This window comes from Beta vulgaris, chromosome 2, assembly GCF_026745355.1.
Source record: "Beta vulgaris subsp. vulgaris cultivar EL10 chromosome 2, EL10.2, whole genome shotgun sequence".
Classification (NCBI taxonomy): domain Eukaryota; kingdom Viridiplantae; phylum Streptophyta; class Magnoliopsida; order Caryophyllales; family Amaranthaceae; genus Beta; species Beta vulgaris.
The window spans coordinates 56,122,127-56,188,363 of record NC_079203.1 but is presented as its reverse complement, the minus strand read 5'-3'; the positions used below and the strand labels follow the sequence as shown (position 1 = coordinate 56,188,363).

The following is a 66,237-nucleotide window of genomic DNA, read 5'->3' as shown; positions in this document are numbered from 1 at the left end:
TAATTCGAAGAGAATCATATTTCTTTTTTTTTTTTTTTTTTTGGGTATACCTTAAATTTTAGCTCCTTTTAGTATATACCTTGAAAATGCCATATCTTTGTGTTCATAAGTAACTAAGTACATGACTGTAAATTTGTATCTACTAGCTATCTAACGGAGTAAAACTTGTTTCCCAACATCGAATTATGTTGTACTCCATCTATCCTTAAATTATCTACCGTAATAACCTTTCTGGAATAATCTAATGTATTTGTCACATATCTTGCGATTTTTTTCTCTCTATTAAAGTTGGGCCCTACATTTGTCTACCAACTTATTTCTCTCTACTTAAAAGCTTGTGCCAACCCTTAAAAGAAAAAAAAGCTTGTGCCAAAAAAGCTAACGACAAATAAATTATTTACATATTACATTCACTATAAAATCCAATAATTCAATATGATCTTGTCCCACCACCAAAGCCTCCACAATGCTTCCAGAAACACCTAAAACTAGGTGCTCTCTCTCACTTTGTTGCTCATGTTATATTAGCGCATTTTAATTACAAACTTCTCATTCGAGCAGAACATGTGATCAATGTGCAAATCACCATGCTTAGGTATACACAATTTAGATGCTTTTGGTAGTACGTGAGAATTTGCATCTTGACGTTGTTATGGTAAAAAAAAAAATTGAAGTTAAAGTGAAGATTAATGAGGTAATTCCCTTGTTCATGTGAAGAAGTTTTCTTAAGTTGTTAAGGGCATAATTAACATCCACGTTGTGGTCAAACAATATCGCTTAATACAAATGGAGTCAATCCATTAATATGGCTGAGTTGACTCTACGAGCAGAGTTTGAAATCCATACATCTTACAAAATACAGTTTAGTTATTACAGAAACAGAGTAAAATAGCACAAATATACATCCAAGCTAAGTATCTTTCACAAAAGTCATTTAGTAGCAGAAGATGATCATGTTCAAGTTCTGGTTCGCTATGAATGTCGAGAGCACATATTCTTAGAGCTTTCTAGTTGCCTATCTTGTCGCTTCCTGCACAATGCGTCTTCCTCCACCAGGACACATTATTATTAAGATGGAAGGCAAAGGACAGATTGCATTAGTCATGGCCTTTGTTGTCCTTTAACGATAAATGATTGGCGTACATGAAAGGAAGAATCCTAATCTTCGAATGTGTCCATACAAAAGACAGAAAAAATTTAACATAATGAAATTAAAGGACATATAATCTGAAGGATTGGTGGTAAATAGATGCATGAATTTGAAGCAGTGTAACACATGTACATGCATTTTAAAAAGCATATTGATATGGTACAATATTACTATTCACCATTCAAAAATTATTAAAAGAGACGGTCTATTTTCAATATAAAAGTAGACATAGTTACTAAATAGATTAAACTAGTCCCGGAAAGAAATTAACTTAGTAACTATTGGGTTAATTCTCTTTTTAATATTGGGATTACCATTCCCTAATTTTAATTTTAAAGTGGGCGGTCTCTTATAAGACAAACTCTTTGTTATGCGGAAGCGTTAAATAAACCAACAAGAATTCACAACAACCAAGCACACACACAAGAAAACAAGAAAGCGAATAAATGAACACACAAGATTTAACGAGGTTCACTATCAATGTGATAGCTACGTCCTCAAGGCAGGGAAAAAGATTGTTTCACTATGAACGAGACGATTACAAATACAATAGGCAAGATTCAATTGAATGGATTTCCAATTGAATCTCAAAGACTCTCTCTAATCTTCTCTATTGTGTTTTCTCTAATCTCTCTCTCTAGTATTTTGTGGTTAAAAGCCCTAAATATGACAAAACATATTTATATGAAGTCTAAGATACAAGCCCTAAGTGGTAAAAAAAACCGAGTGAAGAAATCGCCTCGCGCGTCGCGGAAAAAACAGCCCAGATCGCGACCCGCGACAAGCGTCGCGACTCGCGAACCCTCGCGATGGCCTCGCGATACTCGTCGCGACTCGCGACGAGCCTCCTGCCTTGCTGCTGCTCGCTGCTCCAAAAACAGTCTCGTCGCACCTCGCGACACAGATCGCGACTCGCGACCGAGCTATTCCTTTTTGGTTCAGCTCCTTCGCAAGTCACATCTCACAAATCTCCACCTTGACTTGCATCTACAACACGACTCCACCTCGAAACCATCAACACAGCATGTATCTCTGCAGCAGTACGCGAGATACTCCTTCCCCTCCTGCTCATGCATCTTTCACCCGATGACAGGCTTGCCCTCATATGAGTCTCACCCAATCTCGCCAAGATCGCTGACCACTCATCATGAACGACCCGGACTCACAGCCTATGAGACCCATGTTGCGCATTCACCTGAAACCCAATTTATTACCCGTCGGAAATCAAATTGTCTTCACTGAACCGCAAACACACTAGCTCCACCTTAATCAAGACGAGCCAGTACCCTGCCAGTTGCTCCAACTAGAGCCATTAGCACTTACGTCTAAGTACCCAAAACAAATCACCCTTGGCGCAGGGGAACTTCCGTCGAAGTTCTTCTATGCTCGCGCCGGAGCACTCCACCCCGTTCTCACTGGAACGCAGGCAACTCCTCCTGGAGTTCCAATCTAGCTACCTCTTTGTGACTTTCCTCAGAATCACCTCTCAACCCAACATCCCTGGCAAAGACATGTCGCTCGAGATCCCATAGCTATAAGTTGGCACACAAGTATCGATGAACCGAACCTTATCATACCAATCTGCTGTGAGAGACCCTTGGTTGTTCTTCTTTGATGACCCTTAGTTTCAACCAGTTGTGTAGAAGTTCCCACAAACTCTACCTCACTGTTGACACTCTCATCCTCAGCCCAACTAGTACTCTCAAACCCGTTGTTAACTCATTCCCGTTGACTCTGACCTCTCAACTGTGAAGAAGCCCCATAAGCTCCACCTCACACTCAAGACCATCATTTTTCAACCCAGAATGCAGTTCAACTCAGAATCATCTCTAGCCAGTGCTGTACCCTGCAAATCATACAAGTTACCCACACCTGACTTCACGCCACGAAGTAACTCACAAGAACCCTTCACCACACGCAAAACTCCATCCCCTCCTTGGAATCGAAAACCCTTACGGTCTAACATCCCAAGAGATATAAGATTTCTCTTAAGTTGTGGAACATGCCTCACGCCTCTAAGATCCTTAACTCTCCCATCATGCATTCTAAACCTCACAGAGCCTACTCCAACCACCTCACACACCGTATTGTCACCCAAAGTAACACTACCTTGCATAAGCTATAGGTCGAAAACATCTCCTTGTCAGAACACATATGTGAAGAACATCCACTTCAAGAACCCACTTATCTTCTAAGCGTTTCTCCTCATGGACAATTAGAGCTAAATCCTCCTCAGAAGTCAAGTCAACCTTATTTTTTTTGCAAAAGAAGCCGAACCATCCTTCTTAGGACATTCACTCTTCCAATGACCCGGTTCTTTACAATAATGGCAAAGATCACTACTTTTAGGGCCCTTCGACCTAGGTTTTCTCCTATCCCTACTCGAATCTCCCTTATTTTTCTCATTTGCTACCAAACCTGCAGAATAATCACGATCCTCTACCATATCACCAGTTGCTTTATGACGCAATTCCCTAGTGTAAAGTGCCGACTTTACCTCCTCTAGGGACACAGTGTCTTTTCCAACCACAAAAGACTCTACAAAATGTTCATAGCTACTTGACAATGAAACCAACAATATCAACGCAGCATCCTCATCCTCAATCTTAACATCTAAATTACGCAAGTCCAGTAAAATAGAATTCAAACGATCGAGATGATCTTTTAGGGACATACCTTCTCTCATGCGTAGGCCAAACAACCTTTGCTTCAATAGCAATTTGTTTGTGAGCGACTTTGTCATGTACAAGCTCTCCAGTTTCAACCACAAACCTGCAGCCGTGATTTCATCTGCAACCTCTGTGATGACATCGTCCGCCAAGCATAGCAAGATAGTGGAGTGTGCTCTTTCCTCCATAGATTCCAACTCAGCCTCAGTTAGACCAGTCAGATTTCCCTCTTTTGATGTCGTTGTGAAACCCTTAATCAATGGTTTCCAGATACCTTGTTGTTTCAATAAAGCTCTCATCTTTATCTGCCATAGCCCAAAACTATTCCTTCCCGTAAACTTGTCGATCTTTAAGGTTGTTGTTGCCATGTCCCAAAAGCGATTAACCCCGGTGTTAACCTGTAGCTCTTGATACCACTTGTTATGCGGAAGCGTTAAATAAACCAACAAGAATTCACAACAACCAAGCACACACACAAGAAAACAAGAAAGCGAATAAATGAACACACAAGATTTAACGAGGTTCACTATCAATGTGATAGCTACGTCCTCAAGGCAGGGAAAAAGATTGTTTCACTATGAACGAGACGATTACAAATACAATAGGCAAGATTCAATTGAATGGATTTCCAATTGAATCTCAAAGACTCTCTCTAATCTTCTCTATTGTGTTTTCTCTAATCTCTCTCTCTAGTATTTTGTGGTTAAAAGCCCTAAATATGACAAAACATATTTATATGAAGTCTAAGATACAAGCCCTAAGTGGTAAAATAAAACCGAGTGAAGAAATCGCCCTCGCGCGTCGCGGAAAAAACAGCCCAGATCGCGACCCGCGACAAGCGTCGCGACTCGCGAACCCCTCGCGATGGCCTCGCGATACTCGTCGCGACTCGCGACGAGCCTCCTGCCTTGCTGCTGCTCGCTGCTCCAAAAACAGTCTCGTCGCACCTCGCGACACAGATCGCGACTCGCGACCGAGCTATTCCTTTTTGGTTCAGCTCCTTCGCAAGTCACATCTCACACTCTTCACAATTAGGTCGGTACATACAACAATCCCCAAAAAGAAATTCATACATATTTATTTGTTAGTTTAGATATAAGTTAGAATGTTTATGTCACAAACCGATCTCTATCTTCCTAATTCAAGCCTCAACCTCGCAACTTTGTGAGTAGAAGGTGAAAGGACACCTTATTACCTTGTGTGTCCTATTTTGATTAATTAAGCTGAGACATAATATTGATACCAATATGACGTATGCATTGAAATAAAATTAGGTGTCATATTTGGAGTAAATTTAGAAGAATAATTATTAGTTTTAAACTTTATCTTGTACTAATTATAAACTAGCCGTATATGCACGCGATGCGTACGTCGACAATTTTATGTACAAATAGGCATATACTCCCTCCGTCCCATAATATAAGTCCTGATTCTATTTTTACGCGGGAATTAAGGTAAAGTGGAATCTTGTTTTATTTTGGATAAAAATATTCATTTTTATTGGGAAACACTTACATTATTATATCTTTGTAACAAAAAATAAAAACTGAACATTAATGTTGCATGGTTTAATGTGTAGAGGAGTTTAATAGGGTAGAAGATTCCAATTTGTCATTAATTATAGTACATTGGAAGCTGAAATTATGAGGGCAAATAAAATTATTTTCATGAGGGTATTTTGGGCATAATTATTGATTGAAAATAGAAATAGGACTTATATTTTGGGACACCTTATAAGGAAACAGGACTTATATTATGGGACGGAGGGAGTATTTTTTTTAGTCTAAAATTATTTTGGTAGTGATTTAAAATATTGAGGTTTCTTTGCGCAAATAAGTACATGCACCCAAGTGCATGTAGAGCATGGTGCACCCTTTTTTAAACTACGTCGTTTCATCATTTATAGAGTCTATATTTTTTTAAAAATTATTGTTATTTGTTTCCCTAAAATTTTGCAACTAAAGATTCCTTTTTCAAATTTAAATTTAAAAGATATATGTTCTTTTACCTTAGGTGTAGATGTTCATTTACTATACGTTCTTTTGTTATAACCTTTGTTCTTTTATAAATATAAATTTACACGTTCTTTAATTTTTAAGTCTTGTGTTCTTTTTTAAAGTAGATAAGTTGTTGAAAAAAGTTCGTGTTCTTTTATATAAATGATATGTTCCTTTTGGGTGCATAATGAGCATTGTGCACCCTAGTGCATAATCCACGCTTTGATTTTTTTTATATGTTATTATCTATTCATTTGTTTATATTTGACCCATAAATCGATGGATTTCAACACCAACCTTTATTACGATCACTTAACCTATTAGACAAGACAAATTTTCTTAGTGTTAGAGAGCGACTAAACACAATAATATAGATATCCGCATAAATTTACCAACTAAGTTAGAAGATATTGCCTTGTTTGGTAATTGGCGGTTGGCTGTTGGCTGTTACACCACAAAATGACCATTATGGACATTGATTTTTTTCATCTAACTTATACTATAAGGGTATATTTGTAATCTTATTATTAAAAAGCCAACCGCCAAGGAGGAAAAACTACTCCAAGTAGCTTTTGGTTTTTGGCTGAAAAGCCAACTTAAAAGCCAACAAAAAAGCCAAAAATCAAACACGCTTTTTGGATGCTTCACGAAACTAAAAAGCTAAAAACCAAAAGCCAAAAACAAGCAAAAAACCATTTACCAAACACCCCAATACCTGTTAGCTATGACCAGTGCTCACTCCTAGGATAGGTTACACCAAAATTTCTCTATATTGGTATGACAATTTGATCACATTTTGTGGATCATATTCTTGTTTTCTCTTCTCTTGATATGACGCATGTAGAAAACTTTACAAGTCCAAATTGTCGGCAGAGAGCAGGACCTCAATTGCTCAACCTATATACTACTACTACTACTATATAGTACTTCTATATGGTGCTAAATTAGTCGGCCTCATGGAAATTTGGGGTTAGTGGCTCGTCCTTTATTTATTCTTGGTAAGAAAATTTTCCAACATATGATAATTACATATACTTGTTGCAATATACTCCAACAAACACTCGATGCTCTATTGACCCAGATTTCGTAGAGTTACTCAAATGTTTATTAGTCAAATTGGTAAAAGGAAAAAAACATGCATTGCCATTTTGATGATTAAACTTATTTTGGTAAGTAAATTTTGTAACACATTATTACTTTGGTAATATAAATTGCAAAAACTTATCCAAATTTTTGGCGAGATGTTATAAAATATCACTAAATTATTTCGCGTGACTTAATTTATCATTCGACAAACTAAATTAGGGTTTTGAGGAAATACACAATTTTTAATTTATTGGGGTAAATCTAAGAGTGTTCTATCTTAAGTATGCATATAAAGTTTACAGATTGTGACCAATACACACGTTATATTTTACAACTTTCTATCCGAGAAGCGGATAATAACATACTATTACTTCTTTTAAAAGTATAAAACAAGAGAGTGAAGAGCCTATTTTTTAACGAGTAAAAGGTTATTATACCAATAGGCAATAACATATAGATAAAAAGAGAGTTTTTCTTTTATGAGCATTAGATCTACAAAAGTAGAAGTAGCTTTACCTTTTACCTTTTAAAAAAATTGTATTATGATGAGCCAATTTTGAATAGCTAATTCCAGGTTGCAAAATGGAGTATATTGGAAGAGAGATCCCCAATCCCCCCCCTTCTTACAAGGGATTTCAACTTACCTATCTAAAGAAAAAGATTTCGAAATACCGTATATTGAAAGTAAAATACTTAGAAAATGGATGATTGTGAAATTGTTTGGTTGATAAAGTTTATCTCACCTACCATAAGCTAAAGAAGTGACCTTCTTAATCCCTACTATTTTCTGCAATCAACATAACAACTCTACTTCCTTTGTACAAAAATAAATGAAACATTTATCCAGCATGTTAAGTCGTTTCAAAATAAATGAAATTTTACTTTATTTCGTATTCACTTCTCTCTATTTCTCTCCTCATCACATGAATCCATCTTTTTCTTTCTCTTTTTACTCTCCTAAATATACCAATATCTTACGTTTCATTTAAAACATAGGGAACGAGGTATACGCTTTTCAAGTAAATAAAACTTCCTTCAAATTGATCAACTCTAGTATTACATATCGTTAAAGCTAACTGGCTCCTTCGGCATGATTTCCCCATTAATAGCCAAAATCTTGCTCACAAACATGACCACTGATTTCTCATCATGAAAACAATGGCAAAGGATTTCTTGTAAGAAAGCAAGTAGAGAATAATAATACCTCAAACTGTGGTATTATATTATATATGTGCAAACTATAATACACATTATATGCTGTTTATTCATTACAGAATCATATACATCAAAATCTCAATGTTAAAAAAAAAGGGCACATTTGACTATGATTTTGGCATTCGCAATATACAATCAAACATTCAGGAGCCAATAACACTTCTACTATATTCTCCTTGAAGATCATTTAGCCTATCAAAGCTCATTGAAATGGATAGCGCCAACTTTCCAAACAAAATAAGTTGTTGCAAACATAACTGTGCTAATAAAAACAAAAGAGAAAGCGATCACAAATAAATCAGAACCTCCAGGGAAGTCGAACGTCAGGCCTTTTTTCGGCATTCCTCTTTTACTGTCATCAAACAAGTTAGTAGGAGCTTGTGGAAGACCCTTCTTTCCCTTCTCACTCTCTCTCAAAGCATCTAATACGCTTCGGCCAATGTCTGATTTAGCAGGCTTGGAATCCGAGTAACGGCTTAGAACCCTAGCTGCCCTTAATCTCTCTCTAGCAGTTAGTGGCGCCTTCTTCTGCATTCCTCTTTTACTGTCATCAATAGATGATGAGACAGGTATCTTATTTTCCTGGTTTGAGTCATTGGCAACACTTGTTTCTAGTTGATTAGGTTTAAGAGAAGATTCCTCAGAAGCAGAAACCGATTCTGATATAGAACTTTCACCACGATCCGTAATTACACGATCACTCTCTGCAACTAATAGATGTGAGTGCCTTCTGTTCAATCTTATAGTTTGCCTTGATTTAATCAGGAATAGGGGAGTTGAAACATGGTCAAACGTTGGAACTAGAGATTTAATGGAGAATCCTGAGTTCTGCACCTTTGAATCAAGAAAAGGGTATTAGATAGTTTTTGACTTTACACTATATACAGAAGATTTGCACTATATACAGAAGATTTGCAGGACATCAGATAAGGAGGTCAACGTTTTGAATTTTACTCCCACAATTATATGGGCATGATCATGACTTGCAATTTGACACATCTATCAGATAACAATTCTTTAAAACCATGACTTGCAAACAAGGGTCGCAGACAAATAAGCACACATCCATATTTCTGCAGTTCAGCATTCCATAGTTGCTATCCATTAAAATTGCCATTTAACCCAGGATCCCGATCTGCTATGGTGAAATTCAGCATTACATAATTGCAACAGGGACATAAATTCACAGCTCAACAAAAGAATGAGAATAATTCCCACTTAACAATATACAAGGTATACCTATTGCACATTGACATTTTTTGCTGAGAAGCGGTGTGATAGCATAGAAGTCATAAAGCTTCTCTCATTTCTCAGCGAAACCCAGTTGATAAGTCAAACTGAGGACTACACTCAAGTTTGATCCCACGGTCAATCCAAGGCAAGTTTCAACAGAGTACAACCCCATAATGTCAAAATCAGGGCAATAACGTATTCATTTTTGCGAAATATTACAAAATGAAAGCTTTTTAAGATCTGTACTAGAGAGGCTTATCAATCGGGTGGGGAGAAGGCAAGTATTACCTCAACAAGAACTCTAGCTATTCAGAATCAACAAAAGCTACTCATCATCAGTCCTTCTTGACTGAACTCTCAGATGGATCCCCTTTACAGAGGATTCGAGCTTTTGGAGGAAATTTTCCCTTCTTGTTCGTAGGTCGCGCCTAGAATTTTGAACGAAACAATCTAAGTAAGCACTATGCTATGTTCTGCTCAATTCAACTAAACAGAACTAGCATTAATGAAAGAAGTTACTAAATACTTCATATTTTATACGTTCTTCCTTGCTTCACATGTTCATTAACATTATTCATCAATCCATAAAATTTCAGAAAAATAACTTGGATCTTTCTCCGCAACCTGTTAACTGTAGGAGCTGTTCACTTCATTTATAATAAGGTGATCTAGTCTAAAATTATAAAATATGGTCTGGTATGATTCTTTTCGGTATGATTTGTTTTTGGTCTGCTGAACTTTGACCATGATATGACACTAATTTATAAGAAAAAACATGTTCATGCAGGATTTTATTAGATTCTGATCAACATGTATTTTTCAAAAAAAGTAATTTTTGTAAATTTACTAATACAGAGTTTTAGAAATGGTGAAGAGTAGACGGAAAAGTCTGTCTTAATTTCTGGTCCGGTTTGATTTAATCAAATTCTAAACAGAATTCATAAGTTATTGAAGTAAGATGAAGAGAGCATAGCCTCAAATTCAAAAAAAACCACCATACAGCCGGGTGTAGACTAGCCAAGTTGCCTCTTAATTCGAATTCATAGGGAAAGGCAAATCCTCCACATCAATAGTTCCCTCATAAACAAACCAAAAACAAAAGAGTGATAGGTAAAAAGGAATTATACTTGTAGTATCATTTTCTTCAGCTTAAACTTATGTTAGCAGAAGCAAAGGCGTAATACAATCTCAAGTCTCAATAAAGCACCATGAGGTAATACTTCTCAACTAGAAAAGTAAGAATGCATATATTCGTACAGTGAACCTACGCTCTGTATTAAGAACCTAAGTGCACTAATCTCACATTGCAATAATTGCCCTCCATAACTTAAAGAATTTGGCCAAATTGAAATATAAAATGAAATTTTGGAAAAATAGTTTTCTATGCAATCGAATATATCTCATAAACCAATAGTCCCAATATGAGATGATGATAGGTTTATCTCCATAATGCACTAGAAGTACCCAATATCAAAGCTAAAATTGGAAATTCGATTGGAAATTCATGTTTTTATTAGAATTAGTGTAGAATATAGTCCTGTTTTTGATTTAATACATTCATTTGAAGTTTAATTACTTGATCTTAAAGAGCTCCTTCATCCATGACATGATCAAATTCCCCCATACACCTCTATTTTTTAGTTGCTACACTTCTTGTTTTCACGTCATCCAATGCATTACTTTGATCAACAATATCTTTAATTACAGATAGCAAAAGATCATAAAAATTGATATTACGAAGATATGCATTAAGATGAACTCACTTGACTATGTTATATCTTATACTACATACGAGATAAAAACAAGGAATTAGTTGGTGAATGGTTACTATGCAAGCGTAACATCTAAAAAACGAAGGAAGCAATAAGCATAGACACTGGACAAAGGCTATGTTCTTTTGCACTGAATTAATAAAAATTCAGTTCAATTCAGACAGATTCAGTTCAGTTCATTTCATTTCATTTTAAGTTAGTTTCCTCTCACAGTTTTTCATTCATTTAAGTTCATTTCACTTCAGTTCCGACAAATTCAGTTCAGTCTACAGTTTTTCATTCATTCAAGTTCATTTCACTTTAGTTCCAGACAAATTCAGTTCAGTTCAGTCTAGTCTGAAAGAACAGAGCCAAAATCAACTTCTATAATCACAAAAATGAGATTAAATAAAAACAAAAATAGAGATAACAACAGAAAACTCACATTTCCGAAGGAGTGATTAAAGCGTTTGCCTTCAACGATCTTATTATGACCTCTTCCGCAGTAACCTTAAACACACAAAAACATGCAAAAAACATGTCAAAAATTGAAGAAAAAAGGAAAAAAAATCAAATTGAACTTGAATTTGAAGAAGAAATGAAAGTTAGGGTTTTCAATTGTGAAATTCGGAGGTTAATTTATTACTCAGTGATGGTGCTGAAGATGTGGAGGTGGCGGAAGTAGAGAGAGATGAAACGCCGACGACGGAGTGAGAATGAGAGAAGGAGAGAGAAAGTGCTGAGGAAGCCATGGAAGTGGATTCCCAGATTTAGTGAACCATTGGAGAAGTTGAAGATAAGAGAGGCTAGACTACTAGAGGATAGGATGATGCAACATGCAAGCAAGCGTGTTATTCGCTTTTGTTTTAGGTTTTGGTGCGTGTGACAAATCACAAATGATATTTTTTGAGTATTTGTCAAACGTATTATTATTATTTTGTGCTGCTAAATTAAGGTTAGATGCGAATTGAACTCCATTTATAATTGATAATTGATAAGTGATATACTACATAAACATCAATTGATGAATCATAATGGTAAATGAAATACGGTTTCTTGAAACACTATTAGTTGACAATTTGAGATTTACCTGTGTACATGTGAGTTTACCAAGAAAGGACCTGTTCGGTATCACTGTCAGTTTTAAATTTTTGGATTTATGATTTTAGAATCATATGATATAAGTAGTATTATAAACTTAAACTTGGTCATGATGATAGTAATCATGCTAATTATGAAAACTGACAACTAAAAACTGAAAATTACTTTTTCTAGTTTTCATATTATGGTTTTTGGTTTTCGAAAAAACTGAAAACAGAAAACAGAAAATGATAACGAATGGACCTTAAGTTAATATTTTGACAATTCAAGGGTTCTTTAGTCTCTTTCATATTTGGTGTGAAGTTTAAATTATTAAAAGAGTTAGTTCTGATAAGGGAAATCAAGATCATATAATCTATAATCATTTTTCTTTTTCTTTTGGGCTATTTTTTTTTCATCGAAGTAGAATAATAAGAAACTTTGACAATCTTTTAAAATTGACCGCGATTATTTACAATCAATTGCAAAATTCTTTCAATTTATTGGAATTCAACAAAAAAATTCAAACAATGCCTATTTTATATTCTTTGTCCTTAATTAATCCATATCTAATTTGACATGAGTGAATATACAACTAAAAAAAATGTGATTCATCGATAGTGAAAGTATTGGGTCAGACCGTCTGACGTATTGTTTACTATCAGACGGGCTGAGCCCAATACATCTTCTCTCTGCTTCACTTTTTAGGTCACATTCTCTCTCCTCTTTCTTCTTCTTCTCTGGATTTTCATATAATCCACTCAGTTTCGATTCTTGAGCTGCAATAATTTCATAATCTCCATTCTAGCCTATAATCCACAATCACATAACAGTCAAGATTTACAAGAAGAATTGTTGCAATGTTAAAAGATTGAAATCATCTTATTCTTCCTCAGCATCCTCTGATGAAACCAGTGACAAATTGGTTCCTTAATTTTGTTTAACCAGAAATTGAACCCCAACAGTTTTGCTTTTCCTCTGATGAAACCAGTGACAAATTTAGATCTTCAAACCCTCTCGATGAAATGAAAAAGAAGTGGCTTCAGATTTTGCAAAGAACTCGCTCCATTCTTCTTGTAAATCTTGACTGGTATGTGATTGTGGATTATAGGCTAGAATGGATGTTCAAATGAGTGTCAAGTTTTAGTGGATCAAGCTAAGAGGAATGAAAAAGAAGGAGAAAGTGAGAGAAAGCAAGGTTAGTGTTTTGTTTTTCAGTTGGACTTTGTTTTGTTTCAGTTGGACTTTGTTTTCTTTCAGTTGGACTTTGTGTTTCTTTCAGTTGGACTTTGTGTTTCTTTCAGTTGGACTTTGTTTTGTTTCAGTTGGACTTTGTTTTTTTCAGTTGGACTACCTGAAAAAAAATGAAGACTACCTGAAAAAGAATGAAGACTACCTGAAAAAAAATGAAGACTACCTGAAAAAGAATAAAGACCAACTGAAACCCAAAGTAAGTCTAACTGAATTACAAAAACCAACTGAAAAAAAGAAGACTAACTGAAAACAAAATAAAGACTACCTGGAAAAAAAATGAAGACTACCTGAAAAAAAATGAAGACTACCTGAAAAAGAATAAAGACCAACTGAAATCCAAAATAAGTCTAACTGAAGTACAAAAACCAACTGGAAAAAAAAGAAGACTAACTGAAAACAAAATGAAGACTACCTGAAAAAAAATGAAGACTACCTGAAAAAAAATTAAGATTAACTGAAAAAAAATTGGAACCACCTGAAAGTCGTCCGACCAAAGATTATGGTCGGACGAGTCCGACACAATACGTTCTCTTATCGATATTATCATTAACAACGACATTTGGGAAAATAGATGAAATACATTACACAATATAATGGACCTTCAAGCCTTCAACCGAAACAAGTAAGGATCCATCTCAACTAAAAGTTTCATAATAGTATTATACTTTCAATCTAGACCCTAATCATTTCCTTAGCTTATTTGAGCAAATGACAATTTTTTTTGTTTTAATCTTGCAAGGAGCCCAACAATATAAATAGGGGATTTATGATTAAAGGGTGAAAGTGTAATAGCCTATTTCGTAAATAGGAACTTATAAAAGTTAATTTTCTTGGAGTAGAAATTGACTAATTGAGGCTACTTGCCTCAAACATTGGCTGGTAAGGCATGCATAACATGACCTCAGGGGCTAAGGGGGAGCGCTCTACTGATAAGAGGTTTTTAGTGTGTCGTTAAGGCACTAAGAACCGCTTTCCAAACAATATTTATAGTCCTAACAAGCAATCACTAAGAGAATAATAAGGGCAAGTCAAGGGTCGATCCACAGGGAAAATGGGATTGATTAAGAGTCTATCTAGTCTAGACTACCTAATTGAAAGGTATTTGGGGTTTGAAAGATGTTTGGTAACAATTAAGACTAATCTAACAGCTAGAACAAGCAAAAATACGAGTTTAAATATCAAATAAAAGACACTAGAGTTAAGGTTACTAGTATGAATAAGAACGGATGATGATTGTTAATGCGATTGCGAAGCAACAGAGACGATTATGCAAGGTTTAGTTTCCCTCTAAATTACTTGAGTCCTCTCTCGAATGGTCCTCAAGAGTAATCACTAATCAATCAACTAAATCCTCTCTCGAATGGTCTTTAGTTAATTGATTAAGGATTCGATAAGTTTGGAAAACCCCTAATGAAGGATCCCCTTAATTTCCATCCAATATCTTGGTATAGAAATTAAGTTGATTCTTGGGGATGATAAAAGAGTTCAAAATCCGTTTAAGAACGTTTGAAATCAAAATACCAAAGTATAATGTGATCAATATCTATCCTAAGGTCTCAAAACACCAAGATCAATGCATAATTTCTCTAAATAATCACAATCACATCAACACATATTTAAACCCTAATTCATACTTTCACCCTAACCCTAGATTATGAAACTACTCACTAATCATGGAGTTAAAGCAATTAAACAATGAATCTATGACTAATCTAAAGTTAAACATGATTAAGAAATGATTAAACTAATGAAACGCAATTATTAAATAGAAATGAAGATCTTAAATAATATAGAACATAAACAACACCAAGAGAATGAAATAAAAACTAAAACTTTGAATTGAATTGAATAAAAGTACCTTGAATGTAAATCGAATCACAAACTATGATCTCTAATCTCAATTACCAATGAAAACTCAAGTGTTTTCTCTCTAATACAAAACCCTAAAAAGTTGTGTGAAAGATAGAATAAAGCGTAAGTCTTCGAAATAAAACAAAAACCCGTTTAATGAAGCCACGAGCTCCATTTTTCGGAAACGACTGGTGCAGGCGCACCAAGATGAGGTGCGGGCGCACCAAACAGAGGTGCGGGCGCACCAAAATCAGGTGCGGGCGCACCTCACCCTTCTGCCTCAAACCGGACAGTTCAACTTAAAAGAGCATAACTTCTTCGTTTTATATCCAAATCAAGCTTATGACCAGTCGTTGGAAAGATATCGAAACGAGCTTTCACCTCCAACTAGAATCACCTTCATCCGATGTGTGGTTTGAAAGTTATATCCATTTGAAGTTCTCTGATCAAATTTGTAATGTGCAATGTGCTCCTTTGTGCGAGCGGACATGGGGAATGGTGCAAGCGTACCATTTATCAATGTGCGCTTTGTTTTCATTGCTACCTTTTCCAACTTTACAAATCGTAGCCTTCTTAGTAGTTTCACCTATATCAAGAACATGCCAAAACAAGGTGAAAGCAAATGTACTAGAAATTCGGTCAAAAATGACTAAAAATCTAGCAAAATATCACTATGATCAAGTATGATCAAGTGAATGAAATAGAAGGGAAAAGGGAGAATAAAGAGGGAAGAAAGGGGAGAAAGAGGATCAAAATGAGCTAAAAGGAGTCCATAAAGTACGTTTGAAACACACTTATCATCTACCCACTTGAGCTAACTCCTATCCTTAAAAGATCCCCCTCTATATGGTAAAATAAAATATAGAGCTAATCAAGTAGACCATAAACGAACTAAGGTCTCAAACAGCAAATCACTTGATTTACTCTTTTGGTTTTGGTTGTCAACCATCAAACAAAGTTACTACTATAAAATATAAGGCAACAAAGACTGAAACTCATTCCAAAAATATATGAATTTCAAATCTATATTTGCTATGATATGACATTCTCATGGTTCAAACTATAAGATGGTGGTACATGGAAAGGGGGGGAAGGAGCTATTGCAAAATTTTCGTGATGCTACACTTGAACACTATCATCGATGAGCAACTAAAATCAACACAGTTCCTCTCTCTTCCAAGTGCTTCACGCATTCGACCTGTGTATTTAAAAAGTCATCAATGCGTCGCTTGTGAACGGGAAGGGGTACGGCAAGCACACAAGAAGTCCAAGAAGTAAGACGGCAATTCCGAGTGCAGTAGAAGTCTGGTCCGGTTCACTTATTTCCTCAGCAAGTGGAGCAATCGGGCCTCTCTGTAAGATGTATATTAGAACTACCCAATAGAATGCTACATCGTTGAACAATGAAGACAGTCCAAGAAGCACAATTGAGGCACCCGTGAACCGAGCAGCAGCCTGTCAAGCATCAAGTAAAGCCATCAATAAGTAATCAGAAATTTTAAGTTTGGTTGTTAGCATACTATATTTCATGGCTGTACCTTTCTTCCCCATATGGCAAAAGAAATACGCCCTCCGTCAAGCTCTCCAGCAGGAATGCTGTTAATGGCGTTAATCAAGAGCCCAGCCCATGCCCATATAACAAGTGGATTGAGTGATATTGCTTGACCTTCCTTAAGGACATCACCTAGAAGTAGTTTGGCTGTTCATGAAAGAAAGGACATCATCAGGAGCAGGATACACGGAAAGATTAAGAACACAACACAGATCAACTAAGTTCACCAAAAAAAAGTTCAAGTTCGGCAAAATAAGTTCAATTAAGCAAAAATAGATTATGTTCTCCACAAATAATTAAGTTCAATAAACAGAGCTTTAGTTGTTTTCACTCAACACCAGACTGTGATTAGTAGATGCAAGAGAAAGTTGCTTACCAATTCCCCCAACAAGAAACGATTCATGAAAAACACCAGCATCAACAACGATGCCAAGGCCATCACTAGGTGGCAGAATGAATCCCAACAAGAAAAGTATAAGTCCCAAACTATAGCCAGCCAGAGGTCCCGCTGCAGCAATCTTTAGAAGGTCCTCGCGTTTAGGTACAATATTGACGATCCTTGTAATGGCACCAAAAGAGCCTATCTGCCGTCAAAGTAACTCCTCATACATATTGTTCACAAAAAGGAAAATCATGTGCAACTTTTCTTCAATTGCAGCTTAAAGCATCTCAATATTTACGCATAGGGAAGAATCAAAAGGCAATGCATTTGGAGACATTGTATTGAGTTGTATGCTTACGTTTTACAAAGGGTTCTAGAGGACTCGAACCTCCATTTCATTTGTAAATTATTTAGATGATTGTCTAAGGAAAGTAATATTTTTCCTTAATTTACGCCCATTTGGTGTCCCTCTTGATATTGGAACTACGGTATAAAAGCAAAAAGTAGAGCTGGCAAACAAGTCGGATCATGTCGGCTACAAGTTAACGGATTGAATTCCCCCGACCCTAATAAACAAAGTGGCAAACCCTCAACCCTAAAGAACACACACATGATAACCCAAACAATTTAGCTTATATGAATTATGTCATTTTCTCAGTACGAAATGAAGTTTTAATAAACCAATCGAGACAACAAACTCTAATTAAAATAAATAAGTAAACTACTTTAAACGATTAAATGGCACTTATAGTATTGATAATAGTTTAGCAAATAAATGAGTTGTCGTGTTGGGTATCTTAATTATATTATTGGTTTCATGAAAGGTCTTTTCTCGTTTCATTCTTTTGTTAGGGGACCATTATCAACTTCGCAAAACCAACACAAGGAATTCAGTACTCCCTCTGTTTTTTTTATCGTTCTCAACTTCTCACTTAGAATCTTAACACTATTCATACTTAGAGAGAATCTTCTCAATTTTTTTCAATATATAAGAAAAAATATAGTCATGTAGGGTCTTGTTTGATTCGTCTCAATTAGTACATTATTAATATTCAATCATTATAATTTTTACTAATATACAATGAAAGATATTTAAGTTCAAAGATGTGCACTGGGAGATGTGCACAGGAAAGTGAGAAAGATAAAAAACAGAGGGAGTATTCAATAGGAAAATATTAATTTATAATGAGAACACGTCTAATATGAACTAGAATACGCACTTCACATGAATATGTCCGATATTCTCAATGAAGATGTGATGAATGCATAATAATTAGGGTGCCTTCATTCTGGAAATGGAGCATATTCATCTGGGAGTGTCAGATATATATTAGGGTAATGAGAATATCTCTCTGGTGACACATCCAATAGGACTTATATATCTTACCTGCCAACTGGGGATGAAATATGGCACACCAAGCTTCACTCCACAGCCTTTTGCAATTGCATAATGTCCAAGCTCATGAACCCCCAAAATAAGCACACTCACAAGCGCTCCAGGAAGACCATTCTTCAGTAGTTCAAGCTTATCAAAACTTGATCTGAGATAAAAATGAAAAACATAAATCCCAAACACAGTGGTCATTGTCAAGAACATGCAAGTACAAAATGTGCATTATCTTAAATATGCTGTCAGCCTGTCACTACAAGTCTACAAGTTTTCAGATTAATGGCCAATAAATGAACGTTGGATCATCTACATTCTAGAGAAGAAAAAAAGCAAATGAAGACTCCATGGCAGAACAAACAGACGACAAATTCTGGAGTTCTGACTATTTGCATATGGCCAGAGTTCCGGTAAAGCCAGAAATACGTGTAAACTTGAAATGAACAAGATCTGAGAAAAGGGCATACAAAAGGTCTGACTGTAGTTCAGGAACATTTCGTAGTAGTAATGTAAAAAGAGTAACCAATCCAAAAGCCCCTGCTGCAAGCCATTCTGGTACAGCTGCAGCAGATCACAAAAGAGGTTGGAATGCTGCATTTATCTAAAGATGATTGATACTTCCCTTTCATCTAAGACGAGAGCCAAAAAATAAAAGAGTCATATCTACCTGTTGTCTCTGGTTGCAATGTTCTCCTTGGCACCACCACTGCCACAGGTTTATCATCTTCAGGGTTTATAAGCAGAAAAAGCTTATATTGGTCTCCAAATCTATCCTGCATCAAAATTCAATCCTCACAAGGTCTTAATCTGATAGTTAACACTTAAAGAAGTACGGAGGCAGGATACAAACATACCTGCAGCCGCTTCGATATTTTTTCATAGCTTTTCGTTGCTACCCCTCGTAAATTTCCTTTAAATAATAATCCACCCTAAATAAATAATTAATTATAATTAGAAGAAAAACTCCAACAAGCCATCATATGCTGCAAAACTGGGGTTAAAGTTGTAAGTAGATGCTCTACACTCAGCAGGGAGCATCTAATTCCCAAGCTCTCATATATCAACAGATAGCAAGAGAAACAACAATACAAAGGAGATACAACACAAAAACTCTTCTATTTTATAATTGTTCAGAATTGATACTACATAAGACACCAGATCAATGTAAAGGAGAATCCATGAGAAGCATTGTAGCATACGGCATGATCAAAGAATCATACAATCCCTCAACAAGAGAGCCTCGGAGGGCAGGACACGACACTGTTTTGACTAATACTATATATACATACATACATATGTATATATATATACATATATGTATATACATGAGAATGCTCCTTACATGAGAAATGAACTCACTATATATATATATATATATATATATATATATATATATATATATATATGTGCATATTATACATTCAGGTGGTTAGAATTTAGATTCATCGCAGTGCATATTACAATAGACGAACTTTTAAAATTTTCTTAAATATGCAACTTGAGACGCTGAGGGTCAAAGGCCTACATTCGAGAGCATAGAAAGGCAAATGAAACAATTTTGAAAAGGAAATACAGAGAGAGTAACACATCCAATTTAAAACAACAATTATTTTTTTTTAAATAGTAATTTACATCATTTAATATCGTTGAATATCTTAAGACCTCTATGTTAACCCTGTTTAAGACTGACTGGCTCCTGCTAAATTCTATCCTCCTAAGAGATGCACAAAGAGAAGCATATGCATATACTGATAAGGCAATAGAAATTGCAATTTTAATCACCAACCTCATATGGTTCTTGCCCTGTGACGAAAAATGTGTCAAATCCGAATACTTGATCTCTAAGTATGTCAATTGTCTCCTTCGGGATCCTAACTGCTTCATCCAGCTGCTGAAGCTGATCACAGAAAAGAAAAAAAAGCCATTCGCAATAGAGTGATCATTTGCAGATGCAAAACGGGAAGGGGCAGGAAATACTTATAGCACAGCATATTTTTCGAAAAAAAAAGAAACAGGAAATAAGAAAAAAGAAGAAACAGCTGAAATGCTAGCATATGGGGTAAAACCACAATCACCTTCACACCTGGAAGAGGTGAACCACTGGCAACTTGTGAATTGTCAGGATCCTGCTAACATGCAACATGAACATATTTGAGTCATTCAAGTAGAGGCAATATGGAAATCAGCAACTATATTTGTGCCACCAAATGTTTGCTTGGACGGGAAACATTTTTAAAGGCAAATGATTTTCATGGAAAATCAATTTCCACGGAAAACAAAAATGTAAATTAGTTTTCCTTTTTCTGGTTCCTCAAAGAAGTTGGACGGAAAAGAAAAATGAGAGCGGAGAGAGGGGTAGAGACAGAGGAGCAAGGAATTAAGAAGAAAATGTCGCATTGCTTCCTTTAGGAGCATGTCGCATTGCTTCCCTTACAAAGGAAAACGATTTCCATCCTTGGGAAAACTATCTTTCACCCTATACAGACCAAACAAAGATAATGGGAAAGCCTTTCGTCCAAACCAAACACTCTCCAAGAGAATGATGGTTCCTCTGGCACTCGGCCAGGCAGATCAGCCAATTAAAACTTTAAGATGGTAAAGGTACTCATTATTGAGAGGTATTACAACAGAAGAACTATCTCAACATTGTCACTCTTCATAGAACATATTCAAATCTAACAAGATGAAGAAGCTGGGTCAAAGCCAGAACATAATAGAGCATGTGTCCTATATTCTACATTTATAATAATGGTTAAGTACTTCAGAAGCAGCATATATTATGGTTCTTATTACATTCTAAAAATTCAACAATAAAGTTATTGCAATATATTGGCAATGTCTAAAATAAAAGGCTAACATACTAAACAAAATAATTTGTTTCAAGGTACATGACTTCCTTGACCCCCACCCCCCAACTACTGAAATAAAAGAATCCATAAAACACCTTTCTCGTTAGAATGAAAAGCCAGTACTTTTCTGCAAAAAAAGTCTCCACATAACATTTACATCACCAAGCATCAGATAAGCAATATTTCATAGCGTCATGCCACGATAAGTTGGGGACCAAGTGTATAACATATTTTGGAACGAATGGAGTTGAAAATGAGCAGCTAACATGATGGGAGATTGAAACAGTTTTATAAACAGCACTGGTTATTTATAGAGGAAGATGGGAGACAGAACATGATGGGTATTTGAGCACCTAAGTTATGAAGAATTCTATCAATCAACTATAACTTACTTGCTTACGGCCTTCCTCATTAACTTTGATCTCATTGCTTCCCACATTATTGCTGTCTGAATTCAAAATATCTGTGGATAATTGCTCCTTTTCCTAAAAGATATAAAATCCTCAGTAAGGAAATATTGGAGTAAAACAGATAACATACGCAATAAAGATAATCCTTGATTAAATCATTACCAGTTCAGGCGATGGATCACTCTCTGTGCTGTAATCAATTGACCCTGCGATTTCATTGCCTCCATCCTTGTCTCCCTATATATTATGGAAATGAAGTAATGAACAAAAGACTCTGGGACCATTACCACTTCGCTTGATTCTAATAAAGGATGGCCAAGGAGGATCCCGATCTTAACTTTCAGTATCAAATTACCAATTATTTCTTCAATTTCAATAATAAAACAAAGCTGTTTTAAATAAACATATACATCGATATGGCAATATTTCTATAGCTCTTTCCAATTTCCAGACAAGGCAATATGAATACATGATGTATGTATGTTATAGCTTGTCCACACTAAATTCTGCCTATATAACCATGTGTTAGAACTTAAAAATCACCAACATACCTGGTCTTTTGGCTGAATAAAGCACCAACATATTAATTAAGATGTTGCTGCATTAACAATTCTCCTTTTAGAATAATAGATGAGAAAATTTCCCAAAACACTAGGTGATAAAACCTTACCCCCTCACATTGTCCACATACTTTAAGAAACATCTGATGAATTTGAAATTTTTCATTGTGAGACTAGCTCAACATAAAATGCTTCTCCCTCATTTGAAACATTTAACAAAACATAGTAATTAAAGAACTCTTCACGCTCCAATTCTCTAAATTCATTCTCTTCTCATTCTTCTCTATAAGATATAAATCTCCACCCTTCACTATAAATTACAGTCCAATTCGATGCCCTCCCAATTCAATTATTTGTTGTTACTTTGGTACGAAACAATTACCTAAATGATATTTATGGTACTCAAGTTGCATTTTGTAACAAAGTAGTCATAAGTCATTGACTAATATGCCTATTTATTAGCTAAAAAAACTCCTCTCTTTTTGTTGTTTCCAACTTCCATTATGAGTTAACTGTTAGCATATGCTCAAATGCTCCAATTTTACTTTTCTGAATAATTCTACAATCGTACAATCCAATCCTACAATCCCTAACGATCCAAAGTAATATCCAGAACCTATAAACATTGCTCAAGATTAACGCAGTCTAAACTCAACCGAAACACGACTGAGTTTAGTAAGAGCAAGTAAACATAGCTCAACTAATCAACAGATTCTAAATTTACAATTACTAGTCTGATTCAACCGCAAAGTAATCAAAATTCAATGAAAACTTCTCAAACTCAGCTCAAATTTCAAATTCTTAAGTAATCAAGTTGAGCTAGCTTAAATTAGACTTCACCTTAGCTCATTATCACTCCTAAAATTGGCGCAAAACACACAAAAATACACAAATTTCAAATATTCAATGAACAGCGAAAATCAAACGAAATTGAACAACTTCAAAAACATACCTTATCGTCGTTGCCATCAGGTTCAGCATCAGTCTCACCTACTCTACAAACGAAGTCAATCTTTCTTCGATTACTTAACCTAAAATCAGAAATTCAACAACAATAAAAAAATCATAATCTGTAAACTTAATTTTTACAATCATTGACAGAAAAGTAACCTTGAAACAGCGAGAAATTGCAACGCGCAATTGTGAAATTTGCGAGGAAATTCCAAAGAGTAAGAAGCAATCAATGGCTGAAAACGAAGGACAGAGCAAGAAGTACAGTGTGAGAATGACGAAGAATTGCAACGAAGAGTTACTGCAGAACTCATTTTCTTAGCTTCAATGGCGATGAACTTGAATTGAATTTGAATCTTAATGTGATATAGAATTTAGCATCATTTGATTTGTCAATGAAATTTGGGGATTATTTTCAGACAATATTTTGAATTTCAATGGTAGAAGAAAATGGGTATTTTCGAGATATTTTGGCTGCATTTGAACTTAAAACTGTGGGAATCTTATCTTGGAATATCTGTACCCGTATTTGTTTTGCACTGATGAATGTGTCTCGGGTCATAACGATAACTGATGGGCTCAAAATGTTTGCTGTAAACTGTTAACAGTTTTTATGGTTTTCACTTCTTGGGCCGCTCAAGTGTAGTAACGTCCCGTTCTTTTGGATCGGAAGAAACGGTAGTATATTGTGAGAAATTGAATTGAATAGAACTGTGAGAAAGCTGAACATGAGATAGCGTATGAACTAGACTGTGAAGAACTGAATTGAAAGTAGTAGTAACTACTATGAAACTCTAGTATTAGAAGTGTATTAAAATTGTTTTTCATGAACATTTGGTTTGGTTACCTAATAATTATGTTGTAGTATAATTTACAAGTTACTGAGGACCCTATTTGGTAGGTGGTAATAGATGGGAGTACTAGTATTTTTATTTTTATTTTTGTGTTAGAAATTGACTAAGCATAATAGGGTAGATGGGATACAATTTCAACTCAAATTTTTGGATATCACTCTCCACCCGACTTTACCAACTAAGCTACGTTAATATTAATTATTTATAATTTTATATGACAGACAACATCAAATTCTGGATGCACCATATAAGTTTTGGAATACTTTGAAATTCTAATTATAGGTAAAGTAATGCAATTTAACAAAATTTTAATTTCTTTTTTTTGCAAATTAGTGAGTGAAAAAGTATTTACATACCCCTTTGCTCTTTTGTTCCTACAAAAATTATTAAAAGAAACGGTCTAATTTTAATATAAAAGTAGACCGAATCACTAAATCGATGAAACTAGTTATCAAAAGAAATTAACCTAGTCACTATTAGGCTAATTCTCTTTCAAATATTGAGCTTACCACTGCCTAATTTTAATTTAAAAGTAGGCGGTCTCTTACAAGACAAACTCTATTAATATTTGTAACCTTGCAGGCTTGTAGCCACCATTAGACCCTCATAACTGATGTAATTCAAGTTAACCATATAATCATTTTTTTAACCACCAATTAGGCAATGAGGTCTACACTTTCAGGTTGGACATGTAACATAAAAAGCTTTTGTTCACTTTGTCCTTAAATTAGCCACCAGTTACACGGCGAGACAGATCTGCTGCCTCCCATAAAACTCCACAAGTGTGTTCGGTACCTATGGAACTTACAATTAGACAAACTTTACTGACTGTCTATGTAGTAGTTGCTCCTCTACCTTAATCTGTTTGTCAACAAGACGAAAACTCGAAAGTTATGTTTTCATTCATTTTGTTCACTCGGGATTAGGAAGTTTGACATATAATTGGTCGAACTGAGGCCTTAAAATCCTCATAAAATTTCTGCTCTGAAAATCGGCTTGCTCGCTTCCTGGCAGCAGCTGCAATCTTAAGCCGGTCAGCCTCTGGCATTCTCAAAACTTCGAGAATAGCTTCTGCATACTCATTCTCGGATTGTGCAAGAAATCCTGTTTGCTGTCCATCTTCTTCCAGCACAATGTCCATCTTCGGACCAGCTGAGTTGTGGGCTGAGAGTACAAGGGAGAGTTAAACAATATTATGTATTCGGACCATGTTATTGCATATGCATACAAAATTAAGTTAGAGATATTGTATCCTCAAAATGCTTACCTATTGGAATAGCACCAGCAGCCATAAATTCCACAACACTTATGCCAAAATGCTCGTCCGTCATGGAATGGATACCTGCAGTGGCAGCTCCCAAAAGTTTGACCAAGTCCCTGTACATTCAGTCAGACAAAACTCATAAGCCAACAAACAATCAGTCATCAATTATGATGGCATAAACTAAAAAAGGATCCAACACCAATATGTGCTCGAGTTTTCAGCTTGGTTGTTTCTAAAAGGTTAGCATATTTTGGCCTAAGCTGGAGTGCCCAAGTTTCCACATACCCAAGACTCAAAAAACTGTCGAGTGCACAACATGGGTAACTGGGTCCTGTTCACTTCAACCTATATGTGTACATAACTAAACAATTATTTTCTGATTAAAAACTGATTTTTGTTGATCTCTAGTGTATTTGTCTTACACAGTTAGCTGATAGAAACTGAACATTAACTGATTTTCATCTGATTCAAACTTTTTTACTGAACACCATTCATGTAATAACATGTATTCCTGCTACATAGATGACTAGCACAATTGCACAAAAGCAAAAAGTCCAATGAGAAGAATAGAGTTCTAGCACTTTGATTACGTTCGAATGAAATGCACACCTGTATATGATATTTTGATGGAACTCTACATCATTTTCCACCTTCAACTTAATAGCCAACTCTTTCAACTTTTGTAGTCTTTCTTCATCTGCCTTATTGCGACAGCTACCCACGAGCTGGAGCTTAGGTTTAGGCAAGCCTACATCCATTTTACTAATGGCTTTTGCGAATGCCTGGAGTTGAAGAGGATGTGCCTGGGACAAGCACAAGAATACACTTAACAAGAGTCATAATGGGCATTAAAGGCCTAAGAATGACAGCCACAACAACGATACCTTATGTCAGAATTTTACATACAAATGCCCACCTTCTCAGGACGAAATTGGGCCACTGATATAATAACTGGTGTACTAGTGGATCTCTCCAGCGGCAGAGCCTGATTGACGTAAAAGATTAAATGTAAGAGAATGATGAGAGCAAGAAACTAAAGACATGAAACCAAATTGGTCAATCAGCCAGCCAGCGGAAGATATTTCATGCAGTAAAATTTACTATTAGAATGTAATAAATAAAGGCTTGTTCACAATATCTGTAGTTAGCCAGTCCAATCAAAATGAAAAGAACAACCAAAAGTATAGGCACACAATAATGACAAAAATTTGCTGCTATCAGTTTCATAAGTAAATATTACTGTTGGGCTTCTGATTTAGTCTTCGCAAGCTACTTTGGAACTACTCCCTGCGTTTCTTAGGTACTCACACTTCTTGAAAGTTTGCTTGGACCACCAATGTCTCTTATAATATGACAATTAAAATTTTAAAAAATAGATCCATTAATATCATCCTTAAAATTTCTTGCTTATTTTCTTCTAATATTTATCCATTCAAAATACTATCATAATCTTATCTTCTTATAACTTTTATCAATATGTATTAAAAGTAATTAATGGTCAAAGTTCAACCTAGAATATTATGCTTGCCTTCTACAAGAAAACGAGGGACCATAATGCTACATGTCATCAGAGAATAGAGTGTTATTTCTAGCTCAGACAGCACAGAGCAGAGGCAAGTTACAATCACAACTAAATAGACTAATCCAAATTACTAACCTGCAGGCCTGAAGTATCACAAGGCGGATAGACTTTCCTTATACGCTCAGGGATTCGCCAAAGCTTCACAATATGAGATTGAGTCCAGGATGAGTTCACCATGACCAAGTGAGCACAAGAACCAACAAGGCCATACAGCCAACTGAAGATTGAGTAATATATCATCTTGCACCGTGATAACCAAACACTGCCATGGCATTCCAACATTAGAGTAAAACAAAGGAACTTGGTAGAGTAGTAATTCAAGATCAACCATATCCAACATAAAAGAACCAACTCTCACTTGATCAATATAACAATTTACTTCCAAAGGTTTGACAGTTCCACTATTAAGTATCAATTCAGTATCAACTTATCAAGTCTTTAAGAAGTGACTTATAAGCAGTCATAAACTCATAACGAAGTGATGCAAACAAACATCCCAAAATAAATATTCTGGCACTTAGTTAATACTTAAGACTGATCAACTACAACGAATAAGTGTCTTAAGATGAATGGGGCCTATAACAAATTAACTTAAAGGCACTCTTTATATTTTTGACGGGTCCTTTTTACACTTTTTACTTGGGCAAATCTTTATCAAGAATGATAATATATAAAATAGAGCTACATATCAAAGGCAGAAGAGCTAACCTTCGGGCAATCAAGGCATCATTGTTATACAAAGCACTTCTATCACGAACCCGGGAGACCATATCTGAACTGATGGTTGGATAATGAGTATAGCATATAACTTTGCAGCCAAATATCCTGGCTAGTGGGTAAGTAAAAGCATAGCCACTGGTATCACAATAGAATAAAGGTGTAAACTTGCTCAGAGCTTCCCAACAGAGGTAGACTGAACCAAGACTCTGACCAATCATAGTGAAGCGAGGATATGTTGTCTCTTCAATCCATTTCCTTCTTTTTAGATGGACCACCTAATACACAGAGCCACAACTAATTCAGGGACAACAAAAAACTAATATATTGCCAAAACTCAAAGATCATTTTTGCCAACTTGGATCTATACAACTTTAAGGGCCTGTTCTCTTCGGTGTAAAATAGTTGAACTGAACTGAACTGAATTGAAATGAACTGAATTGAACTGAACTGAATTGAACTGAAAAAAATAGTGATATGTGAGAGTAAAAGTATTGTCTAGAGCTGAACTGAATTGAATTGAATCAAACTGAAAATAAGCTGGGGAAAACAGGCCCTAACCCTACAATTTGGTACACCATAATGCTACAGATATAATGAAGTCAAGACAGATAATCAAGTCATGGCTCTGTATAACAATAACAAAATCACTTTCGCGAATAATGCAGAAGGATTGAAGCTGTTACAGCTTAACTTAAACGCTTAAACAAAACGAACTTCACAAATACTATAACATTCCACAGTAACTGCATTTCAGTCATCAAACAAAGGATAAGAGTAAAAGTAAACAGAAGTAACTGGACTCCAAATAACTCTTCAACCTTCCATGAAATTTAAACTACCTCCTAAGGAATCATACAAAACCTAAGAACGCCAACAGACACTAGAGTTTCGATTCGCAATATAAAAACAGAAACTTTCTAAGGATGTATTTTACCTCTATCACAAAACCAAGCTACATTTGTAGCAGAAAAAAAGTAACAAAGGTTGCTTTTCAATAATGCAATCACTAAAACTATACAACAGAACCAAATTTCTCACACCAGAAGAAAAAGAAATGGTCTACAAAAAACAAATCTTACTGCTATTTGAGCTAAATGGTAACTTCAAAATAGCCCTGTAAACCAAAAGTGACCCCTTCAAAATACATAGTAAGAGTCCTAATTGAAAATATTTAGAAAAATATCACCATGCAAATCACTTAAACTAGTACTACCAATTATCAACCAAATAACACCTACACAAATCAAAATAAGAGTGATCAATAAAGCAAAAGTTAACAAACCCAAAATATTACTCCCTCCCTCCCTCCCCAAATAGACTTTTCATTTCTCGACATTTGTCGATGCACGTTTTATATCATTAATATCTTTATTTATATATTAATAAAAATCATAAAAGTTTGTTTTTATAACGAATCAAACAAGACCCCACTATATCTTTGGAAGTCTATTAAAAGATGAAAGGAATAGATCACCTTAGGTGGGGATCCCAACTAGACTTTTCATTTCCCGACGTTTGTCAATGTACGTTTTATATCATTAACATAAAAATTTGTTTTTATAACGAATCAAACAAGACCCCACTATATTTTTCTTATATATCGAAAAAAAAATCGAGAAATGAGAAGTCTATTAAAGGACGAAGGGAATAGATCACCTTAGGTGGGGAACCCAAATGAACCCCAAAACGATCAATTGCACGAGCCATTAAAGATTGAGGTGAAGCATCATGATCTCCCGTGTAAATAACGCAATCAAGGTCTGATCTTTCATCTTGAATAGCTTTAACTGCACACCATAACACTCTCTCTCCTCCACCTCCATCGTTAGTGTATGGATGAAAAAACCCAATTGCATTTTTTTTGTTTTTTCTACCTTTGATTAAAGTTGATGGGAATTTCCATAAAATGGAGTATAAAGCTGGGATTATGATAAAAATAAACATCATCATTTTGATGGGTTTAGTTTAGTTGTTGACTCTATTTATATGGGACTAACAAATTATACTTAACGAAGTATAATGGAGAATTGAGATTGTGTTTTTTTGGTGAGAAAGAGGGGATTTTAAAAGCATAAATTGAAGAAGCGAGGAGAAATGTGAAACGGATTCACCCGCGAGTTCTTAGATCCGGCTTGATGTTCTCAGTTTTCCTCTCTCTCTAACCCGGAAAAGAAAAGTTGGGTAGGGGTGTAGGGCATATTTTGCAACAACTTTTTGACTATTTTAAGTAGAGTTATCTATTTTTTTTTAGGGGTTGTAGGATCTACTTTGAAAAAGTAAAAATTGCCAAATATATACACGTATTTGTAGTATGAGAATCATATGTATGATGAATATTATTATTTTTATAAAAAAAATTGGTAAGAAGAATTCCTCTGGACTATCTCGCACAGAGCCCTCAGGCAAATTGGTAACTAAATTATGTTTATTGTTCAACATATGCATGCCTTTATCTAACACCTAAGTCTTAAGATTCGAGATTTCGTTAAAATTATCGAATTTCAACTATACCTCTTTCATATTTATTTTTTCATTGCTGCAACAACATACTTTTAACTATGATTATATCAACCTTGTATTTCTGTATTTACTTAATGTAAGTTTTGAAAATATAAACTTCATTTTGTTTTCTTAATAAACTTTTTATAATTTTACTAAAATAACAATCAAATACTACATTCTTTTCAAATTAATCTACACACCTCACCTTGGGAGAGAACCAAGGAGAAAGTGCAAAAGTATGAGAGATAAACTACAAAGGTGGAGAGAGAAACTGAAAACTGAGAGGGAGAAACTCGAAAGTGGATGATATGAGTGGAAAAAGAGAAGAAAGTAGATGTAATATGTTACCAAAAATAAAAAAACAAAAGTGTGTAAATTAAAAAGAAAAATACCAAAAAATAAAGTGTGTACATAAAAAAAAAATGGAGGTAGTATAACAATTGAAGAACAATAAACCATCAAAATTACTGATAGTTTCCCGTTAATCAAATTTCTGGAGCAAAAAAGAAAAAGGAAAGTAGTGATATTTTCCTCCTCGGAACCATAATTATATGTATCATAGGAACACTCAGATGTTTAAGGGGGTTACTAAATGCAACTTTCATTTACCATGTACAGCCCATCTAAATTTCAAAATTACCCTTATTCACTCACAACTCATTTCTCCCTCTTCCTCTCCTCTCTCATCACCCTCTTCCTAAATTTCTGGTTCACGAAATTTCACAAATTCGTCCACCATTATACCCCAAATTCGTTTCCAAGCTCTTCAATCTTTTCGAAAATGTTGGAAAATTGATAAATGACTAGATCTTATACACATTTCGGGTTCAATATCAAGCGAATAAGTTTTTTGAATTTCGTCCAACTTTCTTTCAGAATTTCGAAGGGAATACTGGTATTTCGTGCAAGGTGCACGAAACGGATCCAATTGTTTCGTGCAGATTGCACGAAACGGAATCATCTGTTTCGTGTAGTCCACACGAAACAGAATCAATTGTTTCGTGTAATCTACACGAAACAGAATCATCTGTTTCGTGTAGTCTACACGAAACAGACATTATGAAAAAAAAAATTACAACTTGAATCTGCGAAAAAAAATTCACAACCTGCATCATAATTACGAAAAAAAATTCACAACTTACATCAGATTGAAATTCGATTGGGTCAAAATTATGGTCCATTGAATATCAAATTAAAATTTGTAGGTCTTCGATGAAGTTTTTTATATATAACAGTTAGAGAGGAGGAGAGAATATTTTTAGAGAGAAAAAGGGTTTTTTAGAAAGAATATGATAATAAGGGTTTTTTGGGGTTTTTTTAAGGCTGCGTTAGTAAAGTGAGGCTGCGTTTAGCAACCATGTTTAACATTGATCGTCTATAGATCCACTGTACCAGCATGCATGGCTCGAATTGGTATCGGATGTGTGATACAGTCGTTTTTGTTAAGAGTATGCTTTACAAATTCCACTATTACAGTCCTTTTTCTACATTCATTAGGCTTTGCACATACATATCTATAAGCTCAGATTGTTTCGAATACATTTCTTTCCAGTTTTTTGGTAGTTTTTTTTTTTTTGCAACGTGACAGATATTATGTCTCTCATACAATCATACAAAAGAAATGAAAGAGGAGGGACACTTCAGTGATGAAAATTACCAGAAATGACATAAATGGAACTGAGAAATTAGTGAAAATTATAATATGGCCGTCTAATATCAATTTGCAACTCAAAAAAGGACTTCGGCTTGCTTACAAGCAGCAGCAGTCCAAAAGAATAAGCTTGTTGTCAAAAGAATGATCATACAAAAATGTACATCAACCATATCTTGCAAAAGAATGCAAAGATTAAACATTATTCTTAGATTGACCTTTCATTGTCCAACTCGAGAGTATAACACATAAAATAAGTGCCGGAGCGACCACCAGATTAATTAGCACATCAAAAATTTCAAAGTGCAGCTCAACAGCTTAATGCGAAGCAAGCACGGGTTAGACCGAATCCCAGGAGTACTCCGATTAGTAATTTCCCATAGGTGGCATTCCGAAAGGTGGCATAGGAGGCATTCCCATTCCTCCCATACCTCCCATTGGGGGAGGTCCATACATTCCTGGTGGTGGGGGTCCAGCACCCGGCATTGGAGGCGCAGGTAAAGCAAGAGGCAACAATTGAGCATACATGTTCTGCCATGGAAGAAAAAATATTAGTTTCTAAGCAGGAATGACGAAGTATAGCAAGACAAAGAGAAGGGGGAGGAGAGAAAAAAAAGTGTAGAACATGATTATAAAGCACTTCTTTCAAGTTTCAAGATTAGATTAAAACAAGATAAAAGGGTAGGTCAAGCAGCCACTAACATGTGTACCAGCAAATAAGGAACGGTACAGTTACGGAGAGCAGTAGAAGAGAGAATATAAAAAAGCTACCTGTTGAGCAATTACGTCTTTCTCTTCCTGCTCTTTAGCTTTTGTTTCCTTTTGGGCCTCAATTTTTTCCTTTATGAGTTCATCAACTTTGCCTGCATACTCACGCATAAACTGCAACAAGAAAAGATATGAGAATTGGCAGAAAAATAACTTCCTCCGACCCAAAAGAGCTTCCGGATGTCCTTTCATGGTTGTATAGTGTATACACCTTTTTGTTGTTTAATTTATCGTGTATTCAAACTACTTTTTTGGGTTTGATTACCAATATGCCTATAATTCATCATGTATTCAACTACTATTAGCACACCCCCCCCCCTCTCATAACCCTACTAAGTTGACCCAACGCATGCATAAAGCGAAAAAGTGTCAAAAGTAAGCTTTCTTAATACTTAATAAGCTCGCCAGTCGAAGTGGGAAGTTTTTCAAGAGACAACGGAAGTATAACATGAATTCTAGTCATCTTCAAAAAGCAATGAATGTCAAGCATATACTTTCACACTCTCGGCAAATATAATCTAGATAAAGAAGTCTATTATTCGTATTTGTCGATCAATTGCTTAATTTACTTCTTGTAAACTGCATCAGTGAGACTGTTTCTACCCAGCTCTGAACTCAGTTTTTGTTGTTCTCAAACTTGCAATGAAATAATTCAGCATATGAAGACCATAAATCAGTCTCATGATCCAGACAAGCCAAATCTGAGCTACTTGAAACTGGTAGCTCAATACTAGAATAGATAAGTTTCTTTACTTTACCCACTCTTTTCCTACCATGAAAGGCCAGGATGATTACCTGCAGTAAGTATGGGAAGGCAAAGTCAATCATATTGTTCATCCAGGCAAGCTCAAGGGCAACATCTGGCCGTATTACATCATAACAAACAAAAAGACAAGCGGCAAAGCACTCCTTCTTCCCCTACAAAAGTAAATTCAACAAAAGTTAGCCCCAGAAAAGATGGCAATTGCCAATGCGCACAAAACATGAACAAGTAGGGCCTCATCTAATACAACAGCAGCAGTGTAGTGCAAATAATGAGACTAATAGCACTACCTCTAACCAGATGAGACTCATAGAAGGTTGCTCATGTACAGGCAGCTTATTTTAAAAAATTTACTTGCTCAAAAAATCACATCATGATAAATTCCTTGTATCTTGATAAAAGAAGGTAGATTTTTGATGTAAAATTGTGACAACATATCATACTAAAGAAAAATCATGTTTTGCACCAATTACATGAACTACAATAGATGCTATGCCTGTTTGCCACCAGATTACATATTTCGTCAACCCCCCCCCCCCCCCCCGCCGCCCCTCCTTCTCTACCGCCATCAACAACAAAAGGTATAAAAAAACACCAGTACTATTATGCCAAAACTGGAATATTCCATGGAGAATCTTGCAGGCTAGACCCATTTGCCTGGAACATAGGCCTCTATAGGGAAAAAAAATGTACCTCCTGTATGAAATAAACCAGCAACTCCTCTGCCAGTTCGCGGTCACCAGATTGTGAACATGTTTCCATTGCATCTCTATAATGTTTATCTTTCTTGGAAAGTGCAATAGACTGCTTCCATCGACCTGCCTTCTTATAGATATAAGCAGCAACACGTCGCATCTCAAGAAGCTCATGTTTCTCGATCTGTTATCCACATAAATACATAACTATAAGAATGAATTATTTAGCAAACATATTCACCGTTTGACAGACGAAGAAAATACTAGACCAGCCAGCAGTATAAATGCAAAAAGAGGAACTAGATGCACGTCACCTTTTGTGCAAGTCCTATCTGATCAAAGTTATCATGTAAATCAATTGATTCTCGCAATCTATCATAGTCTTCCTCCTCGACATATATTTCATTCAAGGCCTCATTTACAGCAGAGACATTGTTGCTCTGGACTGCAATCATATACGGCTTCACGAGATGTAGGTTACCCGCCTGTTAATCAAGACATACATATCAATCAACAGATTGCGTGTAAAACAACTACCGAAAAAAACAGAAAAGAAAGAATCGCAAATACTAATTTAGAGGCCAAGTCCTTTAGGGAATTAAGGGCACTTCATTATAAGCAAAGACTGAGTTAACCAACCTTTCTCATAATGTCAACCACACGGGTATGGTCCAGACGAAGTGCCAGGACATTAAGCATATCATTAATAAGATCAGGATGCTCCTGTAGGTAGAAATGCACAGCTTTGTAGTACAGCTCTACGTTGGCAACTTTAACCACAACATCTTTGAACTGCATGTGATCCCAGGCCTCGGGAGAGTGGTTCATTACAGTAACGGCAGCGTTATCAAATTCATCATACTGGATATACAGATATGTAAGTTCTTTCCAGTGCTGCTGTTCATCGCATGCTCTGATAAGCTTGGGAATGTTGAGTCGAGTAGCAAACAGCTTGATGTGCTCCATAAGCTTCTCAGAGCGATATCTAGCATAAAGTACTCCCAGTTCAGTAAAGATGCCCATGTGTGCACGTTCCAATCCCAGACCACTTTCCATCAACGAGATTATCTCATTGAAACAACCCCTGTTCTGGTAAAACTGACTGACCTCCTCCATGTCATCCACCTGAAAGAAGGAACCATAGATAAGACAAAAATCATACTACCAGAAACAAATATGTACAGTGCTAGACTGAACACAGAGTATAAGATAGATCACGTGGGTGTAGCTTATAAAAACCTTGTGAAATTTTTGACAGAAGACAAAGCATGAAACCTTTATCCACAAATAAGACCAATTTTCAGACGTTGAAATTCATTATTAAACAAATACAACACTGTACAAGAACAGGCAATGAAAGTCTTTCCTCGGTCCCGACATAGGATATCCACAAATAAGATTGCAAATCGTGATTTAGGTTGTCCCGCAAAAGGTGCCACTTCCAAACTATACTTAAAAACATTTTTTATAAATTTCATGACCGCCACTCAAGGATACCATTAGAAATTTATATATTTCACTTGATCCCAAACTTAAATGTAACATTTGGCTCAATAGTCAAGACATAGGAGTAGATGAAGTCACAGTAACGTGCCTGTATGATAATGTTAAGACCACAAATCTGAGCTAATCTGAACTCTTCAGCATCAACACATGCGAAGCAAACTTCCTTCCAAGTCTTTGCGCTGTTAGCTTTACGTGCTGCATCAACAGCACTTTGGAATTGCTTTAACCTCACTAGGGTAACAGCTAACTTGGCCCAGTTAGAAATGAAAGCATATATGATCTTTGCAGCTTCATATAGAGCTTCATCAAACAAGCGATCACCGACATTTTGGAGGTTGGCAACATTTGGCATAAGGATGAATTCCTCAATGTCACTCAACCTATCAATCTTGGCATAAGCATATATAAGTTCACTATCAACCCTAGGCTCCTTTGTTTGCTGCCTAACCATAAGAAGGTACTTCACCAAGTCATGGTAGACGTCTCCACCTTCAGCAGCACGAATCACATCCAAAAATTGAGTGGCATCCTCGGCACGTATAAATGACTCTATTGCGTCGCTGACCAACCCTGCCCTCAACTGAGCCTTTGCGACTTGACTCCAAACAGCATCTTCTTCAACTCGGAATGCAAACTCCACAGCCCGGTCAATGCTTTGAATGTTATCTAACAGCACATTAACCGCCTGCACATTCAGGTTAAATTTCTTGAAAATTGCAAACGCTTCTTCAAAGAGTTGGGCCTCAACAGCTACTTCTCCAACTGCAGGTCCGTCAAAGTTATCCAGCCTGTTGACATAATCCATAACTCGGGATGAATCTGCTTTGATAGCCGTCAAAATGAGGAGGTTTTGCAGATTTGAATTGCCACTGAAAGCAGAGTTCTGCAGAACGATCTTCTCAAGAAGCTCAATCAATTCATGAGGGAGATCCGCCGTCATAAAAGCTTTAACTGCAGCTGAAACTTGTTCTGGACTCTTGCTTTCCGGCAAAGCAGTGGACACAACTTGATCAATGATCTGCCTCCTATACTCGTTCTCAGGATTGAGCACTTTATCCCAAAGATCACCATCCATTCTCTCAACAACATATCTAGAACACAAGAATGAACCAATAAGAAAAAAGCACCTTCCAATAAATTACACCACAACCAGGAGAATGGAAGATAAAAGAAAAAGTCACCCACCTCGCTTGCAACTTGAACAAAGAATTCTTATTTGTGACATTGATAAGTTCTTCATCACATTGCCCTCGCCTATAAGCCACAACTGCTAAGGTGGGGTCACGTTTCTCACAATATTTACCCACAACCCGTGAATCATAGTATGGGTTCGTTGTCAAGAAGTGCTCTGGATTATTGTTACTTTCAATGATAATTTTACCCAGAGCATTGTGCACGTGCACGTCTTGGCTTCCTTCACTAACGAGATGCTCAAGAAATTGAGTGAGTAAGCGAAGTCGATTCCTGGAACATTAAAAAAACACGTCAGAGTAGATAAGAGAAACAGAGGATCAGCTATAAAATTATACATCACAATGTCAGCACCTCTTCTCACATTCCTCCACAAGAGGCTCAACTGGAAGGAGCGAACGAACAGAGAGTATCAGACCCTTGATAAAATCTTCAGGACATTCATCATCAAGAAGTTGCCCAACAACTAGTGGTGCATTCGCCGGATTAACCTAGCACATCCAAATGAGACCTTGTGAACTCGATATTTATATAGTAGTATCAAAGTCCAAGCATCTAAACAATACACGCTCCAGCAAGAAGCAAGCATCTAATTGGAGGACATACCTTCTGCACATAACCTTCAATATATCGAAGCATGTTGTTTGTATATAGGTAGTGTGTGAGATCTGGAACATAACCAAAACGATCACAGACATTAATCAGCGGACGCGCATCAGGAAGCTTGGCTTCCATCAAGAAATTTTTTGTTTTTTCAGCATCGTAAAAGTTGGACTCTCTAGTCACTCGTTCCACTTCTTTCAACTGTCCAGTTTTGGCAGCTGCTTCAATGTATCTAAAGTGAATATCAGGATCCTCACTGCACAGAAAAAGAAAGAAGTTTGACGACGGGAATAAGAGACAACACTCATAAAGAGGGCCAAAGAAGCCTTCATCTTATAGAATGATACCTGGAACTTAAATATGATCCAAGGAAAAAATAAAGCCCTTCGTATGACTTGAATTGCTCAAAGAGTTTAATGCATGAATCTACTCCCAACTGGTCACTGTACTCCTTAGCGGTCTGCAAACAGCATAAATATACAAAGAATTAGCTTGAAATTATACAGTGTCAAAGCCTTAAATTACTAGTTTGTGCCAATTACATGTAAAGGTTACAGAAATTATAAGAGTAATACGTGAAATTATTTTATAAAGAAAGCAGCTCCTCTTAACACTATAAATACTAGGTCAGTTTACATTAAACAATACAGCAAGGATTACATTATCATATATAGTTATATCAGAAGCAGTTTTCATATTGACATAGGTTTATCATAAGTTGACTTTTTTTTTCCTTTTCCGTGTCAAACTTCAATTTTTGATTAAACAAACAAGTACATCGATTCGACATATGAAATATTAAATTATATATTACATAATATTATTTAAAATTAAACCAATGGAATCTGAGAAAATTGTTGGTCAAAATAAACCTTGCAAACAAATATCGATACTCTTAAAGTGGATTCCGAGGTTTTAATATAATTCAGATATACGGTAAACATGATTATTTATTTAAAGAAAGCATGCAGCACTGACACGAGAGAGGACGGAAAAGGAAAGAAAAATAAGACTAGAAGCTATTGTATGAGAGGGAAGAGATAGTATGAAAGAAAGAGCAAGAAGAGAAGCCGCATGAGAAAGGAGAAAGAAGCTTCAGAAATTAAACCAGTTGTCATTGTTGGAGGACACCAATCAACAAACCAACCATAACATTTAACTAACCTTCCCACAAGTAAAAGCCCCAACACGTTTCTTCTTGTTAAGATGGATCTTGTTTTAGAAAAGGCATAAGCTAAGTTTTTTCTCTCAGACCCTTGATGTGAAAATGAACAGTTGTGGGCCCATGGTGTTAAATAGGTACAAGATGTCATGTCTCCAACCCCCCCGGCTACATATCCAAGTGCAAACTAGAGGATCCAAACCATCTTTCAAACCCAAATCCGTGTTTGCTCGTGTCATCAACGCTATGCAGAAAAATTACCGTGTCTGGATAACATAGGTGTTGATCAGTAGTTACAAGTGAACTATATATACAAAGATTTTCTAGTGGGGTGTTATGTTAGGATTAATCAAGTAGGAGTGTCTTTGGAACGAAAACTAATAGCACAATATGGAAATTCACCATAAAGTTCCGAACAGAGGGGGTAATTATTAAGCATTTCAAGAAAAAGTAGCATGTACGTATATTTACACATATGTTTATCTGTCGTTCGGAAGTCCAAAAAAGCAAGTGTTAAGTTACCTGGACAATAATCTGAAGGTTGCCCCTTAGATTGACAAGTAAAAGGTCCTTCATGCATTCCAGTGCCCACTCACGAGAAAGAGTACCAAAGAATTCAACAAGTGCCTGCACATGGCCAAAATTTAAGAACCTGGCCAAAAAATTCAAAAAACTGAAACTTAGCTGTACAAACCTGTGGTTCAATTGCATGAGTATTCACAATAACTCGTTTTAGATCTGGTAAATCGGTATAGTGCTGCAAAATTATTAAAAGCATATATTAGTAAGGTTTTTCAGTTCAAACAAGTTCAAAACATAATAATAAGAAATTAAAGACCATTTACCCGAAGAGCTTGTATGTATAGACCAGCTTTCTCACAAAGCTGAGCAACTCTAGAACGATCATAGTGACTGAACATTCCATTTGCTAAAATGGCATCAGCAACATTAGGAAATGTAACAAGATTGATTTCCAAAACCTACAGAATGATTCCAGAAGTCAAACGCTGAAGTATACTGAGGATTATGAAAAATTCTCAACGACCCGGTGAACATAACTGATGACATACCTTTGTTTGCAGAAAACCATGTTCAGGCAAATTTGGCTTTAAAACATCCAACAGAAATGCAGTTGCTTCCCGAATCAAGTTCCTCTGAGTTACATAATGGGAGAAAAGGGTTATACATTGGTGTTTGACAAAGGAAAACAGCAATGACCACAGAAAAGCACATTCAATATATGACAGATTGGCGAGGTAGTAAGAATACAGCTCTCACCCCAATTTCTATATAATACTCAAATAAAGAAAAACATACACACCTGAAGAAAAAGATCAGTTATTGTGTTATAATCAACGGGACACCCACCCTCCATTTGGGACATCATCAAGGCAAAATTGGCAGCAGCCTGTAATGTAGAGTGAAAATATGCACAAATTACAAATATTGTTCAATAAATCGTTCAATGGTTAATCGAATAAAGGTACAAAGACATTGGCTTTTCTCTATTTTTGCCGACAGAAGGGAATGTTGAAGTCAGATACACACCTGTGGATCTGTTCGAAGAACAGTTTGGAGCAGGAACAAGTAATCTGGTGTATAACCGACCTATATCAAGAGAAGAAATTTAGTATTAAGCAGGTTCTATGGCACATATAATCATACACTGTATAATATATCAGAAAGAATCAGTAAGGACCAAAAGGAATAATATAAAGAATTAAGAGTAATAAGAAGAGAGATCAACAATAGCAACACTACGCCTGCATAATGAAGGATCTCTCTTACCTGCTTAGAGTAAATGAGGATTTTGTCAAACTCCCTGCGTTCGGCAAAGGCCGCAACAACCTTGGGTGTTGCTCTAGCTTTAATATATATCTTTAAGGCAAAGTCAGTGTCAACAGTCTGCAAAATAAAAATAAAAAGTAGGCACGACATTAAGATAACAATCGACAAATTACAAGTAGCGGATTTGACTAGTAAGGAAAACCATTAAACTGCCAGTAAACCTTCACGAGATCTCCAAGTTCTTCAGTGCACTCCAATTTGTCCTCTGCTAGCCAATTCTCCAGCAGATTTTTCTTGTTCTGATTCACAACAAGGCGAGATAGTTCTAAAGATTCAAATGCATTGAGCTTTCCTCTAGTTAAAAGTGTCCCAAAGTATTGCAACAGCGGTGGTGTCTGCCCTGCTTGAACAGGAACACTCTGCAATGACAAACCAACAGCATTGACATTCTGATTTCAGCAAAAACCATGTACTAATAGACAACATCCATAACAGTCACGAATCTATTTGAGAAAACTTATTGTGAAAATATAGCTTTCTGAAATGATAAATGAGCACAGCAAAGCCCTCTGTAAGAGCTGCATAAGTGTCAAGCGATGTCATGCACCTAAGATTAATTTCTAAGCAATATGAAGCAGGAATGCTAAAATCTTCCAAAATCACATTAAGATTGGATAATTGACAAGAAATTTAAGGGATAGAAGGTGCACAGACAGCTAAAGAGTTTAAGACATTGCATGACACAGGAATGTAGTCCATGTATAAGCAGGGGGGGGGGGGAGAGATTGCAGAGCAGTCAACAGTGTAAATCATACAAAATGAAAGGTATAAGGAGAGAGGAGGGGAAAGATGAAGTAATCACAACTAAAAAAGTAAAGATACTACAGTAATCGTTTACACATGCTGTAATAGTGTAATCAACAACCACCGCCAAGACACAGAAGCAGCGGGAACCAAATTGCATATGAGTTAGAACTTAAAACCATCAATATGAAATAGATAATGTGCACTCGGTAAATGCTTGCATCTACTTCCGAACCTGAAATTTTGCAACTGTGTCAGGAGTACGCAGGATTCCTTGTGGAGACTCAGCAGCAAGCTCAGCTGCTTCCTTATACTTTGTTTGAGAGAACAATTCTTGAAAACGCTGGACAACCTGGAAACACATACAAGACGACAAATCAGCAAGTTTATCACAATACCCACAGGATAATTGCACATTAGGATTAGTAATTTTTTTTTCTTTCTTTCTGCGGATTCTCAAATTCTCTTTACCATAAAAGTCTCAATCCCCGTTTCCCATTCACCCCTACCCAATGTCCCAAGGGGAGCGAAGAAAGTGAAACAAAGGAAAGACTCAGAGTAAATCATCCATTTCAAGTGGAACATCAATAAAAACAACCAACAAACATTACACATTTACACTTAATAGAATGCCTAAGGCATGCCACACCACTACCAAGCTTTTTCACAGTTCAGGAATATCTTTGAAAGAAGTTCCATATATGGTCAAAGCCTTCATGACATGGCGGGAAACTGCGGTTACTCTGCTGTTCATGATATATTGTTGCTGCTTCTCAGTGAAACTATAATTTTGATACATAAGGAGAAAAGTATTCTAGCAATCTGAATTGCAGGATTTAGGCATTCAGAGAGATAATGGGTAAAATCTTTGTGGACTGCTACTCTGCTAGTGACTTCCAGAGTACTTGTATGTATGAAATAAGATCATGTTTCCCTCTGTTATGGTCAGAATTTATACTTCACTAGTCTGGACTCTAGCACTAAGCACTATCCATTGTAGAATTTTCAGTCTAGCAAACGTTACATAACTTTTTCACTGCATGCAGTTTACTACAGCACTATTAAAGAAATAGACTTTGAGGAAAAAGAACACGTAACCCAACACTAAATTACACAAAAATAACAGTTTACAAGTATCATCTCCCATCATAGAAAAACCAATGTAAAAATTCTACATACCAAATTTTCCGCACCAGGGAGATTACCCCTTTTGGCAAGATTAACAGCAAGCTCCAAATTGTTCAACTGCAAATTGGCACAAATATCAGATGTATGTGATTCTCAGTATCAGCTCAGTAGCTTAATGCTTTTTACCCAAATCTTGAAGAGAAGATGTTTGAAACCAAACCTGGCCACTGACAAACGGAACAATAGTAGCTTCATTAACCGTGGCAAGAAGAACCTGCCCCCTTCTGTTGATGGCATAGAAGCCTCCAGCTGCTGCAGCTTCTGATGTCAAAAATATTGGATCTGGACTGATCCGATTGCGATAAACAGCACTGGCAGACTCAAGGTCATACACAAATAGGAGCCCAAGCTTGGTAATAACATATATTAAACCATACTTTTGGGACATCTGCAGAAAATATAGATGCAGACTTATTCATATGGAGGGCATAATATCAACTAGAGAAGAAGCAAGTACTTTAATGTAGTCAGCAATATGTGGGCATAATCTAAATCTACCTGCATTGCGACCGGAAAATCATCAGCAAAATCAGGAGGGAAGAATAGATCAGCTTGTTTTTTTGTAAAATTTGATTTTCCTGTCAATATGGTACAACGGTCAAAACAGAATAAACACATAACTGAAACCCATATTTGAGGAAATACATCGGATCACATGTACTATTAAATGGTTAAATAGGAAAAAAAATGACACCATGAATCCCAAGTTTTAGGCATCTTCCCATATTAATCCTAAGTTTGATTTACCTATCAATGATTCCAACTTTTGAAGTACCCTTCCCCTAGTTGGTCCGAAGCACAAATTTACTTGTTTAACGAATGTTGCATCCCCATTAACTTTTATGTCATTCAAAATAATTTCCCCTCTTCCCTCCCCCTTCCATCTTTGGCAACTTGTCTACCCTCCGCTTATCACTGACCTTGCTTCGCCCTCCCATCCCTCCTCTCTGCCAAAGGCAACCTTCTGGTCTCCATTTTGACGACCTCCAACAACTTGTAATCAATTATCATTTGAAACTCTTGACTCCCTCTTGCGACCTTTAATCTAGCCACCTGAACATCCCTTCCCAACCCGACCCCCTGCCATTGCAACGTCCACCACCTCGTGAACACCACCACCATCATTGACCCGGACTCCACTATTTTCTTCATTAACCTTCATTGTCTTTTACAGTCAACAGACCTAAAAACAAAGCATAATCCGCAATTGGCAGTAGCATGAACGAATTGTGCTCCGGAACAGTAAAAGGAAAGGTGGCTTACTTGGGATATTTTGGGTCAAAGGAAGAGTACTCCCAAACATGAAAAATTTTCATAGATAAATCAAACTTGGGATTTATGCCATCAACTGTCTATAATATTTATTTCAGGCAAAGAAGGAAAATCTCAGAAGAAAGTAACAACCTAAGATTCTAATGAGCAATTTAATACAATATAAAATAATTGCAGAGAGGTACTAGAAAGAGAAATCCATATCATAACAACCAATCACACAAGAAGATAATAGTGAGGGAGAAGAACAAAGCAAGAGAGAGCGAAACCTGGCTGGGCACCAAGCTCTATAATATGCAATTTTGAAGTAACCTGGCCAGCATTCATGGATTTCGTAGCAAACACAATAAGAATAGAAGGGTTCTCATTTCCAGGGACCTATCAACCATACAGAAGAATCATAAATTATAGAGTCGTAAAAAACACATATCAAGAGAGCGATATAAAGGGAAAACATCACACTTTATATGAGGCAAATGATGCGGCATGAGCTTCAAGAGCTTGACTGCGCTGCTGATCCACAGAATACAGCTGCATACTCCCTTTAACAAGTTGGGGTCTCTATAACACAGAAATAGAATTTTATCAGTTAACTATGATGTCAGCAGAAAGAAAGACAAAGACAACCATAAATGTGTAGAGCTAGAAATAAAGCATGCAGTAACTGAAGTGTCTCTACAGTTCAAATTGAATTGCTATTCAGCCACAAAATTTGCACCCAACTGCCAGTCCTTGACTAAGCAAAAGTGCACCAGAAAAAGAGGAGAATAAATATAACAATGCACAGCAGCTGCTTGAAACGGATACGATAAACCAAGCACGATGCGGTTTGGACAGGAATAAAAATAAATAAAGAATAGTAGAGAGCATAAAACGAAGAGAATATAGCCCATGAGTTCTGAGCGCTAACCTCAACTTAGTCCAATTGTTTAACACAGTTCTACTTTGATAAGAAGGATATTTTGGTGCATATTAAATCATCCTATTTCTTTAAAGAAGCATAGAATAACTTGGCTATATTGTCCAAATTATGCGTTTTCAAAGAATTCAAGTATGTCAAAAGTTAAGCCAAATCCCAAAGATTTGAGAGTCTACAAAAGGATTCCATCACTTTCAACAGCTCATTCTCAAAAAGGTAAGCACAATTTCTACTTTGTACCAATCAATCACCATTTCCAGCATTCTTCATTGCATGCAAGATTGGACTTTTCATGGGTATACAAGATAGGTTTTTGGACATTGAAATCTTTACCAAGGTGTTAGATGTTATTAAATACTATTAAAAGTTGTTATATCAGAGATATATATCGGAACAAACCTAACAAGATCCTACATGATAATTTTTAAAATAAAGCTTAGTTAAAAAAACTGTAGTCAAAATTTACACAGATTTGACCAAAAAAGTGTTGGGTATACATCCCAAGTCCCACATCAGAGAGATAAGAAGAAGTCACCTAGTTTATAAGAGTTCACCAACTACATTAGTATGAGGCCTTTTGGGAAGGAGCCCAAAAACAAATCCGTGCGGGCTAGGCCCAAAGCGGACAATATCATACTAATGGTGGAGTTGTTGGTGGACTCGTGGGCCTAACAAGTGGTATCAGAGCCGATGGTTCGGCTGGGAAAACGCGCATATAATGGTACGGTCGGCTTGCTGGAGTACGCCAGGGTGCAGAGCGGTTGTAGCTCTAAGGCGTGAGTGCAAGTCTTTGGTGGTATTCTGTATGGTTCTCAAAGATGGGTGACTCAGTTAAGTCAATGCATGGACATGTCACAGGCATGGTGCATGAGATCTAAGGTGATGTGGTTAGCTCTCAGTGTGACCTCGCGATGGGAAATCAGTGTTTGGTGCCTTGTGTCGAAAGTCCTCCTGATATTGTGGTGGTCAAGCGACATGTTCCGCAGATAGGCGGCGGTACAAGATGATAGACGGATTATCGCTGGAGGGGAGGCTTGTGGTCCTTGGTCTGAGGGGAGGATTGTTGGGTATACATCCAAGTCCCACATCAGAGAGATAAGAAGAAGTCACCTAGTTTATAAGAGTTCATCAACTACATTAGTATGAGGCCTTTTGGAAAGGAGCCCAAAAACAAATTCGTGCGGGCTAGGCCCAAAACGGACAATATCATACTAATGGTGGAGCTGTTGGTGGACTCGTGGGCCTCACAAAAAGTTCCAAAGTTTCATGTACTAAAGAACTTAATATAATATAGCTACAGGATACCGTACAAACCACAATAAGAAAAAAAATTAATAACATGCACCACAGTTGAAGTTTATGAGATATAAGATTTTAGAGTTCAAGAGACCAAACAAAGGACGAGATAATTATGTACAGCTCATGTAGAATTATGGCCCAAAATGCTTATTTAACATGTCGGATGAGATAAGTAGCCTTCTACAAGAGTGACTAGGCTGACTTATCACAATGCAAAAGAACAGATAGAGAACAAATTCAATTATTTTCCTCGCTTCGAGAGACTTTCTGATACTTCAATGTAAAAACTTTCCACGCCTCCATGGACAATGGCATAATAGAAACCACTACAAGAACTTCATAAAGACAATTCTTGAGAGTCTTCTGCAGTTATTTGACATCTACCATGACCGATGCACTACATGTGACATATACTTCCTTAAATAAGATTGTAAACGCATACATTAGGCCATCAAAAGTGCAGTTTAAATATTCTTCATAATATAACTCATACTCCTACTTTTTCTTTACTTCTACTATTTTCCTTATTGCGTTGTTCTGGAATACTTATATCAGATCTCTTTTCGGAAGGTTTCAAATATCAATGCACCTCCTATGTCTTACTCATAAAAATAGTTCTACGTTTCTCTCTTTACTTTTAGAAATATTTCTACCATTTCTCTCTCACTTCAACAGTATCACATGGGTTCAAAGGTAATTACATGCCCTATCTCAAAAACTCCCAATCTGTTTGCCATATAAAAAAAGAGAGAAGTTCAAAACAACGGAAAGAGTAAAAGAGTTACGGCATAGTCACAAGCAGCTACACAAGCAGCTAAGTCAAACACCATCAGTTACATAGTCTCCTAGCGAACTTTTCACCAAGATTAAGCAAAGTGAAGAAGCATCAATAATGGTTGGTTTAACTAGAATAGTGCATTAACTGCAGAGGGAAAGAGATAAATTAGGATTATCTTTTTCGCCAGAACTGAAAATATGAAAATCACTTCCAAACAAAGGTAGTCTAAAGAAAATAAAAGGAAGGCTGTAACCAGCTAGAATTGATACTTGAAATATAAGGTAGCACAAGGCCATGCTTGGCCAGGCTACTTGCTGGGCCAGAAGGACGCCAAACGGCCAAAATGCACAGCATGGAGTGGCTAGGCAGAGCTAAACCGTGACTCAACAGAAATAACAACCTATAAACGTCATGTTAACCATGCGTCCATGCCTGCGCAAACCAAACCCAATCACCTGTTTTTACGAACTTTTCGAAATTCTATTCTATTGAAGTTGCATCCCATTGCCAGCCCCCCAGCAGAGCCAGGATCATGTCACCTCTTGGACGAAACCAGCTCATCACAAAGTCGGGGGACATTAGCAGGGTCATGCTTCCTCCGATCCTGTGCTGGGCCAGGCCAATTTCATGCCAGCCCTACAAAGTTCCAGCCTTATTTGATATTCACAAGCTTTCAATATCCGCAACAAATAGAAATCCAAATTCCAAAATGTCCGTAACAGAAATAATCAAAATTTAAGTCTCTGTACCTCGGCCGAACCAGGTGCAATACCAATCAAGACAAGCCACTTTTCAGATGGGTCACATTTATAGTTAATTATTTGATTGTTTGCTAAATTAGCAGTCCTTTCAAACATCTTTGTTGGTTGAGAATCCCCTGCATAGTCGCAAGAAAGTTTTTACAATGTAAAATATATCAGCACCGGATGACGGCAGTGGACATGATTGTCAAGAAAGCATGGGTAAGGGAATCCGGCAAGAAATTTACATCCTACCTTCAATTGACCAATGATAAACTGACGTCTGTGTCACAAGTCCAAGCAGTTTTGGAGAAATCCACTTCCAAAAGACAATCTGCACAAAATGCAAAGAATTTCGGTCCCATGAACCAATGGATAGAGTCAGGAGGGGAATGGAGTATAAATGACCCATTATAACAGGCAGTATGATACAAAAGATAGAGCTACACAAAATTCCAACACCTTAAATCTGGTAATTAAAATTTACCTGCTCAGGCATCTGGTGTGATTTCACCTTCGTTTTTGTTTCAATATTAAATATTTGCAAGTGATCCTGGGTGGTACCTGGAAGTAGAGCTACACACAACCAAAAAGAAAACATGAAACCCTCAAGAGCAATGACGATGTACATTGAAGAATATGATGCAAAAGATAGACAATCACCCATCCAGTAGCTATTGGCTTGGTGTATTTAGGTTACATGAACATTAAAAAATTAACCAAAAGATAATAATATCTCACAAAATTAGTCAACTCCTTTTGGCATTTTAAGACTAAATGAATGAGCTTCAGATATTGCATAGTGGATAGCAAATCAGACCAGATTAAGACTCTTAAAAATGCTTTGAAGTCTTTACAATGGCCTTCCCTAGCCTTCTCATAGACTTAATGTTGAGAAATAATATTTCCATAATAGTATATTCGTAAATCAGACCAGATTAAGACTCTTAAACATGTTTTGAAGTCCTTACAATTGTCTTCCCTAGCCTTCTTGAGTTAGTCTTGCGTGGACCTGATCCATACTAATATTATTGTGGACCAAAGCCACTTATTGAGCATAGTGACCCTTTTTTCTATATAGTAACCTTTTAAAAAATCTTAAGTTATACTATACATTTACTATCAATCATAGTGACCTTTTTTCTAAATATAGTCACTCTTTCTTACATTAGTTTATCATGATGAAAATTCCAGTCTGGATATAGTAACCTTTTTTTTCCACATAGTTAAACTTTAAAATCTATATCTACTCATCTTTTATATCTATTTTTTTATATAGCAACACTTTTTTCATAAGATGAATTAGCATTAGGTCCATATAAGTTTTTCACAGCCTTCTCATAGACTCAATGTTGAGAAATAATATTTCCATACTAGTATATTCGATCTTTGTTCAGATAACAAAAGCACCACATGATCTCCATAAGGGAACTACAATCCCATGCCTTCATATCGAGATAAATTCCCATAAGCAAGCATCCTCCTATAGTCCTATGTGAGCCCGTGTGAATTTAAATATTATAACTTTTCATACTTTTATTGAAACCTATTTCAAATATCAACGCACAAAGGTATGTCTTAAAGACCTTGAGAAAGTAAGTGTTGCAGTTATTTTGACATAAATGGAACAAAATTACTATCTAAATGAAACAGTCTTATAGTTGCACTATAGTTAAATAGACCATTTAGTATAAGAAAAGAGAGGTTAAACATAGGAAGACAAAGTTTACTAGAAGTTCTGCTAACAGAACTAGGCTAGAAGTAACTGGCACAAGTACATCTCCATGCACCAATTCTGGCAATATACCCAAATAACAAAAGCATAATTTTAGGCAGAGTTAATATGCACGAATTTCTTACATCACACCTTTTTCCACTTGTCCAATATCTGAAGCAAATACTTGAAGCTGAAATGGAAGTCCACGAGCATAGATTCGACTTTTTGTTTGAAATAAAATAAGAACCATTAACTAAGTAATAAGACATTAAGTGATCTCACCTATCTAAATTGTCACAATTAAGGTCGAATTTATTGTTCATGCACAAAAACTAATACATGCATAAGCTACCATAGTTGCGACTTTAGTGACAGCTCAAGAATCTCAAAATAGTCATCAATCTAACAATGGGAGCTACTCACGTTTATCCATTTTGGAAATATTAGTTAGGTTTAGACAGCAATAATGATATAGAAATACAACCTAATATTTAGGAGTGGAGGTTGTAATTTCTTTTCTGTTATTCAATGAGTACTTTTGTGCATCTTATTGTGTTCAACTTCCATTTGTCGACAATTCCATATAACAAATGGACTATCCCTGCCGAAAAAACCAAACAAATACACTAGCAATAGATTTCAATATGATCCAATTATTAAGAGTTTCATACATATCCATCCTACCTTTCAAAGCGAGAATTCGAGTGTTCGGATTCATAAGAGCAGAATCCGCAGTGATAGGTCTTCGTAACGGTTGCATCGGCATGTTCATGTCAACAATAACGACACTATTCTGCGGTGATGTTTCCCGCACACATATATACTTCTCCGATTCCATCGTCACATTGTTAAATGTAATGAATTGTGGATTAATTCCAATGCTCGGCAACTGAAACAAACAAATACCGAAGAAACAACGAAATTACCATTTCGATCAATACTCTCATTTTGAATTACTATCAAATCATCATACTGATCCATAATTCATTCTCTACAATCTCGCATTTCATCAAATCTTTCACTTATTACATCAAAATCAATCCAGATCTAGCTAATATTACAGAATTTATATTACTACTGCTTAATCAAAACTTCGTAAAATCACAAATTCATCGAAATGATGCAACACAAATTACAGCAAACTATGGATCCGAAAGAATGAGAAGAAAGCTAACCGTGAGCACTTCTTTCATAACGATCGGCGCATTTGCCGCCGCCATTGTTACGAGATCAAATCGTCAAAAAAAGAAAAACTCCAACAGAATCTGCAAATGTTGATTTGAATGTGAAGGTGATTTTTAGAGAGAGAAAGCGAGGAAACTCTAAGTGAAAGTGTTGATCGCCAACCTCACTTGGCAATAAGAGGAGAGAGAAAGCTCGTCGAAGATCAACAATGGCGATGAAATGAGAGTTAAACAAATCTAGAAAGAAAATATAAAAAAAAAGTTTTGAAGGGAGAACTGAAGAGAAGAGAAATAAAAATTTGAGAGATCGTGTTAATTTGTGCTGTTAGAGCAAGTGCGCTATATTTCGTTACATTTCCTTTTTTTATTCTCTCTTTTTCCTTTTTCTTTTTTATCGCTGTTTTACTTTTCTTTTTTTCTTTTTGGGCTGAGTTCTAAAAAACAAGGGATTTTAAGGTTCTTGTAGCCCAGTGGGCCTTTGCATACACCTTTCTTTTTAAGTACTTTTTTTTTGGTAAGGTCAATTGATGGACTTTTTTTCTTTTATCTTTAAGGATCATATAATGGATCTTTTGCCAAATACAGTTCTTTAAAGTGATCACTTTGTTAATTGCAGTCATTTTATTCCATTCTATTTAAATACAACGTCAAATAAACCAAACAATTTTAAGTTGCAGCCTAATTTCAATCTATCTTCACGCCTCTTGGACTGCAAGTTAAAAGTGTTTGGTTTACTTAAGGCTGTAAATTGTAATTGAATAGATTAAAATGAAAGGGTTGCAATTAACAAAGTGACGACTATAAAAGACTGCGCAAAACATTCTCATATAATATATTGATATGTACATGTACTTCATCCAAAAAGAATTTCAAATGAATTGGTATTTCATATCAAAAATATAGTAATTCTGGTGTAAAATGACTTTATAATAAAGTTATTGTAATACCATCATATTTTTATTGTCATGAAAATATTACTTCTTTCATTACAAAGTAATTGAAATAATAAGTTTGTATCATGTGTAATACATAGTTTATGTGGAGAGTTGGTAAAAATCAAAATAAGGATATAAATTATTTTTATAAAACCAATTAAAATAATATATATGACAAAAGGATGTAGAATTTGGTGTTATTTGTATGGAAACTAGGATTTGCAAAGGTTTTTTTTTAATTCTCTACTTAATTGGATTTGTGAAGTTTGTTCTCTATCTAATATAAGTTTTACTTGTGGTAAAATTATATGACATTTGACTAGAAAAAAGAATCATATAATATTTCAAGTAAAGTTCAACTTATTGAGATTTCGTGTAAATCTTTCGATCATTTTCCAAAAAAAAAAAAAGCAATGTCAAATATAAAAAGACAATGTATTAGCTTTTAATAGGGACAAACTAACACATAACGACTCATAATTTTTACCAACATCTTTTGTTAATATATAATTAGTTTTTGGGCTCGGAGTATATCTTCTTTTTTTTACACTAAATTGAAATATGTATAAATGAATACATAACATTTATAGATTGGTACATAATATTTCTAAACTTAATTCAAATATGTATAAAAAATAATAAGAAACATGTGTAAACTCAAACGAAAATATGTTAAACTAATAAGAAATGGCTTAAACTGATAAGAAAATGTCGTCAACCGAAAAAATTAGGGAAATTTCATGAGGTACCCTTCTGGTTTAGGGTAATCCTCAAAAATACCCCTCTCATTTTGGTAATCCATCAAATACCCCTAAGGTTTCACACATGAGGTACCCTTGAAACTTCAACTTTGAACTTCAAAATTCAATAATGCTATGTTTGGATGGCAAGATTTCATTTCAAATCCTGGATTTGGATGAAATCTATTGTTTGGATGGCATGGAATTTGAAATGATGGAATTTGTCCAAATTCTTATCAAAAGCCTATATTAGTAGAATTTGAAATTCAAGCTATTACCTTGTCATTTGAAATTCTCTCCACATACATATCTTAACTCCATGAGTATTTATATTCCAACTTCACTCATTCTCTTTCTAATATTTATCTCTCTCTCCTTTAGTAAACCCAAACTTTTTCTCTCTCTCCATTAAACCTCTATTTATCTATCCTCTATCAAACCCTCTTTACAAAATCATGATTAGGAATTGAAATACAAACTTTAAATTCCAGATTTCAATTCCATTATTTGAAATGAAATACAAGTTTCCAAACACTACCTAAGAGTATTTTGAAAATTAAGTCAAACCTCAAGGATAAACTTTAAAAACTTCTCAAAAAATTATAAATCAAAACTCATCCATATATAAATTTATATAAATTTGTATCAACCAAGACCTCTTCTTTTCATAATACAGTTTTAGAGGAAGGCATGTGATGATGAGTTGTTTTGATTAGGTCTAGTGGTTTAATTTAACGTTCTAGTGTTCTTAAGTAAGGAGTTTGTAAGACTGGAAACGGAAGGTTTTATATTATGGTGGGTGCAAAAGAACTTCTTAGACGATATTGTAATTAAATTTTGCTTTATTTTTTTTAGTAGACCTACATTTATTAAAATTATCTAATTTTGAAATTACACAATTCTTACGTGTATAACATGGACTATAAGTGTAATGTAATCTAAAAGATTTACATGAAGTCATAAGAATACATAAGATAACAAAGCTATAGATTTCAATGTAGACAATATGGATTGAAGAATCAATAATTACACTATATTTACAATCCCACACCTAGTAGTTCACTAGCTAATAATAATCAAATGAATTAATGAAATGTATTTATCTTATATACAACCGAATCCTTAAAAGTTAAAAACATTGTATAATCAGCTAATTAAATTATTGAGCAAATCGGCCTAGTTGAATCACCATTACACTCGTATCATCGTTTGATCCCCGACTAATGGACAATTCCGCAAGTTTTCTACAAGCATGCTTTAACTCTACCTTGTTACTTCTTCCTGCTGTAAAAAATGGCAGAACTATATCTACTGCTTCTTGATTACTAACCTGAAAAAAAAAAACAAAAAAAACCACCAAATGTTGTGAGTTGCAAATTAAATTTGATGTCCGACTAAATATTTTTTTTAAGATAAGGAGAAGGCGTCCTAACGAAGCAGAACCTCGCATAGGTCAACCCGATTTGAGTTTGCGGGTATGGCCCCTTAGGATTAGCGATTAGGGGGTGATAAGGGGAAATCCCTACCCCTAAAATGCCTCTAATAGAGTTTTATCCCACAATTTTTAAGATTATGAGATACAAACAAAACTGTTAGACCAAGTATTACTTAGTGATGTTCGACTAGAATTAGTTAATATATTTTGTTTTGTTCATATAATAATACTATTTTGTTTATGCATTTTTACCTTGTTCCATAGACCGTCAGAAGCTAAAATTAGAAACTCGAAATCGGGTTTAATGGTTAGAGTTTTTGTTTCAGGTTCTGCTGTAACCCATTGTTTGAGATGATGGTCTCCTATTGCTCTTGAAACTGCAAGTGAACCTTGAATTCTCCACACCCCTTTGTAATAATCCACATAACCACCCTGTGTAAAACAACATTATAACTGATTAGCCCAAGCGATATAATAAATTACATACATGATCTTAAAGATATCTTGGCATAGTGGTTAAGATTGAGGTACTGTCAATAATATATAGGTCACAGATTCGAATCCCCTTTTCCTTCTTTGTACTTTGTACAACCTTCGTGGCTCATATGGATAAAAAAAATTACATAAATGTTTCTTTTATCAAGCTGAATTATTTAGGTATCACTTAAAATTATTAGATGGTCAAACTATAATATCAGCTAACCTGCATTACATATATTGTTATAGTGACTGTTGAGACTTGAGATAGCACATAATTAACATAGTAGTCGTTCTTAGAGCTTATTATGAGTTCTTGCTACATTTATTGATCATAAATTTAAAAGGGAGCTCGTGAACTACTGTCATACAATATGACTCAGAAACATTGGTATAGCACATAAAAAGTGGCTCATTTCGGGCCAAACCGCATGCTGAAATTCCCGCATCACAACCCACAAATTCAGGCCACGCCAAACGGCTTTTTATGGTCATTTTCGAACAAGGTTAAAATAAGACTAGTTTCGCATATTTAAGTTGTTCGTGTCCCGAAATTTTCAGACAAAAATCGAGTCAGACCTAAACCACGTGACGAAAAGGTGTGCCCAAAGTCCGTCCAAGTCTGGTGCGGGTCTGATGACCCACAGGCCGGACACATGTTGATCACTTCTAAAATTTACTACTAGAATATAAGTCATACCTTAGACTCGATCCTAGATTTTTCGTCTTCTCTTGAAGGGCTATGATCGGTGGTTAGTGCCTCAGCAAGGCCACCTCGACTAATAACAGCACGACAATCACCAACATTTGAGACCATCAAGCTACCTTCTTGTATCAATGCAGTAACACAACAAGCACCGCCACTTGATTTTCCATTAAGAAACTCTTCGTCAGCTGCTATATAACCATCTCTTATTTTCTCCTCGATCAGTTTTCCAGATTTTGCCCAAGTTTCTCTTCCTACGTGGTCTAATATGTTGTCACCCAACCTTTTTGCTGCAAATTCAGCAGCTTTTGCACCTCCATGTCCATCAAATACCCCAAAGAATGCCTATAATTTTCCATGATCAAATAATTAGTTGTCATATTTGGAGAATGCATGTCATTTATATGTTTTCAAAACTTGGACTAGCAGAAGATTCATTTTGTCTATATGAAAATTTGATAACAATGCTTCGTATGCTACAAAAATTGTTACATCTTTTTCGTCTTTTATAGCTATATCTTTAAAACACACCTTAAATCATTAATATCGATCTAAAAAACTAACCATGTAGTAATAATAATAATAATTTAATGTTTAGAAATACAAATCTAATAAAATTGATATGATTGTTTTAATTTCCATATACATATTAGTGAAATTTATGACGAACTTTAGCTTTAAAACAAGTAAATGAGTGAATATTTTAATTTGAGGCTAAAAAAAAAGTATTCATAAATGCATGCAATAATAATATATTACCTGCTTAGGTAGGCTATGAACATTATTGACAATAGTCGCATAACGATCTTCTAAATGAGCCCTAGACGTCCCTCTCTTACTATAAACTCCATATCCATCCCCTTCAACTTCAATCTCTTCAAGACGATCTAAAGGCGTAATTACAACATTTTCCAACGATCTTACAATCGGAACATTTATCTTTGCCGGTCTTTTTCTCTTCAGCTTTGGCAATTCATTTTGATGATGATTTTTTACCGGAACTTCCAATTGTTGATGAAATCTTACCATCACATTTGGTGACAACGGGTTGCTAGAATGAACGGAGAAAATATTATTACTACTCGTATCACCATTAGAATTCGATGGAGAAAATGCGTTACATGTAACATTAGATACTACACAATTCATCTTTTTTCTTGTATATTTTCAACACTCGCTCCTATCTAATCTTCTAACTATCACTATTTAATTTCTTGCTATGTGAATTAGAATTTCGGTTTTATATAGTGTTGGTAAGAGGTCCATGAAATTGAAAGGTACATAGGATATGTTACTACTTTTCAACGGTCAAAAATTGCTTCAGATTGGTGTGGCGATCAAGTTGAGAAGACTTGGTCTAGTTTTTCTTCAAACAGCTTTCTCCGACCTTGTCCTTATCTTCTAGTGGCTGGTAGTGGTAGTAATGAGATTTCGAAGTCTCGAACTTTTGAATGTTTCATAGCAAATGACGTCAAGATACCCAAGAAAAATACTCCTTTAGACTTGTAGTAAGATTGATGATTAGTCTATGAAAGTGGTCTATCATTTCCTATACATTGTTAGAGAGTACTACGGCTAGAACACAGAACTATAGAAGAATCTTAAAGTACTACTTTTTCTAATACTACGGCCTTCTAGACTTTTAGTCAACTTATTATCTTACGTATAGTCGATCATTCAGTAACTAGCTTTAGAAATTCACAATGTTGCGGAGTTTAGTTAGCGGTTTTAAATGAAAGCTTAATTAGTGGAATTTAACTTTGTTGTCTTGTTTCTTTTGTTGTTGTAATTTGTTTTTTTTTTTTTACATAGGAGTCATGAATGATGTATGGGGTGTTTTAGGAGATTGGTTCTCAAATGAATGGTGTCTAGGTGTGTTCTGAAGTGGTGTTTGAGGTGTAACTCTAATTCTTTGGTGTATTGAGTTTTTGCTCCTCTTTCCATTATAATAAAATGGACTATTAATTATGTAAAAAAAACTAGCTTTAGAAATTAGTTTTACGTAGAATAAATTCCTATTTTCATGGATAACTAGTTGTTGATTTCTGAGGGAGAGGTGGTAGCACAGTGGAGTACCACTTCGAATTTCAGGACATTGCCTAGGGTTTGAATCCTCATCCCAATTATATGTTGGAGCATTTACTTCTGTGTTATTTAGCCTTATACCCAGCCTTTGAGTTAGTGTGCCCTGCAAGCTATCTAGTAGCCTAGCAGGGGTTGATTTTCGGACCAACCATCTTTCCTAAACAAAATAAACTAGTTGTTAATCCGGACTATATCCTAGATCATTCACCAATGTGTATTTCAAGTGTTAAATCAGAGACGTGAGAAAATTGGAATAGAAGAGTTATATATAGTCATGGGAGTGTGCTCGTAAAATAATATTTCAGTTCTTTATTTTTTCTACATAATAAATTATAATATGAATTATTGATCAATATAATAAGTATATAATCATCGATTCTAAGAGATTACATATATATATATATGTAAATATATAATTAATTACAAAGATTATGATATCTTGTTTTTGAAATTTACGTTAATATGTAAGAATATAACCGATGTAATTACATAGTGTAGTAATATTAATTAGGAAGGTTACAAAATTTTATTTTTTTTAAATATAAGATTACTGAAATGTAGGACATACTATCATTAGCATTAGATTAATGACTTAATGAGTATTAATGTATACATCTTCATTTAATTGTTGTAAAAAGAGAAATATTATCGCAACATGGTACTCCCTCGGTTTCTTTTTAATCTACACACTGTTGCTTTTTCTATTTTTGGTAACATATCACATCTACTTTGTCCTCTTTTTCCACCCATGTCATTCACTTTTTAATATTTTAGCCCACTTTTTTGTTTTCTCTCTCACTTTTAAGTTTCTCTTACACCTTTTTAGCTTCTCTTATACTTTTGTACTTCTATCTTGGTGTTTTTCCAAAGTGAAATGAGTAAATTAAGAAAGAGACGGATGAAGTATAAGATTATATATTAGTTAGTTAGCGTATATGACAAGAGGGCATGTTTTTACTTTTAGCTTTTAGATCTATAAAGTTTAATTAATTATGGTGAATTGGTGACTGTTCTTGTGATTTGTGGTCACTTTCAAGGAAGTTAATATAATAGTCAACTCACGTGTGGTTGAACGAGTCAGTGTAAAGAAGGAACTAAGGATACCAACAGCAGTATTAAACACCTGATTCCAAATAAACTTTGCAGTTAAGCGTTTAGGTCTTTAGGACTTAGGAGACATTTTCACTATTATGTGTAATCTGACGATTGACGTGATGAAAACTTCAAAAGTCCATATGTTACAACTTACAACCCTTTCAAAGTTCAAACTATTACACCAAAATAAAATTGGTTGAACGTGAAAGTGGATTTTAAAAATATGGAGATTGGAGTGCTACTAAAGTTCGATTTTCAATTATATGCCTTAGCTTGCTCAGTTTTGTAATACAGTACAAAACTTACCGGATGTTTTTTTTAATATTGTGTATTTGCATTAGCATAAACAAATTTTATCAAAGGATCAACTAAACCAAAAGTTTAAACTGATGGTTGGAGTCTCATGAATAGTTTAATATTCTATCACGTCCCCTCACGCGAGATCTCATTGGGCTTGAAGTGTGGATGCATCACATGCCTTCCTCGTACCTGACGCTAAATATTCCATTTAGAAATGAGGGGTGGATAAGATTTGAACCCGTGATCTTTATGTCACGATGGCTCCAACACCATGTCAAAAGACCAACTCAGGTTGGAGTCCCAGGAATAGTTTAATATTCTATCAAATTTGACTTTTACGCATCAATATTATACAACAGTCTATATAAAATATAGTATTAATGTTGAGAATTACTTTATTTGTGAGAAATGATCTAATAACTATATTTCAAGTTTCAATTCAACTAGTTTTCTCTATTTATGATATTTATGATATATAATGAAACTATATTGGATAAACGAAGATTACCTTAAATAAGCTTAATGGAGCTTTCTTAGTAACCTTTTGTTTTCAAAATTTCCAGCTTTACCTTTGTAAGGAGATCAACTATTATGACATTTCCAATTGTCTAGAAGCAAGGTTTCATTAATTTTTTTAGTAAAAGTAAGAATGAGAATTGTATAGTTGTCTAATTTTGATTTTCTTAATAAATCCTCTTACTATCATGTTATTTTGGCAAAATCGGACTTAACGACACAACAAACTATAATACGGGTACATCCAATACCTGAACACTATAAACTTTAACTAGTAGCTAGAGCACTACCAACTGTGAGCTTGAGTGTAACGCGTGTTATAAATGACGTTAGAGCTCTATTTTCTCGACGACAAAGAGTATCTTAAAACTTTGTTGTCAACACCTGATGCTACCACGCAAAATACAAGGAGCTCCATTCTTTTTTTTTTTTAACAGTATCCATCGTCGAAAGCAATGACTAATCCTTTCGATCGCCCGAGTGCTCCACTTAAGAATAAAGGGATATCCAAGAATCTCTTTTCATTTTCAAAGAGATCCATTCTACTAGACTACTATCCTACTACCCGTATATGTCAGCACCTGATGCAACCACGCAAATACAACGAACCGCGTCATCTTATTATCTAACTATCACTACATTACCGCGCACCATCTGTCATTCTATCCTCGTAACCTCGTCCGAACTCGCGCATAGCCGCATATAAATACTGCATGAACCAAATTAAACGTCACGACCTAAATCACCTAATCAACGTACGTACGTAATTTCTTCACACAACATACTAGTATAACAACCCATATTGGTTTTGTGTACGTAATTATTAGTGATCGAAGATGTCAACAGAACAAGAGAGGAAGGAGCTAGATGAGAGGGCAAAAGAGCGGAGAAACTGTGGTTCCTGGTGGCACTAGAGGTAAGAGCTTAGAAGCTCAGGAGCACCTCGCTGAAGGCCGTAGCCGCGGTGGCCAGACTCGTAAAGAGCAGCTTGGCACCGAAGGCTACCAGCAGATGGGCCGCAAAGGCGGCCTTAGCACCACCGATAAGTCCGGTGGTGAGAGGGCTGAGGAAGAAGGTATCCCTATTGATGAGTCCAAGTTTCGAACGCAAACTTAAATTTGTCATGGTATCATGTACTTTAGTCTACTAGAGATTTCGATACTACGGCTATATACGATGTATGCGTATGAAGAATTAAATCCTAGATAGGTAGTTAGGTAGTTAGTTTTAGTTTTTTTTTTTTTTTTTTTTGGGAATAAGGGAAACAGTATTATATATTAAAAGATCGATACAGTCCTAGGGTGGCCAAAATATCTCCGGGTGGGTTTGTACCAGCCCCATCCTCAAAGAGGAAACATTTAAGTTCTGTTTATCATCCAATAAAAACTTATTACAAACCGGGGGCGGAGATTCAAAATACATAAAGTGTTGAAGCCATCCGACATTTCTTTCGCATACCTAGCCACGCTATCCGCTAGCTTGTTTGCTCCTCTACCTTCAAATTGCAAGGTGACGCTTTTGAGTTCTTGGAGCAACTCCCTGCAATTTATTATTAGGTCCGACAAATTATCATTTAATATGTTCCCCTGCAAGATAGTCATCACTGCCCTAAGGCAGTCCGACGCTAGCACTACATTTCCCCATTGTTTGCTTTTAATCCACAACAGTCCTTGTAGGATAGCTGCGATTTCAGCTTCAAGCGCACAAGAAGCAGCAGAATACATATAGGCCCCTTCTACCCAGATGGCATTGTGGTCTCGACAAACAATACCCAAATAGGCTTTCTTAGATGACACAAGGAAGGAGGCATCAGTGTTAATTTTTAGGTAGTTTATAGGAGGGGGGGTCCAAGTGATATTGCTAGAGACGTTGGGAGCTTTTCCCACCTTAGGTTGGTTCTGGGTGAAGAACCATTCAGTGGCGGCCCAACTCGATTTTTTAACAAGGATCCCAGAATTAACGTTCTTTTTATTAAATACCCATTCATTCCTCCTCAGCCAGATATGCCAAGTGGTGAAAACAAAGAGAACGTTAGACGGGATAGGGTTTTTTTTTGTTGTATTAGAAAGCTGATTTTTGAACCAGGTTTTAAAAGGAACATTTAAGCCAACATCTAGACCCACTAGATTCCAAACTTCCCTGGCCCGAGGTACTGGTTATGGTACTGTGCACATGATAGGTGATGTATAAGAAAGCCTAGCTATATATGTAGCTAGCCCGGTCAGGAGGAAATATATGTACTTTTTTTTTTCCGAAAAAACAAATGTATTAATCTTATGTAGCTTTGTGTATTATGTTTCATGAAAATGTGATAATAATAGCTTAACTATGTTTATGGTATTTTGTTGTTGATGTATTATACTCCTCCGTGTTTTATAAATGGAAAACTTGCAACATTTTCTTTTTGTACGTTATTATTGGATAAATAACTCAATTGAGAATATTTATTCGATCTAGTAGTTTGGTTTGTATTTTATAATTTTAAAGTTGTGGAATTAAATTCCACTAGAGGTACTTTGGGTGAGGATTTTTGACGTAGTCGGAAAATATGGAGAAAAGCAAGCGCTAATCTCGATCAAGAATGAACAGATTTACAAGCGATAAATCTGTAAAAATTCTGGAATCCACCAGATCGAAAAGAGTAGGAACTCTGTGATATTATTAAAAGTCAAAAACTGCATCCAAACAATGACCTAATAATGTTTAAATACTTAACACAAAATCCTAATACGAAATTAAGGAAATAATAAAATTCGGAAATTATTAAAATGCTGATTTCGGGCCTTAAACGAACTCGGATGGCTTAAAAAGCCTATAGGTCACGGTATAGCGGTGAGTTTGACTTGTTGGCCCGTTCCGCTTTCGAAAAGGTATCACAATAAGCAATCGAACTCCATCGACCCGATTAGTAGAAATCATTTCAGGCTCTTTTATGTCGAACTTCATTATCGAACTAGCTTATCCGCTAACCTTTCTACGTCAATTTTCCTTTATTATTTTCTCCTGTTTTCAAGGAGCTTTTCCTATAAATTCGAGTAGAGTTGATCTATGTGATGTTTTGGTCTGATTAGGATGTCTTCTCCTCAACTTAAAAAAATCCAATTAAGCATGAAAATTTTATTATTGGTAGTATGCTACTTATCATTGGTGAACGTTAGATTTACTTGATCTGTTCTAAATTAGTTAAAATATTGGGGTTACCAAGTTTTAGTAAGTGCATATAGAGAAATTAGAACAGGTTCATGTAAATAGCTAGGAAACTGATGATAGGAATGTGTTTATTGATGGCAATGATGCGAGTCGAGTTTAAGTTTTGAGTTAGTTCGACTTGACTTGTTAGCATTTCGAGTCGAGCATTGATCAATTTGAGTGATTAAGGCCTCGTTTGGTTCACATGGGAAGTAATTTCCCATGGGAATTTACATTTCATGGGAAATTCTTTCCCTTGTTAATTTCCTAGAAATTAGACAAAATTGTTTGGTTGACACCATAAGAAATTGCATGTTTCATGGGAAATTCTATTTCCCTTGGAATTTGTATTTCCTATGCTTCTCTCATTTCCCTCCAACCAAACACAACACCCATAGTGTATTTCCTAAGAATTTGTATTTCCAAGGGAAATAGCTTTCAACCAAACACCTAAGTAGATTTTGAGTAACTTGCAAGTGTCAGGTTAAAAGCAACAATAAAGTAGAAAAATGTTGAATTTAGGTATTTTGTTATTGATAATTGGGTATTTGAGCTTCTCACGAGTTTTCGAGTTGAGTATGGAGTTGTTCAACTCCACTGATCACCAACATCCTGAGTCGAGCTTTGGCCGAGTTTTTTCCGAGTCAATCTCGAGGAGCTTGCGATCTCGTCTCATTGCCACCCCCAGTGTTGCGTGCCAAATAAAGTGAATTTAAGTGATCATACCAACTAATCAAGTTAGGACTTATACAACTAATCAAGTTAGGACTTTAATATGAACAGAGAGTGTTACAATTAATTTAGAAGAGGAAGAGCTAGGAGAATGCTAATATAGGAATTTATACAATTTATTAGAAGATAAAGTGTTACAACTAATTTAGAAAAAGAAGTGTCACCACTAATTTAAAAGGGATGTATTTGTATCTCTTTTTTTTTTCTTTAATTGACAAATTCACGAAAGGTTGCGAAGGAGGGATTTTATAAATATTGTACGACTGTTAAAAGAAATAATTTTTGAATTACGTAGATGAAAGGTTATATGCAAAGCGGGTTGATTGGGAAGTTTAATTTTATACAAGATTGTTTACCTATGTAATATTGCTCTCAAAATTGTTAAGTTTTCATAAAATTTACAAATTAGAGGGTTATCTAAGAAAGAAGAATATATAAATGCGAGTTTTTGAGAGAAGCACCTAGAACCTAGAATTACTAGTTGCATATGCACGCGATGCGTGCGTCCACAATCTTATTTAATTTGTTATAGACATTTTGACATGTTTTTTTTATCTAAAATTATTTTGATAGTGATGTAAATTATTGAGGTTCTTTTGTAGATGTTATTATCTTTTTAAATGAAAGATGAATAATTTTTAACCTAGTTCAATACAGTCACTGTAAAGTTTGGTCGATGATTTAATAATTTTCTTTTCAACGACTTTAGTATAGTTCTTTAACAATTATAGATGTTAATAAATCATGTTGTTTGAACTTTGTAAATATGAAATATTATGTTATCACGGTATGTTGCTAACTTTTTTTGGTTGAAGATTCTAATGAATTTTGTAAATTGATTGTGTCAATCTAGTTTGTCAAGTTATTACTTATTAATATAATAGTATTGCATATTTCATTTTTGACCTACTCATATGACAAGTTTCATTGATTCTCATTTTTCAATTTTTTATAAAAAGAAAAATATTATTTTAAATTATTGGAGAGTATTTTAATCACTTCAAAAGAGGACACCACACCTCAATGCCTCATTCCTTGGTTTATATAATAAAGATATGGTACAAAATCTAATATATGTATCTTTAAATATGTTTTAAGGAGATAAAGATGAATTATCCAATTCCTTTTCTCATTTCAATCAAGAATTTCATAGTTATCTCATGAAGTATGTTTTTATAACGACCTTCCATTTCAAATTAATCTACCCACTTTTTTTTTGGTTTAATTCTTTTTAATCTACATACACGTCGTTTTTTTTCTATTTTTCACAACATGTAACATCTACTTTCTCTTCTTTTTCCACCGACGTCATCCACTTTTTAATATTTTAACCCATTTTTTAGTTTCTCCCTCTCATTTTTTTTTTCTCCCTCCACCTTTTTAGTTTACCTCTCGTATTTTTGCAATTTCTCATTTATTCTTTCCAAAATAAAATGGATAAATTAACTTAAAACGAAAGTAGTATATAGTACTCCCTCTAGCTAGAAGCCTAGAAGCCAAAAATAACTGGATAAAAGGAAATCCCTCCACTAATTAAAAAAAGCCATAGAACTTATCTGTAGGATCGGAGTAGTAGTACACAATACAAGCTACGCTACGAACAGTGAAAGAAGCCTCGTGTCTCAAGAGATGGGGAATCTCGTCATCATCAAATTTAATCAACAAGAAGAAGCCACATCATTATTCATATATATGTTCCCTGCTCCCACACCTTTGGCTTCATGCCACTGCGTGCATGCGTGCACGGTGCACCGTGCATGCGTATGTCTAAATGCCTTAACTTGCCTTTAGGCCTTATATAAAGAATTGATCGTGTCGTAATTTCTATCATTCATCATTATCCAAAGAGAATAAGAGTAGGGAAGAAAAAAAGATGTCGACAGAACAAGAGAGGAAGCAGCTTGACGAGAGGGCAAAGCACGGTGAAACTGTGGTTCCTGGTGGCACAGGAGGTAAAAGCCTCGAAGCCCAAGAGCACCTCGCTGAAGGTTAATCATCCTCCTACTTTTCTTAGTGTTAAACTTTAAAATTTTTGATTAAATATTTTCGTGAATATATACTCATGTAGGATTTTATTAGGTTCGTTATAATGTTCAATATGATATTTTCATAATATTAATTTTTTATATTTTAATCAACTACGAAATTTTGGAGATATCGAATATCAAAAGTAGGTATTGGAGAACTTGTAAAAGAAACAAGCATTATACTCTTTCTGCTCTTTATTAGTTTACCTGTTTTGACTTTTGATACTATTCACATACACGACTTTGACGATCTTTTGTAATTTGTATTTAAGGAAAATATAGTTATGTGAGATCTTGTTGAATTCGTGTCAATGTGTATCATCCAAATATTAACTTTTTGTAATTTTTGTTTATTGAAAATGAGAGAAATGTTTATATGAGTGTTTAAATGTGTTTTAACAAAAGGAATAAACTAATAAAATTTAGAGGGAGTATTATGAAACGACGGGGGCATTAATGTATTATACATGCTCCTTTTTTCTGTAATTGCAACTACTCATATAACCAACTTTGACTATATCACTTTCTATGTTTCACGTTAGTTTTTTTTCTAAATCAAAAGTCAAATTAGGACATGTTCTCTTCGGCATAAAATAGCTGAACTGAACTGAACTGAACTGTGATATGTGAGAGTAAAAGTATTGTCAAGAGCTGAGTTGAACTGATCTGAATTGAACTGAAATGAATTGAATTGAATTGAATTAAACTGAACTGAACTGAAAATAAGATGGGGAGAACAGGCCCTTAATAGTTTAGTCTTTAATTACTAGTTTTGGATGTAAAAATATCTCAATTCTGTAGCAAGACTGTCCTATTAACTATCATAGTATCATAAGTGAGTTTTTTTTGTGTACAATAGTTTTTAAGTGACTGTTTCTACTCAAATAGTAAGGTAAAATGGTCTTCTTGTATTTAACCGGCCTATTAACTTAACCTTAAAAAACTTGTGTAGGAAGAAGCAGAGGAGGGCAGACGAGGAGAGAGCAGCTAGGGACAGAAGGGTACCAAGAAATGGGGCGTAAAGGTGGGCTTAGCACCGGTGATCAAGAGGGTGGCGAGCGTGCTGCGCAGGAGAAAGGGATAGACATCGATGAGTCCAAGTTTCGCACCAGCAACCCCTAAAGAATCTACTAATGCAGCACTTGTATGGTGCTAGCTTCGTCGTAGTGATGGTCACACACGGCCACACGACTCTATATATGTTGAAGTTGTCTTTGTTTCTTTCAGTAGTTAATTATGAAGGAGTTAAGAGTAGTGTTTAGTCTAGTATAAGCTGTATATTGCGTTTTATCATCTTAATGAAAACAGTTGTTTATGTATGAAGGTGTAGTTTAATTTGGTTTTACCTACTTTTGGTTGATTTTGCTTTAAATGACGATTTTGTTTGACAATACTAGTTGAAAATACGTTGAAATTAATAAGTTAATGAAAACTAATAAGATACATCTAAAATTAATAAGGTGTTATATTGTTGTTAGTTTTATGTGGATTTAATTGATTTATACAAATATTATGGTTTGAAGCTATTTATCTAATATAGAGATTCTTTTCTTGTATAGTAACTTAATAAAATTTTAAGTTACATTATGCAGTTATTGTTGTTTGTTATACTAATCGGTTTTTAGAATATGTCACTCTTTCTTATATTAGTTTACCTTAATGAATTTTTTGTT

The 66,237-nt window shown here is 35.4% G+C and overlaps 6 protein-coding genes across 9 annotated transcripts; 1 reads left to right on the top strand and 5 right to left on the bottom strand.

The window, feature by feature from the left end:
• Positions 1 to 8,090: 8,090 nt before the first annotated feature.
• Positions 8,091 to 11,950, bottom strand: LOC104903165 (uncharacterized). Of its 2 annotated transcripts, none has more exons than XM_010691165.4 (3): positions 11,748 to 11,950; positions 11,547 to 11,611; positions 8,091 to 8,951 (listed from the first exon to the last, which is right to left on the bottom strand). In XM_010691165.4, the coding sequence occupies exons 1-3, from the start codon at positions 11,851 to 11,853 to the stop codon at positions 8,313 to 8,315; spliced, it is 810 nt and encodes a 269-aa protein (XP_010689467.2). In that variant the 5' UTR covers positions 11,854 to 11,950; the 3' UTR covers positions 8,091 to 8,312. The 2 variants fall into 2 exon arrangements, with proteins under 2 accessions (XP_010689467.2, XP_010689470.2); XM_010691168.4 differs by having other exon boundaries at positions 8,091 to 8,945; positions 11,748 to 11,948.
• A 4,310-nt stretch (positions 11,951 to 16,260) lies between these two features.
• Positions 16,261 to 23,866, bottom strand: LOC104903175 (probable zinc metalloprotease EGY2, chloroplastic). Of its 2 annotated transcripts, XM_010691174.4 has the most exons (13): positions 23,537 to 23,864; positions 23,379 to 23,457; positions 22,029 to 22,103; positions 21,849 to 21,941; positions 20,683 to 20,733; positions 20,394 to 20,504; positions 19,462 to 19,536; positions 19,275 to 19,380; positions 19,075 to 19,168; positions 18,608 to 18,761; positions 17,215 to 17,422; positions 16,825 to 16,985; positions 16,261 to 16,741 (listed from the first exon to the last, which is right to left on the bottom strand). In XM_010691174.4, exons 1-13 carry the CDS (start codon positions 23,689 to 23,691, stop codon positions 16,493 to 16,495), a joined length of 1,611 nt encoding a protein of 536 aa, XP_010689476.2. In that variant the 5' UTR covers positions 23,692 to 23,864; the 3' UTR covers positions 16,261 to 16,492. The 2 variants fall into 2 exon arrangements, with proteins under 2 accessions (XP_010689476.2, XP_048495604.1); XM_048639647.1 differs by lacking the exon at positions 20,683 to 20,733 and having other exon boundaries at positions 23,537 to 23,866.
• A 1,057-nt stretch (positions 23,867 to 24,923) lies between these two features.
• Positions 24,924 to 30,028, bottom strand: LOC104903179 (GDP-Man:Man(3)GlcNAc(2)-PP-Dol alpha-1,2-mannosyltransferase). Of its 2 annotated transcripts, none has more exons than XM_010691179.4 (7): positions 29,454 to 30,028; positions 27,786 to 28,072; positions 27,153 to 27,339; positions 26,412 to 26,480; positions 26,105 to 26,298; positions 25,499 to 25,608; positions 24,924 to 25,395 (listed from the first exon to the last, which is right to left on the bottom strand). In XM_010691179.4, the coding sequence occupies exons 1-7, from the start codon at positions 29,745 to 29,747 to the stop codon at positions 25,154 to 25,156; spliced, it is 1,383 nt and encodes a 460-aa protein (XP_010689481.2). In that variant the 5' UTR covers positions 29,748 to 30,028; the 3' UTR covers positions 24,924 to 25,153. The 2 variants fall into 2 exon arrangements, with proteins under 2 accessions (XP_010689481.2, XP_057248818.1); XM_057392835.1 differs by lacking the exon at positions 29,454 to 30,028 and adding an exon at positions 29,272 to 29,292.
• Positions 30,029 to 31,973: 1,945 nt separating this feature from the next.
• LOC104903190 (clathrin heavy chain 1) lies at positions 31,974 to 50,719 on the bottom strand. The gene is made up of 30 exons (XM_010691189.4): positions 50,319 to 50,719; positions 49,828 to 50,032; positions 47,914 to 48,002; positions 47,682 to 47,760; positions 47,436 to 47,563; positions 44,153 to 44,251; positions 43,960 to 44,068; positions 42,917 to 42,996; positions 42,579 to 42,806; positions 42,410 to 42,475; positions 41,466 to 41,582; positions 40,648 to 40,845; positions 40,427 to 40,543; positions 40,187 to 40,246; positions 39,960 to 40,046; positions 39,709 to 39,792; positions 39,484 to 39,618; positions 39,333 to 39,395; positions 39,161 to 39,265; positions 37,824 to 37,936; positions 37,480 to 37,732; positions 37,228 to 37,364; positions 36,868 to 37,146; positions 35,771 to 36,773; positions 34,816 to 35,301; positions 34,491 to 34,661; positions 34,175 to 34,360; positions 33,514 to 33,636; positions 32,722 to 32,832; positions 31,974 to 32,481 (listed from the first exon to the last, which is right to left on the bottom strand). The coding sequence occupies exons 1-30, from the start codon at positions 50,361 to 50,363 to the stop codon at positions 32,317 to 32,319; spliced, it is 5,121 nt and encodes a 1,706-aa protein (XP_010689491.2). The 5' UTR covers positions 50,364 to 50,719; the 3' UTR covers positions 31,974 to 32,316.
• A 2,273-nt stretch (positions 50,720 to 52,992) lies between these two features.
• Positions 52,993 to 55,823, bottom strand: LOC104883347 (probable protein phosphatase 2C 2). Its single transcript, XM_010667855.4, has 4 exons — positions 55,380 to 55,823; positions 54,615 to 54,965; positions 53,690 to 53,869; positions 52,993 to 53,332 (listed from the first exon to the last, which is right to left on the bottom strand). Exons 1-4 carry the CDS (start codon positions 55,767 to 55,769, stop codon positions 53,162 to 53,164), a joined length of 1,092 nt encoding a protein of 363 aa, XP_010666157.2. The 5' UTR covers positions 55,770 to 55,823; the 3' UTR covers positions 52,993 to 53,161.
• Positions 55,824 to 59,334: 3,511 nt separating this feature from the next.
• Positions 59,335 to 65,883, top strand: LOC104903202 (late embryogenesis abundant protein B19.4). The gene is given in 4 exon segments (XM_057393056.1): positions 59,335 to 59,500; positions 59,502 to 59,729; positions 64,348 to 64,525; positions 65,517 to 65,883. Coding segments are annotated over 4 exon segments (624 nt in total). The 5' UTR covers positions 59,335 to 59,452; the 3' UTR covers positions 65,687 to 65,883.
• The last annotated feature ends 354 nt before the right edge of the window (positions 65,884 to 66,237 follow it).

Coding starts and splice junctions, on each gene's coding strand:
- LOC104903165 (XM_010691165.4), bottom strand. CDS start 11,853: ATGGCTTCCTCAGCACTTTCTCTCTCCTTCTCTCATTCTCACTCCGTC. Junction 11,612..11,747: donor ATCTTCAGCACCATCACTGA/GTAATAAATTAA, acceptor TGTGTGTTTAAG/GTTACTGCGGAAGAGGTCAT. Junction 8,952..11,546: donor TTAATCACTCCTTCGGAAAT/GTGAGTTTTCTG, acceptor CTTGATTCAAAG/GTGCAGAACTCAGGATTCTC.
- LOC104883347 (XM_010667855.4), bottom strand. CDS start 55,769: ATGAATTGTGTAGTATCTAATGTTACATGTAACGCATTTTCTCCATCG. Junction 54,966..55,379: donor TTCATAGCCTACCTAAGCAG/GTAATATATTAT, acceptor GGAAAATTATAG/GCATTCTTTGGGGTATTTGA. Junction 53,870..54,614: donor AATCTAGGATCGAGTCTAAG/GTATGACTTATA, acceptor TGTTTTACACAG/GGTGGTTATGTGGATTATTA.
- LOC104903175 (XM_010691174.4), bottom strand. CDS start 23,691: ATGAGTTCTGCAGTAACTCTTCGTTGCAATTCTTCGTCATTCTCACAC. Junction 21,942..22,028: donor GTGATCCATCGCCTGAACTG/GTAATGATTTAA, acceptor TATATCTTTTAG/GAAAAGGAGCAATTATCCAC. Junction 17,423..18,607: donor ATTTCATCCCCAGTTGGCAG/GTAAGATATATA, acceptor CTTTGACGGCAG/ATAGGCTCTTTTGGTGCCAT.
- LOC104903190 (XM_010691189.4), bottom strand. CDS start 50,363: ATGGCGGCGGCAAATGCGCCGATCGTTATGAAAGAAGTGCTCACG. Junction 40,544..40,647: donor AACTTGGAGATCTCGTGAAG/GTTTACTGGCAG, acceptor TTTATTTTGCAG/ACTGTTGACACTGACTTTGC. Junction 40,247..40,426: donor TCCTCATTTACTCTAAGCAG/GTAAGAGAGATC, acceptor CTCTTGATATAG/GTCGGTTATACACCAGATTA.
- LOC104903179 (XM_010691179.4), bottom strand. CDS start 29,747: ATGATGATGTTTATTTTTATCATAATCCCAGCTTTATACTCCATTTTA. Junction 27,340..27,785: donor GATGCCTTGATTGCCCGAAG/GTTAGCTCTTCT, acceptor ATGCCATGGCAG/TGTTTGGTTATCACGGTGCA. Junction 26,481..27,152: donor GTGATACTTCAGGCCTGCAG/GTTAGTAATTTG, acceptor TACGTCAATCAG/GCTCTGCCGCTGGAGAGATC.